The 58,942-nt window shown below is 36.4% G+C and overlaps 2 protein-coding genes across 6 annotated transcripts; both read left to right on the top strand.

Moving 5' to 3' along the window:
* The first annotated feature begins 13,485 nt into the window (after positions 1 to 13,485).
* Positions 13,486 to 21,656, top strand: LOC148862357 (protein LAX PANICLE 2-like). 2 transcript variants are annotated; one of them, XM_088980115.1, is made up of 5 exons: positions 13,486 to 13,708; positions 13,926 to 14,950; positions 15,084 to 15,134; positions 15,282 to 15,354; positions 21,254 to 21,656. In XM_088980115.1, the coding sequence occupies exons 2-5, from the start codon at positions 14,163 to 14,165 to the stop codon at positions 21,413 to 21,415; spliced, it is 1,074 nt and encodes a 357-aa protein (XP_088836241.1). In that variant the 5' UTR covers positions 13,486 to 13,708; positions 13,926 to 14,162; the 3' UTR covers positions 21,416 to 21,656. The 2 variants fall into 2 exon arrangements, with proteins under 2 accessions (XP_088836241.1, XP_088836240.1); XM_088980114.1 differs by lacking the exon at positions 13,486 to 13,708 and having other exon boundaries at positions 13,716 to 14,950.
* A 6,927-nt stretch (positions 21,657 to 28,583) lies between these two features.
* Positions 28,584 to 42,456, top strand: LOC148862356 (V-type proton ATPase subunit C-like). Of its 4 annotated transcripts, XR_016110225.1 has the most exons (12): positions 28,609 to 28,874; positions 29,012 to 29,080; positions 29,177 to 29,304; positions 29,417 to 29,516; positions 30,191 to 30,258; positions 30,731 to 30,872; positions 31,588 to 31,704; positions 31,915 to 32,040; positions 35,282 to 35,483; positions 38,561 to 38,644; positions 38,741 to 38,820; positions 42,047 to 42,456. XR_016110225.1 is itself a non-coding variant. In XM_088979366.1 (11 exons), the coding sequence occupies exons 1-11, from the start codon at positions 28,755 to 28,757 to the stop codon at positions 42,141 to 42,143; spliced, it is 1,131 nt and encodes a 376-aa protein (XP_088835492.1). In that variant the 5' UTR covers positions 28,584 to 28,754; the 3' UTR covers positions 42,144 to 42,456. The 4 variants fall into 4 exon arrangements, 3 of the variants coding, with proteins under 3 accessions (XP_088835492.1, XP_088835493.1, XP_088835494.1); XM_088979366.1 differs by lacking the exon at positions 35,282 to 35,483 and having other exon boundaries at positions 28,584 to 28,874; XM_088979368.1 differs by lacking the exon at positions 35,282 to 35,483 and having other exon boundaries at positions 42,002 to 42,456.
* Positions 42,457 to 58,942: the final 16,486 nt, after the last annotated feature.

Raw genomic sequence — 58,942 nt, 5'->3', positions numbered from 1 at the left:
TCTGGGTATTATTATGCCCCGAAAATTAAATTGGAAGCTGTATGTTACAAGTAATAGGGTACTGCTAGTTAAGTTTGATATGTATGTTACAACTTACAAGTGCGATATGGGTGCTTTGGCGTTGTTTGTTTCTACTTGTCAATTTGTCATAAGGACGTTCTCAACGTTATGGTTGAGTCATTTATTAATTTGCAATCTTTTATGATGAAAATTATTGAACAAAGTACATTGGTATATATCAATCACTAATTCTAGAGGAGCAGTGGAAATTTCATGAATCCGGAAAGATGGTTTGCCATGAAAAGGATTACAATGTTTATTTAATTTTCACCAATTTCTTAGGTTGGTGCAATGGAGTGGGTTCCCAAGTCTGAGAGCAGTCATTTATCGCAAGAAAATGCCGAATATTGTTTGTTGGAGGGGAGGGGGGATCAGCCCAGATTGCAAAATGTTTTAATGATTGTATATAGCAGCATTTCATGATGTGAAAATTAACTAAAAAGGGCCATTAATTACAAATTCAATATGCACAAAATCGGCCACAAGGCCACGGCTTGCCACTCTCATTTGCAACATTTAAGGAAGACAAGCCAGGTATAACTAAGAAGGCCCATCGCTGCATTATTTGGACAAGCTCCATTTGCGTCCTTCGGTTTCAATTTTACCAGGCCTAGGTAGGTAGGGACGTAGGGTTGTTCCATATGATGCGATGAGTATTAGTCAGCTAGTGTGCTTCACCAACAATAATGCCCATTTAACAGCTAACTCTCAAAGTAGCTAGGCTCATGGGCTCGAGTGAAATCTGATAGTCCAACAACAAATCTGTGTGAATCTTGGCCACCAACGTATGGAACTTACTCTTGGTAAAGTGGGCCACTAGGATAAGAGAACCGGCCCACCAATTTCAAACTGTGGGCCAAGCAACACATAAATAAACATGGTCGATCATGGCAAGCAATGGTGGGATTTTATCGAAGACAGCCGTCCACGGCCCATCCAATCCATCTGAACCCCTTCCTCGGAAGTCAGAGCTCAGTGAATACCACTTCCACATTCACAATGATTTCATATATATATATATATATATATATATATAGATATGTTTGTGAAGTGGAAAGTGCCAGTCCATCATCAAAGCTTAGATTATATTATCAGTTATCACATCATCAATTTTATTAATTAGTGTAGTTGAGAATTGCTTAGAAAAACTTCAAAAGCTTAAAAAAAGAATGAAATAAAGAAAATGTATCTGAGACATGAGAGGTGAGAGATGAGACTGGAGACACCTCAATTTATCAAATTTCTATACTAAGAGGCGAGAAGAAGATGGATGTGACTTGTGACTCGATGATGACAAGCCTTCTACGTTAAAAAGCTGGCGTTTTCATGATGAACCACCCCCACCACTGCCAAGTACCAACAACCAACGAAAATAATGGAAAAAACAAACAATTAATGCAACAGAAGAAGAAGAAAAAAAAGAAATTTTCTACTTATTTAATGCGATCCATCAAATAAATTTCATCCAAGCTTATACGTACAAGATGATGCTTTAATTTGCTTGATTGATAGTATACAATGAGAAATTAAAACAAGTTGGGGTAGAGGGTAGTCCTTCGGTCCTCGGACGCATACTGCTTATTGGAAGAAATTAGCAGGAGGATAAACTGTAACTGGGGTATGCATGTCTCTGCTCTGCTGCATCTGTACACTACTACACTTTTGATTCTTTGAATGAATTAGAAATGTAAACAAAATCAAAGTTGAGGAAATCAGAGGAAATATCAAAAGAGAGAGAGAAAGAGAGAGAGAGAGAGAGAGTCATAAGTCATAATAATGATGGTTGTAATAGAAAAGGAGTGGGAAGAGTACGTGATAGGAATTGGGGATGAGTAGGTTAGGGGTAGTAGGGTCCACCATACGACCCCCCATGAAGTCCGGCTTTGCACGCGCAGTCAGGGTATGGGCCCCATTAACCACGAACACCCATGCAACTGCAAGCGTGGAATTTTATGGGTATGTTTGTCGGCAATTTTACGAGCGTTGGCAGTTATCCTCAACCCACCCACACGCCCTACCCTTTCAGTTTCAGCCTTCCTATCTATCCTACGCAGTACGCAGTACGCACGCATGGGGTTGGGGAGCACGAGCACCCTTGTGGACGCTTTTAATTGCTTCACGTCCTACAGCTTTCTGGTTTCTTCTTCACCAAGAGCCACATGTATAGACTAGAGAGAGAGGGAGAGAGATCCTAAATCTATATACCATAAATAAACTGCTGCTGTAAAGATCCAATTTTTTATTATTTATTTATTTATTACCTCGTCTCGTTCCAAGTAAAATTCTATTTGGGCTGGCTCTAAATATTATAAGGGTAAGGCCGTGACTAGTTAATTGGGATATATATTATTAATTAGTCTAATATATATATATATATATCATGATGAATGTATTATTTATGGATTTGGCAAACCCTATATATTTATAGAGTTGATTTATCCTCCAAACGTGACGTGGTGGTGCAAAGAAAGCTTTATTATATTGCACCACATTGGTAGCATAACGCTTTTAGACGACCTCGGATCAGTGGCAGCCTGACCCGAATATCTTGATGGTTCCCGATGTCCAACTTAGAATGGACCCGATTTGTGTGGCTCACCAGTCACCAGTCACCAAGGACCCAACCCGGCCGGGGGATATCTCCTAATGCACCTACTTTCAATCTCAACGTGAAGGGCAATGCATGCTCCTTCCCAATTAACCTGCCCCAACTCCAGCATTAAATTTAAAGGCAAGGCATCATGGGATTGATCACTTTGCAGTTTGCACCATGCATGCACAACTGCGGAATGCCACCTAGCGGTGCTGCTATGTGCTATCCCATATCCCCACTTCGCCAACAAGTGGGTCTCGATCGCACTCAGGATTTTCTACTTATTTTTCCTACTCACTCTTTATCTGCCGTGAAGTGGAGCCATACATCCATCTCTATTATGAATTATGAATAAAGAGATGTGTGGCTCCAATTTACAGCGTGTAAATCCGGACTCGTCTTGATCGAGCATTCTCTACTGGAATTGTGGACGTGTCATTCCAACCGCTTGGACTACGTGCCCCTTAACGCCTACGACATTGTTTGCCCATGGGGTCACCCCATGTACTGGCCGGGGAGGCATGAGTTGTATATATAAAGATAAACAGTTGCCGCCTGAGATCACCTATTGAATTCTAATTCTTGCTTAGTTTTTTCATCACCTTGACAGCTTGGCATATACTGATTTAAGCATCAGAGTCCATAGCTTGGGATGTCTACCCGGGCCATTTGGCTATTATTACTCTACAGATTCCACTACCCAAGCTTGCATCTGAGCTCAAGGGTCACCATTGCGGCAGGGATCAAGTTGTTCACTAGTTTAATTTGATCTTCATCACCTACCTTAATACCACATTATGATTCCCATTAATTAATTAACGGGGACAAAACTCATTCTACTACATGTATATATAACATTTTAAACCTCCCTTGTTAAACTTTTGAAATAAAAGATGAGTTGAAGTAATACCCTGAAATGCTGGTGTTTTCAAATTTTATTGAGAGGTTTCTGGATTATCTTGCAACCACGGTCACAAAAAATGTGAGCTTTCAACTAAACACTGAAAGGGAAAATGCTAGCGTTGGAAAAGATATATAGAGGTAGCACAGAACAATATAAAATAAAATAAGAGAGTGACGACATACTTTAATTAAGCAGAGAGGAGTACATGCAAACCATATGCATTTTGTCTCCTGCACGTTTCTTATATCACCTTTTAGTCTTTTACACACAAAGTTTCTTTATATTTGTACAATCCGCAGTGCATGTGCTGCCTCTCGTTCCTCTTAATTTCTTTCTAGGAGAAAGAAAATTGAAGGGAAAGGAAAAAATAGATAATAATAATAATAAAACACCAATACACCATAGTAGTAGTAGTAGAGAGACGAGTAAAAAAACACAAGAATCTAGCTAGAGTTAATTTAATATAAATAAGCAAAAAGATAGTGATGACTGAGGAGAGGGCTTTAGTTTTACTGTGGTTGAGGGAACATGCAATGCAATTTGAAAAGGGGAGAAGGGGCGTTATGGAAAAGTTGGGGCCCTTTTTCACGTCGGAATGATCGCCTCCAACTCCAAAACAAAAGGCCTATCCCCACATTCCACTAAAAAAAAAAAAAAAGTGGAATTTATGGAAGCCATGCCCAAATTACCCAACAAACCTACACAAAAGCCATCTCTTCCTACTTTTTTATTCTCTTACCTTAAAGATAAGATATTAAATTAAAACCAATCCCTTCTCTTCTTCAACACTTCTCTCCATCAAAACATTTACAAACTATTTCTTATGTATATTTGAAACGTGTGCCTTTCAGAGAGAGAAAGAGAGATTAGGTATATACTGTTCCTTGTCATATTAAAGCCCAGATTGAGCTATTATTGAATCCATGGGATGATGTATCATCTGTCGTAATCCTGAGGTCACTACCTCAAGATTTCTTCCTTTCCTTCTCAAGCTACATGGATCAATCGCTTACGCTTAGACCTGTTTTGGTCTTGGGTTTCAGGCCGGGCCTATTCAAATTTTGGTAAAAGTTAAATTCAAATTTGGCCCATCAATAGGTCTTGATACAACCTTGGGACTTGGGAGTCAATTCTTTAAACCTCTGCCTGTGAGGCTTTGCGTCCCAGATTTTATTTTTGTTTCTTGTTCGGGTTGGCCATCCAAGTGCAGCTTTAAATTCCGGTTGGGGGTTAAGCTTTGGCTTCCATATCTGTCTTGTCAAGCCTGGGTTGGCCACTATTGACTCAATTTTACCTTTTGGGCTGTGCTACTGGTGTAAATGAATGAATGGGAGTACAAAAGAAATGCATGTATATTCTGGTTTTGCTTTTGCTTCATATTTGATTTTGTTTTATTTGTATGCGAGCTGATGTAATCACCACTTTATATGAGCAAGAATTGAAATAGGAAGAAGGTGGTGTAAAATTTGCATCAATTTATATGTATATATAACAATTAAATATATTAATATAATAACTTTGAAAATAATTATTTATATAAATATATATATATATATATAGGCCATACCGCGGGCTGGGCCCCAGGCCCAACACAGCCTATACGGTCATGCCGAGCCTGGCACGGGCCCATAGACCATCTTGCCAGGCCGGTCCAAATTCGTGCCGAGCGGCCTGATTGTGTACCTCTATAATATTAAATATCATGATGAGATTATTTATGGGCACTATCTAACAATGTACATCTAAATAAATACAAACTCTATCTACATTAACTGGTGTATGCGGCCATTTTAACCAAATACATTAACAACACATGTAAAAGGCGTGAAAACTTTCCAGATGGAAAGGTGATAAGTCAGGGAGCCACGTGGGCTCAATATTTTTTAAATTATTTATGAACTGCACCCTCAGGCTAAACTGTCTTGTCTTTGAAGATTAAAGAGTTTTTGTAAATAACCCCAGCTGGTAAAACGGTGTGAAAATGTTAGGGGTGAAGCAAAGAAATTTATGGATCGGCAACATATTTCAATCCAGTCGACAGTCCACATCAGCCTATAAAAATAATGCAAACCTGCAGTAAAGCTTTTGAGTTTTAAGAGGCTTAAAACATATTCTCTGGTCATGAATATTCATGTATTCTCGCACTTGATATTCCCAAAGTACGGCCGTAGTGTCGTGTGAATAGGGATAGGGTTCCTATGGGTAAAGATATCCGAATGCTGAAAAATTAACTCATTTAGCGTGCACAGAGACCTGCAGGCACCATCCTTTTTGCACACCTTGCATGAATTCAACACAAACCCCACACACTCACATGCATGACTTATACATTCACTCATTGTATCACATGCACATGCAAATGAGAGTCCAGATCACCTATCCATGAAATTCATTCCAACGACCTACTAACATCATCTCACATCTCATATTTCATACATGTTGGGTTTTACTTTTATAATAGATTCCAGTCTCATGGTGAGATGTATACTATTCGATCAAGTTAATAGGGTTGGAACATGTTAATGTTGATAGAACGTCCTAGTTTTATCATATATATAGACATATTAATTAATTATAATAACTCTCTTTCTCTTGGGCCTATCTTCAAAGCCCTGTATACTGCATGGAGAATGGAGATGGGGTTGTGCTTCTAATCCACACTTGACACTTGAGGAAGGGACGAGGATGATGATGCAATTGATGATGGTATGATGACGAACTGGCTGAAGCCAACTCTTATGCCTTTTGTATTAGTCCTCCTTTAATTTTTTCAAATATCTTTGCTTTTTCAATGTATATCAATATGGTGGGACCGTGAAAGTGTATGATTTTATTTCTGAAAATAAAAAGCATCTGCCATATCAGCAAAGCAACATGATTTTGCTGATGTGGCATTTATTTTTATTTCCAAAAGCAAAACCATTTACATTACGGAGTGAAGATATTATCCCCTAAATTCGAAATTCGTACCCATGTGATATCATAGAGTCTGGATTATCTGCACTTGATGATGGCTGTGTTGTAGGCTGTTTAACCAAAAATAATGTGCCATGCCAGGTGACAATAAAGTGAGGGATTGGAGTGGTGGTGGGGCATGTATTTTTTATGGTTGACGTGGATTGTTATGGTTGGTTAAACAGCTAGCCCCAAAGACAACTAGTACCATTAAACTGCCGATTCCATGATACGCAGTGCTAAATATATTGCATGAGCCCTTCCTTATACATCCAATCAATACTCTCTTTCTCTCCCATGAACTATGCTGCTATCTTCTTCCTTTCTTTTATTTTAGCGGGTTGCTTGGTTGTGGTTTGGATTTTATTTGGTACCAGGTAGAGTTTGGGCCTGGTCCCAACAGAGAGTCCCAAGATACATTCCCCAACAGTCATTGCAACTATATGGGAACATCTCGCCATCAATGGCAAGGGATATTTTCCCAATGTATTGTTGCAATGATTGTTGGGAATGTGTGTTGGCATCATATTTAGACTCCTCCAACTGATTCCTATCCAAAGTGCCAACCAACTTAGGTGTCATTTGAGAAGTCCTTTTAGGAAGATTTTCCAATACCTTAAATGGCCAAAGGATGTAATGTGTTTTTGGAGTCTTGTGTTTTGAAGATCTAGACCATTTGGTAAATACTGTTAAATGAAAGATTTTAGTTGCAGAGAAAAAAAAAAAAAAAAACAAATGAAGATTCCAATTTCTAGATATTTGGCCATTTTTGGGCTTTCATGAACTTTTTGGACATGGGTCTTTTTGCCTTCCTGTTTTTTAATTGCCTAATATAAAAATATCAAATTTTGGTCTTCAAAGCTTGAAAAATCCTGAAAGTTCATATGCAAAGACTTCCCAAACACTTCCTTAGTTAGTAAGGTCTTTGATTAATTGGTTGAGGTGAAAGCAAACAGCAAGTGTATGAAAGCAACAAGACCAATATGAGAGTGGTGGTGCTGTTTGGTAAGTCTTTATGCCTGGTCTTTTGGTTATTTTGGCCTTTTCTACTTGGTAATAATTATAAAAAGGGAAAATCCCAAATTAGTAACCCATACTTTAGGGGTAGTGTTAAGTTAGTACCCGAACTTTAAATCATGTCACTACAACATCTAAACTTCCAAAAACTGTCAATTTAATTAGTCCCTATCATTAGCAGTCCGTCAATTATTATCTTGTCATGTGATGACATTTTTCTTTAAACACCAAAACTTACTCCTAGTGGAGGGGTGACCCGAAATTTTATTAATAGATAAGAAAAAAGCTTATGAGTGGGGGACGGCCCCTCTGAAAAGCTATACAAGATAGGCCCAACTCATAAAATCTATACAAATTAGAAGGTCTGGGACCTATACTCATCAAAAACCTGAGAAAACTAAGAAAAAACGGATATAAGGAAGACAAATGTTATCAATGTTCAAGATGGGAGGAATGTGAGAGGGTAAACCATCCACAATATCAAAAAAGGATGTACATAAGGAGTCACATGCAAAATTTGCTAGATCATCAGCAGACTGATTACATTCTCTATATGTGTGGAAGAATTCAACATCCATATAATGTAAAAAATCAGAAATGTCAATCTACCAGTACCATAGATAATGAGGAGGTTCCAATTCACCTTTTAAGATTCTAATGAGGGATTGAGAATCTTAATAGATATGAAATTTTGTTATGTCCAAAGAGCAAGCTAGGGCAAGACCATGTTTAAAGAGCCAGAGACTCAACTTCTAGACTATTCATTTGACCGAAAAAAGGTAGAAAAGTCATCAACAAATTTACCGCTATCATCCCTGATTACACTGCCTCATCCATTGATACCCGGATTGCCACGGGAAGCCCCATTCACATTAAGCTTGAAATAGCCACGAGAAGGGGGCACAACATAAACATGGTAAGACTTCCTAGATCTGATTTCTCGAATTTGAATATCTAAACAACTCAAGGACATCCGTTGAGCATTAGTAATATTTAATTTCAAATTCTTTTGGGTCCAAAATTTCAATCAACCATTGCCGAACTCAATCTATAACAATTTGGGAGCAAGCAAATTTTGAATCCCATCACCGCTTGTTCTGCTCTTTCCAGATTTCCCAAACAATGAGAAGAGGGCAAATAACAATAACAAAAAGGTATTGGTTTTTACCACCTTTAGTTGAATCTATCCATCTTTGAAACTTGGTGTTGATGGTGTTAGAATCAAAGCTTTCTACACCCAAAACAACAACAAAATGATTCCAAACCTTTCTAGCAAGGGAACCACGAACAAACAAGTGATCCATTGTAACCTTTCTTCTTAATAATTTCCAACCAAAAAAACTTATTTTTGTAGGAAAGGTGTTCTGCCATAATTTTTTGAAAATAACAATGGAATTCCCCCTTTGCCTCACAACTTCCCAAGCTGATTTCATGGTAAAGTAGCTATCTCCGGTAGAGAGCCATACTAGTTTATCATCTCTGTTTGACAATTGAATCCCAAAGGCAATAATCTCATTAATCACTTCAATAGGAATTAAAGTAGATCCAAGACTTCAGACAAGTCCCAGGTACCATATGTAGATAGAAAGTCCCTAGTTTAGTTTTAGATACAAATTAATTTGGTTCATGGAAGATCTAGCCACTAAAAGTCAGAGCGCCGAAAAGACACGAGAAGCCCATTTTGGGCTGATTTCAAGAAGCTCCAAATGAAGCTTTTCGCATCTTTCGTATTTTATTCTCGCATGGAAAGACATGCATCTGAAACTAGTTTTGGGTTGCTCAGATCTTCATGCAAAAGCTGAATGCGTCTTTTAACTGTCAAAGCTACCAGAAGATCTTCCCAAAAAGACTTGCCAAACGGACCCCAAGTAAATAACTTTGGACAAAAACCTAAAGGTGAAGGGAATTTTTGTCTTTTTAATATCATACTTAACGTCTATTAATAGTTTTGGACCAACTTGACAGTTTTTGGAAGTTTAGGTATTTTAGTGACATGATTTGAAGTTCGGGCACTAACTTGAGACTACCCCTAAAGTACAAGGTACTAATTTGGAATTTTCCCTTATAAAAAAGATGAAAAGGCATGAAGATATGTACCTAGAAAGACTAAGGTGGCATTTGGCAAGCCTTTTTGTGTGGTCTTCTGGGCTTCAACAAGCTTGAAAGACCGAAATTCGGGTTTTTTTTTTTTCATTTGATAACCAAAATCCGAAAAGATGAGAAGATGTGTCAACAAAAAGACTCGAAAAGACTGAAAGCGCTAAATTTCAAGAAGCTCCAAATGAAGAATTCTAGTCTTTCTGCATGATATATAGCCTCTACGCATTTTTAAAAGCCTGGTAGACCGAGCCACTTACAAAATGGTCTGTCTTTATAGACAAGATCCCAAAAGCTCACTATGTCTTTTGGCCATCCGGGCCGCTAAAAGATCATTTTAAAAATACTTGCCAAACAACACCTAAAATAATTGAAAGTTATCAAACTTCAAATAAAGCTTTTGGTCTTTCTCCAATCAAATATCATTCTAATCCATTTTTAACATCTTGGTGGATCAAGATACTTACCAAACAGTTTTAGGCCATGTTTGGGAGCGCTTAAAAATAAGTGCTTATTTGGGCCATTAGACACTTCATGGTATTTGGGAAATAAGCTCGAAATAAGTGCTCATTTTTTATGCCCAAATTTCTATCTTATTTTGAAGTGCTTATACAATAAGCACTTATTTAATTTTTTTCTTCCAAAATTATCCTTAGTTGAATTTTAAAATACCACTTATAAAATTATCCCTAGTTGAATTTTATAAAAGTACTTTTATGAAAGCACTTTTATAAAAGAACTTTTACAAAGTACTTTTATGAAAGCACTTTTATAAAAGAACTTTTATAAAAGTACTTTTATAAAAGCACTTTTAAGAAAGTACTTCTATGAAAGCATTCTTACAAAAAAACACTTTAATAGAACACTTTTATAAAAGTACTTTTAAGAAAGTACCCTTACAAAAACACTTTTATGAAAAATACTTTTACGAAATAAAAGTGCTATCATAAAAGTGCTTTCATAAAAGTAATTTCATATAAGTACTTTTATAAAAGTGCTTTTATAAAAGTGTTTTTTATAAAAGTACATTCATGAAAGTGTTTTTATAAGATTGATTTATTAAAAGTGCTTTCAAAAGGTATATTTTGAAAATTTGAAAGAAAATGAAGGACAAAATAGTCATCAATGTTTATTTAAGTTCTTATCAAAGAAAAAGACTACCAAACACTCAATATAAAATAAGTGCTTATTTAAAAAATTAAGCACTTGAAAAAGTTGGGTGCCAAATGCAAATAAGTGCTTATTCGAATAAGCATTTTTAAGCACTTATTTTTAACTTAAGCACTCCCAAACATGGCCTTAGTCTTTAAAAACCAACTCTAAAAAGCTTAATATTGTATTTGTTTGGAACCATGGACATTTATTTACTAAAGGTTTTGTATGATGAACCCATTTATTGATACTTAGGTGTCACATCAACAAAACAGTGTATAAATGACTACCCATTGTAGGAAGCGCTAAAATGAAGCTTTTCCCAACGATAGGCGTGCACATAAACTAAAGTCTACTTTTACATGTCCCTATGTGTTCGGATTTACATAATGGGGAAAATGATGAAGTGGTACGTATATAATAGTATTTATTTAATAAACGCCCACGGTTCCAAACACCCTCAATTAAGGGTCAACCTAGGCCTAACCCTAAGACCAAAACATTGGATTCGGGACTGGGCAGGTTGGTCAGGTTTGAATTTAATTTTTGAAAATTCTCTAATTCATTCTTCTTCTTATTTGCAGTCCAATTTAAGAGTAAAATGGCTTGAAAATGCCCACAAAATGTCATTAATACATGCATGTGTATAAAATGCATATATAGCACTTGTTTATCAGTTCATATTTGTGCATGGGTATGAGTTTAAGAAAGTCATGTACATATCGTAACCCAAGTTGCATTCTACCTTAAAAAAAATTGAAAAAGTGAAATTTTCGAACAAAAAAAAGATATGCAACCCTGTTAAAAAAATACGTACGAAAAAATGCAGAGCTGTATTTTAGTCGAAAAAGGCAAAGGGATTCCAGCATGGATTTAAGCGCCAATACATAAAAAAGAAAAAAAGACAATGCTTTAAACGAAAGGATCGGCTTGGCATCCTTTGCTTTGAAGTCATTTGCACGTATAGGAAAAATAATCAACCCATAGATGACTAGGCCAATCTTGCTTCTGATACTCCTCATCTCTTCAACAACATTAGGAGTAGGTTTTGCTGAGTTTGAAAATGGCTATGAGATTGTTCACTGATTTATTGTGTTACTGGATTGATCCTCTGGTACTTAATTCTTCTCTGGGATAAGCTTTTAAGATTCCCCTTTAATTTTTTTTTTTTTTTTATATTGAATTTAATATTGCTGCACCTCCAGCTTGAGTATAATTGAGGGTTTGAGAAAAGAAAAGCTTTGGTTGAGTCTATGTTTCAGCATGTGAATCAAACAACCGAGAAAAAGAAAAGAGATGTAGTCTGATCACTATAGACGACCATTCCCTTTATATACAGATGACAAGAGAAGGCTAAGAGGAAAATTGTGGGTGACTTTACTTTTCTTGTAGGGTTTTTTGTTCTTTTTTTTTTTTTCGTGTGTGTGTGGGTGGGGGGGGGGGGGGGGGCGGTAGAAAGATATCACCGTCAAAGCCTATTGCTTTCATGCTTTAATTCCAAGGTTAAATCCTTGAAAGCTCATACCCATGCCAATGCACCTCCATTTGGCAAACCCCCAATACTAATTTACTCCCATCCAGAGAAGAAGAAAAGAAAGAAAGAAGATAGTTTATTTTATGAAAATATAACTGTTGTCATCTGTGACTATGTTGTGGTAAATATAGCATGAGCGACAACGTAACAGGCCACTTCAAGTAAATGAATAAAAGGCTCCTCCTCGTTTCCTTCGAACCCACGCAGAAACAGAAAGAAGAATGTTTAATTGATGGGCAGGAAAGAAGGGAAGCAGCTTTTCAGGGGAAGAGAGGCCAAGAATTGCGATTAAATAACAAGTGTTCATCTCTTGGAGCACTATGCGCAATTAATATTCACATTCCTGCTTAGGGTTATATATTTATTTAAAAAAGCTCAGCCACGACACAACTGTTTAGGAGTTTTGACAATTCCGAATCCGTACAGTTTTGCAGGGAGGGTGGGGGGGCACATGACATGCCTGGCCGCTAGCTGCAACGTTTACTCCTAAAGCTTCCTTCGATTCGATTCCTTTGGGCTTAATTAGTAGAAAACATCTATCATAACATTCTTGACTGTTATTCATTTATTTATTATAATTACCTACTAATATAATCTTACGTATTCAGATTATTCCAGTAAGTTTTTCATTAAATAATCTCAACTTTATCTGTATTCCATAACAATAAACGTGTAGAGGATGAACTACATCTACATATATATAGTCTTCAAGCCTAATCTGCACCGCTACCGAACTCGGCCTTTTCTTCTCAAGCAGGGGTTGGTTACTTGGTTTCTTTCTGATTCTGATCAAGCAATTGTCATAAATTAATGGGGAATGAAGAGGGGGACCCTCCCTTATTTTTGATGATCCACATAGCCCACGTAGCTAGCTTAGGCGTATAAGCCCTCTCCCAAGCACCCAATAGTACCCAATGTGGGAGACCCGCCGGATCGAGAGGCCATATATAACAATTAACAAACCAGGAAGAATGGCCATCTGATCCCCTAAACCAGGAACAAACCAGGAAGAAAAAGAGCAAAATTAAATTCTTGCCTTAGTGGTTACGACGCCAATTGACTGGACGACGTGCTCTATCCAACTTATTAACTATTATTTATATATCGGTTCGTTGGACGTCTCTGGTTTGCCTACTACTACTACCTGCTACCCTTATTTGTATAATGGATCGATCGACATCAGAACCTTGTTCTTCCCTTCTTCTGTCCGAGTTTATAAGTTTCTTAGGTTAGCTGGATTCACCCCCTTAAAACTTAGAATTAATGGACACCTTTTGAAGAAAGAGTCTTTATAGTAATTTTGTCCTTCAAAACCTGGCCCTAGCTGCTTCCTACAAATTTCAAATTTGTATTGTATGTGGCAATTCGCCTTAAGCCTTTACTGCCGTATAGAAAGGTATCTCCTTTATTCCATCTTTTTTTTTCTTCTTCTTTTTTCATAAAATGAAAGAACAGGTAGGAGTACTATATATTGAACACAACCGACTGACCACCGTCTCTCTATCATCCTCTCCCTCTATCTCTGTCTCTGCTGTACCTATTTCATCTCCCACAAGCTTCCAAATAAACGGAATTAATAGAAAGTGACGGTTTCCTCTTGTTTGCATGTTGAGATCATAAATGTGAAGATGAGATGAAACAACAATCCCACGCATATTTTCTCCATGGCTACCTTCTCCGCCCTTCTCCTTGTTCCTAGTTTAAGACGTGATAATGATCACCAAGGCAACAACAAGGGATTCCTTCTCCCCATCTGAAGAACCCTTCCCCAACGTAACCATCGATGGGATTGAATACAAAATACAAGGGAAGAATCAACGCCGGCGATTTTGGTTTTTTGGTTGTCCAATATGACAATGGTTCCTTCTGCTGAAAGCCTCCTTATTAATCATCCACACCACGACCCTTATGGTGATGATTGTTACTCGGACAACTGCGTAGGTCTTATGAGGAGCCGAATATCAGGGCATGATCCTTGTCGTAAAGCCTGCTTAGAATCCGAAACCGATCTGGTGGTGGTTGGTCACATGGCCGAAAACAACTCTAGAAACAGTAGCCTCAACGAAGCGGGCTCCAGCTCCAAGGACGTCCAACAAGAGAGAGATGAAGGTTGGCTTCAACTGCGAATCGGTGATTACGTGACTGGTCGAACCGACACCAAGCTTGTTCAGGTGGAACCAACCACGCCAAGAGTCGGATTGGTAGAGCTGGATCTGTTACCACCTAGCGGCGGCGGTAATTGTAGTAGTAGCAGCAGCAGCAGCAGTACACAACGGGTTAAGCCTGCAGTATTAGCAGATCCTCTCTTCCATGTGAGCGAGTTTAGAGTTCCTTCTCGTCCAAGTAGTGCTAGTGGTTTCATGGGTACACCCTTGTTCTTCCCACGCCAGAGGACCACCAGCTTGGGTTTTCCTCAACCGGAGGTCCCATGGGGATATAGGCTTAACCCATGGAATCCTACACCATCGTCTTCTTCTTGTTCTCCGATGATGCTACCTGGAACTTATCATGCCCGACAGTTCCAACAACAACCGGCCATGGACGCCGCTGGTCCAAGCTCCGACATTATTAGAGTCATCGAGCCTCCTCCGAGAACGCCTTCCGGTGTTTGGTTCGTTCTCCAAGCATCGCAAAATCAGTAAGTAGATGGAAGAATGACAATGAAGAAATGGAAGAAAGCTTAATTAGGCTCTCCAGCTCCTCTTTATTTTTATTAGTATCACTTCAAATTTCTAATTAATATATTGCACTTGGTTAATCAATTAATGCAGAGCAAATGAACCTTTCTTGCCCCAGATACCCAAGAGCTACCTAAGAATCAAGTAAGTTTGTCAACCTTTCTCTTCTTTCCTTTTTTATTTTCTGTGTACTATGTTAAATTCGTGAAAGTAAGCTAAAACCTTAAAAACAAAATTTCTTTTAGTGAAAGCATATCTTTATCTTTTTCCTCTAAACTTTAATGTTTACAGAGATGCGAGAATGACAGTTCGGTTGTTGATCAAGTATCTGGTTAACAAGCTCAGACTAGAACACGAATCAGAGGTACCCAAAACTACCTGTACAGCTGTTTTAGTACTTACTAAATGCTCATAGAAAATTAGAAATTGTTGCTGTGTTAGCTTAATTTGTCGTTCTGCTTCTTACCTATTTTGCATACTTAAATCACACCTGACTGATGCAGAAGAATTGGCAAGTTAATAGCTAGCATTAGTTACCTCAAAGTAGCTAGGAGAGACCGAAAAAAGACAAATTAAGCCAACTATCTCTTCAACCCGGTTAGATAAATGCATGCTTCTTGCATAAATCTAACATTCTGGATGATGGAAACATGAAAGAAACTGCAAAACTAAAAGGAGGCTTTCCAGATCCAGAGGCATTTATTCCTTATTATAACATTATTTTTAGGTGGCATTCGCATTTCTAGGTGAGCTTCAATCTGTTTTATAGGATTGTCAGATCATATAATCTCACGGGGTAAGATGTCATTGAGGGCAATTGATTGATCACCTAATTAAGAATCTGATTTTCTAACGTTGTTGTAAATTTCATCTACAGATAATTATCAATGTCTCAAAGATAGGGTTTAGGTGGAAGGGTTAAGTTGAGATAGTGAGCTTTTACTGTTTCCATTAACCCATTATATACAGGAAAATAATTTGTTTCCTCCTCCTGACCTGCTAATATACATGTATTTTAATTGGAAGAAGAGTGAAAAGAAACCCTTAATACTACTACTGAACCGAGTAATTAGTAATTACAAAATTTTAGTTCCTTTGTTTTTCCTTATTAGAGAGAGTACCCTAAAGAATAGTCCAACATGATATACGGGAAAACAATACACGCACAAAAAAATAATAATAATAAAAATAAAATAAAATAAAATAAAGGTAAAGAAATACAGGAGGAAGTTAATTAAATGTTAGAAAAACCATTATGTAGCATTTGGTTTATAGCTATTAGAAATTGAAAAGGCAATAACTCATAAATAACAAACTAAATTTCACATCTTAACAGAAACCGACATACAAATATTGTTTGCTCATAGACTCATGGAAGCTAAAAAATCTGCATTATTTTTATGAGACTCCTACTAACAAAAATATAATTAATATATTTCTAAATATAGTGGGAAGAAAAGGAGCTTAATATATACGAGCATTTCTAAATATGAGCATTTCATAAATGAGCTTAATTAAGGTTTCTTTTGCCAAGTAGTGACACAACTCTAGACCGTTTAGTTTTGTCTGGTTCATTTTAAGAACCTCTTCGAGATCAAGAAATCCTTCAAGACTAAAGAATTGCAAATCTTGTTGTTTTCTATATATACTGCAACCACATTATTGAAATTAATCCGTTGATCTAGCTAGCATTCTTCTTTCTTTGCCTTTTATTGGCTTCTGGTGTCACCAAACATTCAATGAGAAGAAAGAGCACTGCTAGTAAACAAGAAGTAGAAACGCGGATCCTGAGAAACGAAATAACAAAAGCTCCAAGAGGTGGAAATACCCCATTCAAGCATGTATAAAAATTTACATAATAGTGGATTACCACCATTGTTTTTCTTACCCTGGTTATGATAAGATTTGGCTTTTTTTAGTCGCTTCGATGAGGAAAGAGTTTTGTTCCCCCCCCCCCCCCCCCCAAAGGATTGATTAAAGAATGTCTGTCTTCATATTATGAAATTTGACTGCTCTTCCTGCTTTTGATTCCAATGGAAAAATAAGATAACCTTGAGAAGATAATGTATATGAATTCTATATAGAACTTTAGGGAACAGGGCGGGATTAAACATAAACATCTATTTGGATCCATAGTGCACACATGAGAAGATAATGTATATGAATTCTTTTATTTAAAGTACATTGATCGATTCCTTTCAAGGGTGTCCAACAGCCCAAGTATATATGAATGTAGTATACCATTACCTGAAGAACCTTAGAGATTTAGGTCCAAGAGATGGGTTTCCACCTTTTTGATCTTCTTCTTCATATGAGAATATATTGATGTATATGAGGGGTATACAGGATTAATTCCGACTTTTTTTCTTGACTAAAATTCTTTTCTGAATTTCTTTTATTATCCATATATTATTATTCACTAATGTTGGATTCGATTGTGCTTATTTAATTATCACAGGGTAATAGCTCTTTATTACCATATTTGCAAACCAAATAACAGAAATTATGAAGTTTTCTTAGTAAATATTTTTTACTTTCATGAACAGAAATAATGAATGATATATATATATATATAGTCGCCTTATTACTCTCATAGTTAGGTATCGATTTTTTGCCTCCCCCACATATACGAGGAAAAAAAACAAAAGAAAAGACAGTATCCTCCCCACGAAAAAAATTAACGTAACGGTTTAATTACCTTCATCAACTTACTTGGTGCTGTTTAGTATTATCATTTCATTCATTTGTATATGTGGCGATTTTATAAAAACCATGCACTTTCCATTTTTAGTCTTTTACCAAATCATTCTTTACTAAACCTTGAACTTTATTTTCCTTTTTGTTTTTTGTTTTTTTGTTTTTTGTGGCCAACTTATGCAAGTATATTTACATCTTGAAGCAAATTAAAATCGATTTGAAAGAGTTTGAATGGTTCTTGCTTATTTCCATAAAAAACATCCGAGGTTAAAAACTCACGTTAACTTCCTTTTCCCTGACCGGAGATACCTAGAATTCGATATTCCCTACTTAGAAAATAAGTTGTATATAAGCATTAATTTTTGCTATGTTATAACCTTACTTGTTTTTTTAGTTCTATACATTCTCTCTCTACTTATGGCCTCCTCTCAGGCCAACTATATTTGTTTCCAATAATAATATAATAATCAAATAACAAACTCTGCACATTAACGTAAGAACTGTTGTTGAGAATGATTCTGTTCAGTCATTGTAAGCAATTTTATGCTGACATTACATGATATGAATGGCTAACTTTTTTCAGCCATATATGCATGCTATGGGGGATAATAGGTTTTGGGGTTGTAAAACATAAATAAGTATCGGGAGACTACTAACTCTTTTATTTTAATAAATTGGTAGGAATGTAGGTAGATATTCCTGTTGTTTCTTGGAAATTAATTAAATCTGCGAAAAGGTATCTTATTTGTCCAAATTGAACTAAAATAGTTTCCTTCATTTCCTTCTACTTACTAAAATGAGTTGGTTCAAACACCTATTAAGTAATACCTACCCAAGATATATTTCAGCTAGCCATAAGCAACAAGAATGAATAGGTAGTTTGAACGTTAGATATTCAGAAAGTATATATTCTTCACCTAATTACCTAGACATGGTGGTGGCAGTTAGTGGTGAGTTCTAATATATATATATATATATATATATATATATATATATATTAGTTGCATTACATCCTAATGCAACTAATTAGGATGTAATCTATGCACACTCAACATTCCATTTATATATAATGAATTTAAAGCATTTGATATATAGTTTGTTATTGAGGTCAACTCCTTGATTAGCATGATGAATTCGGAACTCTTTATATATATATATATATATATATATATATATATATATATATATATATGTGGGAATAAGTATATATGTATTGCCATATCACTGGGGAAACTAGAAACCCATACCTTGCAAGCATGGTATGAAACTAAATGCCCAGTTATTTACATCTTTAAGTGGAGATCCATCTACATGCATTAAACGAAGCAAGTTTGCACTGATTATCGTCTTCCTCCCCACTTTCTCTCTCTCTCTCTCTCTTTATATATATATATATCTTGCACAGTCATCTTCTTGGTGGGTGGTGGGTGATTAATAATTTAATTTCAAATCAACCCAATTTATTAAATTTTGAACTTGATAATATATGTAATTATTTAATGAATGATCGATCATTCATTGTTTTGAGTGTTCACACTTAAGAATAGTTTCTCAAAATAAAGTGATTTTTTAGTGTACCTTGTAATGATTAGACGCATTGCATGAGAAGCATTCAATTTGCAAATTTCCCGAGGATATATCAAAAGCAGTATAGGACAATCATCAATGCTTAAAAAAAGCAAAGGAATGTCTTCAATGCAATGTTGTCTTCTTTATTATTTATTTTGTTTAAAAAAGAAAAAAGAAATAAAGTCCACATTCCACATAGATGCATGTATCATCCATACAATTAATACATCCATATATGGAGTGCATTGACTTTGAGGTCTGCACGAACATGTTCAACTTTGATTAATGTAGGTCAGTTGACATTAACCTCTCAAATCTTATCTCAAGGACAATATATATACTAGTATCACAGTGGGTGCTGTCCTCTTCTCATCTCTCTACATCTATCCGTCCTGGTCACACACCGGGAGCTTCTTCTATACTTGCACTTATTATTCATGGAGAAATATTCTCAATACAAGATGGGATGTGGTTGTAAGGTCGGTGTGAGGCGCATTCTGTAAGGAGTAGATCTCAATTCTTATATATCTATCTGCATGCTTTCATGCCTTCTAACACCTTTTTATCATCATGCTTTCGCCCAATTCAACTTAGCATTTCCAAATTCCAACAATTAATGTAGACCCTACAGATCCTCTCTCCCCACCCCCTCAAAAGGATATTGTGCTTGGAAAAGACCCATTAAAACAACCTCAAGTGCTGCACTTTGTTGGAATATTAAACACTCATCATCTCATCCACAACTTACCAATAAAAAGAATACAAATATTTTACGTTGGACAAAAGCAATGCATGAAGAATAATCTTCAAAGAATCATTCCTAGATGGTGATTGGTGAGAGCAGAAGAGGGAGTGGAAGATAGATGGAACCACACATCAACAAACAAACATTTTATTTCTTATTCTTATGTTGGTTAATGGAATGCATGCACATTACTTTATTGATTTATTTCTCTCTTAATGTGAACAATCCCCCTCCCCCTCTTTAACATAAAAACCAAGTGGTCTTTTAGGGTATTCAGAGTTTGAAAGAAAAACCAGGGTAGTTCATGGAAGGAATATTGACCTTCTTAGCATCCAATAATAAAGAGAGAATATAGGTAAGACAAGAGAGAGAGAGAGAATAGAACGTGAAGGCGACGTGCATGAGATTGACATGGTAAGGTATAAAAAAACCAAGAAAAAGAAAAATTGTGCCGATTCCACGCCGTGCTTTTTGGATCCGTCAATTATTATTATTATTATTATTATTATTGGTTTTATTGGGTTTTTGTATTTTGTTGGTTAAATCTATAGACTATAGTACCTGTTAACCATAAAACTAAAGTCTGCGGGTTCATGATTTTGGCTTACGAGCAAAGTCTAAGTGGGGGACTCGAAAATGATCATTAAGCTCGGGCAGTTTGAGAATGTGGAACGGGCAACCTCGAACGGTTGGTTTCCCTTGCTGACCGCCTGACCGAAACATTAGCTCCCTATAGGAATCTCTTTGAGTAAAGGAAAAAAGTTGGGGTCTTTGTCTTTGGGTACACAAACCAATTTGATGATGATGATAGTGGCCTGATGAATGGATCATGGATCATGGACCATGGATGGGTATTGGGTAAAGCAAACGATACAACTTGAAATTCTATACGTCATCTCGTGACTAAGCATGACTTCAGTATTAAGACAAAGCAATATGACCCATCTCATCATCCCCTACTCCCCTCTACTATTAGCTAGCCAGTCGCACTCTCCTTCCTATCAATGTCCCATGATCCATCTTAATAATTACCTACCTCCATATGATCATAATCAGACTGTAACAATGACAAAGGTTGATGATCATGTTGCGATGAGGTATGGATATCATCTATTTTAATTTATTGTTTGATTCTGGATTTGAATTGAGCAAGTTTATAATAATAATATACATACACAGTCATTTCATCAATTCCTGTTTGATTGTAGATTTGAATATGTAATTCCTGTGGATGAATGATGAATGAAAACAGGTAGAGATAACATGTAGAGGGCGGCAGCTTCTACCTTTCATGACTTTACAACATGTACGAGATAACATTTGGACTTCCACTTCCAGGGATCCACTTACTTTGCTTCCAGATTCCTCAACCATGGACCATCTCATGATTCTCAACTATGGTAGGAGTGCTTAAATAACTATATATATTAATCCCTCCTCCTCCCAAGTCCCAACATGATGTTTTGTATAATTTAAAAAACTGAAAGAATTAAAACCCGCCTTCAATTCTTTTTTTTCTTTCTTCTTTTTCTTTTTAGCTTTTTTTTTCTTTTATTTTGTTTCTCTAATTCATTGAGGAAAAAAAAGGTTGGAAATACAGCAACTTTTATAATCAGCCATTAATGTCTTAGAACTAATAATAATATTTATGATTATGATGTACTTCCAAGCCATCACGGCTTCATGTGTTTTTTTTACTAATTCCATTGCAGATTTGCAGTTACGTACTGTGCTTACAGCTCCAACTATATATTCTCTTGTTATTCTTCTTACACTCTTTCTCATCTTCTGAAAAGGTAGAGATTGTAAAGGCAATCAAACCTAAACTAATATTCTGATACGAGGGCTATGAGTCTTCAACGGTCCAACCCATTCAACCCGAACCGATTTGATTTTTCTTTTTTTTTTTTTTTTAATCTCCTCTGGTTGGGTTTTAAAACATTGGTTAAGGTTTCGTGGCTTACCCGTTTTGGCGAGAAAATGAGTCGACTTACTTGAAAACACCCTTTCTTGATTTTTGCATCAGGAAACAAAGAAACGATCACACCATGCACACACAGATAGACTAACACAATCGTCATAGTTCAACAACAGTACACAATATCAGATCGATCACTAAAAAGTATAAGAGGGATTAATGGTTACCATTTTTTTTATCAAAATCATTATACCACCAGGTTTAAGGTAAAACGGACCTATATATTTCTTCTTCCCCAGGGGACGGGTAAAAGAGTCCAGCCAACCGGATCAATGATGATGATGGGTCACAATTCACAAAAAGCAAACACTCACACTAACTACTAGTCTACTACCAACTTACCAAGCCAGAGGAAGACAGTTCCTCTGCTACTAGTATCAAGTAAACCCGGGCAAAGCTCGGCTACTTGAATCAAATAAAGCACAACTGGCGCCATTGTGATCTCTTCTAATGGAAACGGGCAGCACTCTGATATATAACACATGCATGCATGGTGTAAACTGATGGACGAATAAGCTCCAAGGAGGAATTGGTAGCCTCTGGTCTGATCAGAAGGGAGCTCTAGCCTTTGGCCTTGGCATTCTCGATCCAATAGGGATAGATTTAACTTATTGCCAGGTGCCAATGACGACCACTAACTAGCTATAGCTACAAATAAAAAAAGAAAAAAAAAAACTGTGAGATTGTACCAACGCCAACACCCAATTGGGAGGTACCATGCATGTGCAATCAAGCCCACGCCTGAGTACTCTCCTCTCCATTACAATATCACAAAATCTGCTTCCTGCTGTTTGCCATAAGCATCCAAGAAATGACAGCAGAATGTAGATCATATCATCATCTTTCCGCTTCAATCATCCATCATAAGAGAAATCCTATATACATGCAAGATCTGAATTTCTATAACTATAGCCTTCTTTTTTTCATATGTGGATATATATATATATATATAGAGAGAGAGAGAGAGAGAGAGAGAGAGAGCAACAATTATTATAACAATAACTTGCACTAAACCAAACTATAGTTTTTAATTAATTTGTTAGTCTTTATCATCATTTAATACGTACTAATCTCATATGTCAGGGTTCAAAGCTAGTAATGGAAAAGAAAGCTGCTGATCAGATGAGATTAGTAAGTGGAAATTAAAAGAAGAGAGAATCCGTACGTGAGTGGCTTAGATTGAAGGCTCGTTTTAATCTAAAGACGACCCAACCCGCTTCGGATCAAGAAACGGAGAGCTAGCTCTGTATGTCTGACCTTTCCCTTTGACAGTTTGGATTATGTACCAGGGTGCCGGAAATCCAAGAAACTTGCAGATTTCTACGGGGAGGTGCTGGTGAGTATTTGTAGCACCCGAGGTAGTAGGGGAAGGAATTAATCAATTAATGTAGCAGTCTGAGAGCTTGTCTTGCTACGCCTGCGTTGTTTTTCTTGAGATGGGTTGTGTTCGGTCTTTGCTGCTTCCTTGGTTCGTGAGTGTCAAGTCTTTTTTGGGTCTTTTGTTTTCTGTGCTGGGCCTACTGCCCTAGGCCTTATTCAGATGGTTTGGCGTTTTGAGGGTCTTGGTTTGGTTTGCGGCTTTGGGTGTTGATGTGATATGGGCCTGGGCCCGTTGTTGATAGAGTAGAGACATGTGGGCAAGAAATGCAGTGCGATACCAATAAGTAACTTGAACTTATATATTTCATCAAAACCTTTGGACTCTTAAGATTTGGCTTTCTAGGTTTTGGTCCTATCAGATAACCCAATGGTTGAGATGGTCACTTGGCAGTTGGCAGCCCTTCAAATAGGAGGCATCTATAGGATAAAACCCATGAAAACGCAGGCTTTCGTGATATGGCACTAATGGGCCCTGAGTTCAGATTGATGCCCCACAGAGCGCCCCTCACATACATATTTCACCGTGCAATGGAACATTTTCCGTATTAATTGTCATGGGAGATGTTTCCGAGATGTGCTGTGGGGTGCCATGCAAATTCATGGGTCTCACATGTACTCTGCTTTGCCCCAGCACCAGTTTGGTTTCCTTGTAATGTGTAGTAATAATTATGTAATAAAAGAGAGAGAGAGAGAAAAGAAGAATGATATCGGACCAAATTTCAAATGGTTATTGAAAGGAGATGGGAGATAAATCAGTGATCGTGATTCTCATTTCTAGTTTCTAAAGATAAAGCAATTAATGATACCAAACCAAATAAATCAAGAAATATAGAATAATGATGACGTAGTAAAGAGAAAAAAAAATTAAGGAGGATAAGAAATTATTGTGATTCAAACGGTTGAACTTGAAATGATAAGCTATCATGATATGATAGATTAAAGTCAAAAAGAATTAGCTGGTATAAGGCAAAGGCATTTAATCTTGTTTTGCACAGTGATCATTTTGAATGACAAAAATAAACATTATTAATTCATGGAAGATATATAAGTATTACAATTTATCTACTGAACTTGAACCGAAATGAAATTACAGTTTGATTTGAAAACGAATACTTAAATATATATTGCCATCAAATCTCCAACTAATTAATGAAAAGCCAAATAACAACTTACTAGTCAAATGTGGTATGATCGTCATCCTCGTTGCTTCTCTCTATTTACTACTTTTTCTGGGTTTTGGGGGGGTAGCTGCTAAACTCTAAATTGAAGTTTTAATGGGTCTAAGTGCTGAAGCGGAAACCTTACAACATTGTCGTTCTTAACTCACATAGAATAAAAAAGGGTTTATGTGCCTTTTCACCGCTTTGGTGTAGAGACATTTTTATTTAACCAAAATTTTATAGATAGAAATTAGGCTCACAGGATATATTTAAGTTTGTTCATAATTTTAAGATATTCAATTTATGAAAACTTAGGATATATTTAAAATTTTTATCATTTAGTTATTTAAAACATTAAGGCCCCATTATCTGGGTAAATGTATTTATTCGGGTAAGTGTTTTCTAAGAAAGATTTATCCCGGTAAACCTAATGACCAATTTAGTCATAAAAAATTATTTAAGTTTGTTGAAAAAATTTAAGGTATTCAATTTATGAAAACTTAGGATATATTTAAAATTTTTACCTAGAGGTGTTCACATTAAATGTCAAACTGACCAAACTGGCCCGACTCAGCCCGAGTTAGTCGATTGTTCAAAGTCATTAGTTGGTTTTGATTTGCATCAAAAAATAAACCGACAACTTGGTTCAGTTTCGGTTTTCATACAAGTCAAATCGAACTGAACCAATCCTATATTTTTAAATAATTATTTATTAGTCCCTACCCTATATGTTAAATGTTGATATATCTTATTTGTATTTTATTTTGAACTTTGAAAAAAAAATTGGTTATTTATGATAAAAACTAAAAACGTAAACCAATACAAATATAATACAATGGTACAATATTTAATTCGGTTTTGTATAAATTTAAATATATATTGACAAAAAAGCAGTTTTTGCATAAAAAACTAATCGATTTAAATATATATTTTGGTTTTGCATAAAAAATAAAAAGAAATAAACTTAAATATAAATAGATATTTTAGTTTAAAAAATATATAAAACTGACTAAACCGATAAACTGACCCAAACTGACCCTTCATGTTTGGGTTGGTTTTGCTTCAGGGTCAGTCGGTTTCGGTTTAATCAATAAGTAAACCAATTGGGTTAGGTTGGTTGAAAAAAAATGACTCAAACCAACCCAACCTGACCCATGAACACCTCTATTTTTACCATTTAGTTACCCGAGTAAGTATTTTCCAAGAAAGATTTATACAGATAAGTGTATTTGTCCATGTTCTTTTATTTCTTACTCAATAAGAATTAATGACTTTCCCCCTAGGTGGGAAAATTATTTATCCACTTAATAGGTGAAACCCAGGAAAATAAACTTTCTTTAATCCCATATAAATCTGAGAAGAGAAAATGGATTTCCCTCTCAAAAAAAAGAAAACAAAACGCCCCCTAAGAGAGGTTTAAATATTTTATTAATAAACAAAGGGCCCAATTTAAGTAATTGTACCTAAAATCAATTTATGTATTTGATATGACAGAAGATAACAATCAAAGAGTTGAGGAAAAAGCTTTTGACAACCCTTTTATTTTTGGGTAAAAATGTAAAATACAAAAACCTTCCTGAAGTTTTTAACAATCATAAAATCTTCCCCTATAATTTCATTTTAATAAATACCTCTCCTAAATTTTTTAGAAACTCAAGAAAAACCTTCATTCTATCACAGAAAATGTTAGATTGATGCATTATTTTTTTTTCAAATACCTATTTTACCATTTTGTAAAAGGGAAAATTCCCAATAGGTACCTTGTACTTTAGGTCGAGTGCCAATTTAGTATCCAATCTTTAAAACGCGACAATCTAATACTTGAACTTTCATTTTGCAACAATCTAATACTTAAACTCCCACCCTTGCTCCTCTGTGTAAATTCCCAACCTCCACGGCAACCGCTTCAAATGCGTGGACTGTGTACACGTTATTAAGAATGTCGAACAGCAATTTAAATACAGAGGTGGGTGTTTCTTTTTTTCTTCGGATTATGCCCTTTCCCTTTGCATTTCTGCTTTTACAATTTTCGAATGTTGAGATGCATTTCCTTTTGGATGATTGGTTGCAGCCAATAATCTGCGCGAATACGCTCTGTGCAAAAAGAACAAAGTGGGCATTGCTTTGCCGAGAGAGCAAATTTGCAGATTGGCAGAGGGTTCGGTTGCAAGAGATACCAGCAGGCTCTCAAGCTTTCCAAATTTGACGAGTATAATTGCATCTCATTTTCTGCTTCTACAGGATCATTTTCACGGGTACTGTTGTCGTAATACCTGGCATAATGGCATTAGCGTCACCGGGTAAGAGAGCTGAATGCCGCCGAGAAGCCTCCCAGCGTTAGATTTCTGCTGCTGGAAATGAAGGTGTTAGGGGTTTACGGGCATTGGGAGTGAGAGACCTTAACTATCGCCTTGCCTTCATTGCCAACTCAGTGCAGGTTGATCAGTTGAAGGTGTTCAGGTAGTTGTTTCGATGTCAGTCTGGCAAAGTTTGTAAATTTCTTCCATTCAATCAGCTCACTCTGCCCTCCTTCCTTCGGTTGTACCTGGATGGGTGTTTCATATCGGAGTCCTAGATAAAGTTCATTCGTTCTTCACTTGCGCAAATACTTATCTCGTATATGTGATGCAGACTAAATATAGAACGCCATGACCGCCGATCCTTCTGCTTTGTGTCTAGGCCTTGGCCCATTTATCTCATTGTTGGCATCATATATACGGCCATCTGATTTTTAACTGTCATAATTAGCAGATTGTTTTAATTTGGATCTTTAAGTGGATAACTTTTTGCCGCACGTCATGCTTGTTTTTGGTAATCTATATCCATGTGGACTCATTGAATGTTTTCTGTAGATCATTTTCCCACATGCCTGTTGTACTTGAGGTTGAGGACTACTGTCTGTCCAAAAAAACAATGGTTGACCCCAGATCCTCCATGATGCCACTATGCCTCAGGCTCTGATTCCCTATCAAGGGGTTTCCATGTATACATGCCATGAAAGCATCCAACAACGTTCAGCCTTCAATGAAACATGTTGCCGAATGAACATTTTTTCCTAGTGGGCCTTATCATTTGCATTCTACATTTCTTTTTTTTTTTTTTGGGGTAACAATTTGCATTTAGAGGATGAGTGTCTTTCTTTCAATCCTCTGACAGGAATAAGAACTAGATAGCATTCTTAAGACGCGTTAAGCACCCCAATATTGTAAGGTTAAAGGCTTATTACTGGGCTGCTGTGATGAAAAGTTTCTTTGGTGGTGATGTTGGGGTGGAACCGGGCATGGCTGGAGCCATTGTTGCAAGTATTCTTCGATGCGGTGAAGAACGTCTGGCTGATGATGGGTGGAGGCTTCACCTCCATCAAGAGATTTGGGTTCTTGGAACCTGATCTTCGTTTTCAAGGGTAATTTTGATATTTTTAAAAGTCTTAATTTGCACATGAGGTCACGTGATATGCATAATTAATGGTCTATTAACGGTAGGTACTAGGTTGTGGCAAAATGAAAGCTTGGGTATTAGATTGTTGCCTTTTGAAGTTTGGGTACTAAATTGGCACTCGACCTAAAGTACAGAGTACCTATCAGGAATTTTTCCCTTTTATAAATTATTTTACATACAAAATTACTGAAATAACCCTATTTTAATTCAACAAAATACATATTTTAGTAATTTTGTATGTATTGAAATGATCGTTAAAGTAGGTTTTTGTAAAATTAAAATGGAGTTATTTCAGTAATTTTATGTAAAATAATTTATAAAAGGGTAGAATGGATATTTGAAAAAAACTGATGCATCAATCTAGAGTTTCTCAAAAGTTTAGGAAAGGTATATATTAAACTGAAACTACCGAAAAGGTTTTTATGATTGTCAGAAAATTGAAGGGAGGTTTTTGTATTTTACCCTTTATTTTTTTATCAAATCAAACCAAACGTAGTTTAAGTTTGGGCGAACGGGTAATCTGACGTGGATAAGTGACTGAATTGGCGTCCCGTAATTGGGGGCAGGTGCTACCCACTGTTATCTCGGGGGCATATTTGTAATTCGAATACCATCATGTTTATTTTTCGTTTTCTTTTGTCATTTTTTTTCAAGCAGAACCCGCCAGAAAATGGGAAGTTTCCGTTTCCATCTCCGCCCATGCTAGAGGTTGCATCGCAAGCCGATCTCTCTGTCTTCTGTTCTAACTTCCAAGTACCAGCAAAGCAATTCGGAACTCGAATTATCGAACTTCACTAATGGCGGCAGTGACAAGATACTGGGTGGTTTCCCTTCCCGTTCAAGCATCTGCTTCATCCCTTTGGACTCGTTTACGGGAAGAGATCTCCAAGCACACCTTCGACACTCTTGTTTACCGGGTAAATTTAACCAGAACAACATGTTCAAGCATTTCTTCAAGTCATATCTCCAAATTAAATAAAATATTTGTTTTTTTTTCCTCAAAATTTTATTGAACCTTGTATGTAGTTTATATATTTTTCTTTAAACTTTGCAGTTCAATACGCCTGATCTCCGTGTAGGAACTCTAGATTTTCTTCTGTCACTCAGCGACGATCTTTTGAAAGTAAATAATTCATGATTCAAAAACCCAATTCCTTATCTCCTCATTTTACGTTGAAGTTTTTAACTTTTCCTTTCTTTTGATTTGTGGGGTATGTAGTCAAATAGTTTCGTTGAAGGAGTATCTCACAAGATTAGGCGTCAGATCGAGGAATTAGAGAGGACCTCAGGTGTTGAGGGCGGTGCTCTGACGGTCGATGGGGTCCCCATTGATTCATACCTTACCCGGTAATATGTTATTTGGATTAATATGGAATTCAAGTACAAGTAAGAGATGAAAGATTGTAATCTTACGCGGAATTTTATTGTCATAAAACTGAATCTGATTTTGCAATGGAAGATTCGTATGGGATGAAACAAAATACCCTACCATGTCACCCCTCCAGGAGATTGTGGATAGCATACATGTTCGAGTAGCCAAAATTGAGGACGTTCTCAAGGTAATGAATGCTTCTTCTTGTTGACTGGATTTAGTTGGTCTTTTTTATTCTATTACTCTAGCTGTCCTTTTATAATGTTATTACTTGTTACGTAAATGGACAGTTATGCAGAGAGTTGCCAATTTATAGTCATATGTTTCAAATAATAAAGGTACCCATATATAGTGGACTGTTGAAGATCTCTGGCCTGAACATACATTGGAAAAAGCAAACCTAGCACCACTTTGCCTCAAGTCTTTGTTTAGGGCGGAACAGTGAACATTCTTGTAGCTCCATTGACAGGTCATTGTAGGGTCTAGGACTAGTAGTGGACAAATACTGACAGAATAAAGGGAATTTATTGGTGGTATTACCTGGTTTTGAAATAGAGCGCTGAAGGTTGAATTCCATTATGGTAGTTGAAGTTGCACAAAAATTTGCCTACTCAATTGTGAAATTCTTCTGCAGATACCAAGCACCTTACATGCAAGATAACATCCATCTGGTCACAGTTTGTGAATTTCCTTCTACTAGAATTCCTTTCCAGAGAGATGCAAATGCAATCCTCTGCCCCTCTGAAGTAGAGTAGATTGTCAAAACAGATTGCAGACAATAGTTTCATTTAGAACAATTTCACTTTATCTTCTTTAGATTGATCCGTGTCTTTGGAATTTTTATTTTCCTGACTTTTCCAGGTATGCGTTGCTGAGTATAACAATGTACGCAGTCAGCTTAATGCAATAAACCGAAAGCAAAGTGGAAGGTATTATTTGAGGCTACAAAACCTTTTAGGATTGAATCTTTCAAAAAATAGGGTATGATGTTATATACCCAAAATGTGTATACATCTTGAGGAAGGTAATGGGCTAGGAGGTGAAAATTGTAGTGTACATTAGATGATGCACTTTGATATGCAAAATGACAAATACAACTCATGACCCTAGGAAACAACAATTGTCAAGGCATAGAACTGTCTCTATACAGAAAAGCCCTTCTATCTCCAATCTTGCCATTTTACTGGCAGGTGAATTGAGCTCTTTTGAAAGTTGAAATCTATCTGAACAGACATTGAGGATAAAATTCCCTTTGATATGAATAGACATTGAGCTCACTAGGAGTCCATCTGTTCTTGCATTGTCTTTTATTACTAGGTAGTCTGATAAAAAAGCTAGGCAATTTGCATGTGGAACTCCTATTAAGATTTCTTTATCTGATCTGTCTTTACATAATTGCAGCTTAGCTGTCCGTGACCTTTCAAATTTGGCGAAGCCAGAGGATATAATTACAACGGAACATTTAGTAACGCTCCTTGCAATTGTTCCTAAGTATTCACAGAAGGACTGGTTGTCAAGCTATGAAAAACTTACTAATTATGTGGTAAGATTTGTTTATGGATCATTAGATTTTTTTGCCGGTGATGGTTCAGCAGAAAGACTGCTTTTGAATCTATGGATGACTTACTAATTATGTTGGTATATTTTAATGTTATGTGATGGACTTTAGGTCTTGCATCTTTAATATGAGAACATGAAATGAAGTATTTCTTGACTAGATGTTTCAAAGAATCTGACATGAAGATCACTTCCATGAGATGCTCTAATTGGAATACATGGAGCATCAGGGTGTGTGTATATATATATTCAGGAGCCTCTATTCTCCATGCTAAGATATATGGTTTGGCTAATAATTGTTATGTTTTAGGTTATGGCAAGTGCTTGAGGAGGATTGGTTTTTCTTTGGTTTACGTTTAGTTGGTTTTTTGAGATTTGGGAGAGGATATCTGAAACATTGAGGTGATTTCTTTAAGAAAAGGAGCTGAAGGTTTTTCCAGCTGTTTTGGGTGGGCTTGGGCCATTCTGTTGTTGTTGAGTCTTGGTGGTAGCATGTTGTGTTTTTCCAAGTGTTTTTGTGGGTTTGAGCATGTTGAGCTTCGTTTCATTAGGGTGTTTTTTTTTTGGGGGGGGGGGATCTTTTGCTTTGTTTGAGGTGAAACCTTGTCACCAGAATTTGTATTCTCACTCCATTTTTTTTTTAATGAATTTCTCCTTGTGGTCAAAATAATGATATGTATTAATTAAGCTAAACTATTTAGGTTCCCAGGTCCTCCAAGAAGTTGCATGAGGACAATGAATATGCCCTTTACACTGTTATGTTATTCGGACATGTTGCTGATAATTTCAAAACAAGCGCACGTGAAAAAGGTTTTCAGGTGAATTTTTCATGCACTATTTTTTTTTTTGAAAAATAGCCTGACCTCATGGATCGGATCTCTTAAAAGTTTACTTGCTGGTATTCTCAGGCAAAATGGATTCAAAATGCATAGCAAATTTTAAACTAATCGTTCTTCCTTATATGAGATTGATTTTGGTGGAAGATGTCTTCATAATAGGGGCTTGTATTGTTATTTTTTGTGATTCAGATTCGTGAATTTGAATATAGCCCAGAAGCACAGGAAGGTCAAAATAGAGAGATGGAAAGACTCATGGAAGATCAGGAAACTTTGAGAGGTTCTCTTCTTCAGTGGTGCTATACTAGTTATGGGGAGGTAAAATTTATATTTGTAGCCATATTGTCCTTGGGCATTCAATAGTTTCTAAATTGGAAAATCTCATTCTTTTCCTTTGCAGTAAACCTACATTTCTGGGAAAATACTAATATTCAGTTTCAAAAACTTGTGTAGTCTTTCATTTGTACTTAAAACAGTTTCTTAGATCAAGCAGGACAAGAGAATGCAACTAAGTTATTATTGCATATATGTTAACTTCCAGAGGTCTTTCAACCTAACATTTAGTTGGTACCTGACCTCAAATGGCTGGGATTAAGGAGTTAGTTACATAGGTAAAAAATTTTCTTGTTTTCAAGACCGCCTGATTGCTTGAAGTTGGGAGATCTTAATCTATCCATCTTCTTTGCCTTCAGTAATATCCAAGAAGTCTGGTAAATTGGAAAGTTAAGTTAGATTGCTTTAATTTGTTTTGTCTTTCAGGTGTACTTTCAAGTTGCAACTTTTTTCTTTGTCCACGTTATATTCCAATTTCCGTGTTACAGACAGAGTATCCTCTCTAAGCTTTATCTCATGCTTTCTCTTTAAAAATTGCCAATTATGGGAAAGATTTTTTGAGTAGGCAGGTTTATGGTTAATTCTTTCAAGATTACTGTTGATTCTAAAACTGTTTAGTGATCAAGTAGTAGTGATTCTTATGCACAAAAATGATAAGAGTATATCAAAAAACAATAGCATAAAACTTTAGATATCTTCCACTGGTACTCTTTCTGGTATTGCCAACTCTAGAACAGTTTTTTTTTTCTTTAAATAATCTAGTTACTGTTAGAATGCTCGAGTCAGGGGTATTTTGGTCATTCTGGTGTATCTTATTGAAAGTGAAATGTCTATTGTATCTGAGTTTAAGTTATGTGTTCCATCTTCTATGAGGGACAAAATTGTCTTTCTTGTAACTCAAGTTTTTCATGAATAAAAGTCAAGTGGGTCGGCTAGGAGAGGTAAGTTTGTACATCCTCTCTTCTAGTCTGGCCGAATACTTTTCTCCTCTCCTTCTTCTTCTTTCTCTTTTCTTTCTTCTTTCTTCTTCTCTACTTTGACTTAGAAACAACTAGGGTTTATTCACATGGTATCAGGGCATTAAGGTCTACTGTTCATTTTTTTTCTTGTTGCTATCTTCTTCCTGGGTTCGCCGCCAGCTTCACAGTAGGTTTCTTCATCCTACAGTTGATCTGATTGAAGACTCGATAAAGGGCTGAAAAGGAGTTGCCGTTTTGAGGGCCTGGAGGTGAGAATGCCTCTGGCCGGTGCTGTGGTGGTCGTTGAAGTGGTATACTAGACCCTCTATTCAGTGTACGAAGAGGGCTGGTCGTATACAGGTATGGACACTGCTGTCGTGTGTTCAGAAATGGACTGTGAATGCTGATTTTTTTTTTGTGTGCATCGAAAGTTAGTTGTTGTGGTGCTGGGTGAAACTGATACACATATCAGTCATGTTCTTTTTTTTTGTGTTTTCTTGCTGACATGTGTGCTGAAAGAAGAGTGGTAGACTGTTGATGTCCACGATAGCAGTGGTGTGGTGTTGATTGTGTTGTGGTGGCTGGCATATCTATGTTTTTAAATGCTTAAAAGCGAACCCCTAGACCTTGTGTGTAATCAGTTCTGCAGTTTGCAGAACAAGTGTTCGATGAAATGACTGAGTAATTTCAATAGTGGTGTGTTGGTGGTAAATGGTCATGCAATGTGTAGTCCAAGTGTTTGATGTATTGACTGAATGATTTCAGCTTTAGAGTGTAGTGTGTATTGTGCAGTTGAAGAAAGTGGATTGGTGGTATTGTAAGTGAGATAAGTCTTGTGACAAGTGTGAGATTGTGGTGTATATTCAGAGGAGACATAATTGAGATGGCTTCACAGTAGTTGGGAATGACAACAAAATAGGCATCATGCTCTCTTCAGATTATCTAAGTGTTCAAATGACATCCATCAAGTTGAATGGTGAGAACTATATACCATGGGCAAAATCTATGGAGGTGTTCTTGAAGGCCAAGAGGAAAGTAAAACATGTGAGGGAAGAAAAACCTTCCTCTGATTCTCCTGGGTTCAGTGATTGGGAACAAGATGATGCACAGATAATGACATGGCTTTGGAACAACATGGAACCAAAGATTAGTGTGAACTTCATGTTCCTAGATACAACCAAAGAGATCTGGGATCATGTTAAAAAGTTGTACTCTGGACAAGACAACACAACTAAGGTATATTAGTTATACCAAGAGTACTTCAATTTGAAGCAAGGAAGTCAAAGCTTAGAAGAGTATTATGCAAATTTGAGAAACATCCGCGATGAGCTAAATGTGTATCACCCTTTCACATTAGATGTCCAGATCCAACAACAGCAACATGAACAACTTGATGTGACTAGGTTTCTTGTGAGCTTGAAGGCTGAGTATGAGCCTGTCATAGCACAGATATTGGGGGGATCAGCTCTCCCCTCACTTGAAGAAGTTTTTGCCAGTCTTAAGAGGACATCCATTGAGCTAGTGGAACATTCTTCCTTCTCTGATAGATCTGGTTTGGTAGTGACTAAAGGGAGGAGTCGTGGAAGTAGAAGTGGTGGTGGCAGCAGTGGCCCTCCAAGCAACTGTGGTGGACACATGTTTAACCGGGCCAGTGGCCGGACTGGAAGCCGTGAGTCAGGGGGAGGCCGTGGAAAAGGAAGGGGTAATGCTTAGAGAAAATGTACACATTGTGGCTTAGAGGGGCACACAGTTAATTTCTGCTATGATTTGCGTGGTCCACCTAACACTTGGGCTAACCATGTTACATCTAAGAGTAGTAGCACAATTACTGAAAGCCAACAAACTGCACCAACCCCCTCTACGCCCACTTGTGCTTCCGGGCAAGAAATGGTGAGTGTACCATGGGCAATATATGAGCGGTTTCTTCAAACATCTCAGCAGAACACAACTACACTTGCCCATTCAGGTATGACTTGTTTAGTTTCCAAAGCCTCACCCTGGATCATTGATTCTGGCGCCTCGGACCATATGTGTGGGACTCCTGATGTATTTTCTTCCCTTTCTCACACCTCCACATCTCAGACAGTTACACATGCTAATGGTTCTACATCTCCTATTTGTGGTGTTGGTGATGTTGATCACTCTTCATTGTCTTTAGCATCTGTTTTATATGTTCCTAAGTTCCCTTTTAACCTTATGTCTGTTAGTAGATTAACCAATACCTTAATTGTTCTGTAACCTTCTATTCTTCTTCTTGTGTGTTTCAGGATCTCAAGACGGAGACGAAGATTGGTGGAGGGCATGAAGCCGATGGTTTGTATTACCTTGATGGTGGTGGCCCTCCAGTGGCTTTTCAGTCGTCTCTTACTCCTCTCCAATGGCACTACAGACTTGGTCATCCTTCTCTCAAGGCTTTGAAGCTACTAGTTCCTTCCTTGAGTCATCTTTCATCATTAGATTGTGAGTCATGTAAGTTGGGAAAACATCATCGAGTCTCATTTAGTCAAAGAATTGATAGTTGTGTCTCAGGTCCTTTTGCTTTAGTTCATTATGATGTATGAGGTCTAGTTAAAGTGGTGTCATACAATGGGTTTAAATATTTTGTAATATTTGTTGATGACTTTTCAAGGATGACATGGATCTATCTTATGAAAGACTGTAGTGAATTGTTCTCTATTTTTCAGAAATTTCATGTTGAAATACGCACTTAGTTTGGTGTTAATATGAAAATATTTCGCTTCGATAATGCCAAAGAATACATCTCCTCATCATTTCAGCAATACCTAGAACTTCATGGAATAATTCATCAAACTTCTTGTGCCTACACCCCACAACAAAACGGTGTAGCTGAACGGAAAAATAGACATCTTCTTGAAACTGCTTGGTCCTTGATGATCAATATGCATGACCCAAAGCACTTTTGGAGTGATGCTGTTCTTACATCCTGTTTTTTGATAAATCGGATGCCCATGTCAATCCTTGGAAGTCAATCCCCTTTCTCCGTGTTGTTCCCCATTTTGTCTCCCTTTCCTCTCACCCCAAGAGTCTTTGGTTGTGTTTGTTTTGTTTAGCACTTGGGGCCTGGAGTAGACAAACTAGATGCTCGGGCTACGAAGTGTATTTTTCTTGGCTACTCAAGGACTCAGAAAGGGTATAAGTGTTATAACCCTAAGTTTCATAAATTGTTTGTGTGCCCGAATGTCACCTTCTTTGAATCAATTCCTTTTTTCTCCAATGACGGGGTTTCTTCTTCTCCCTCTGTGGTTCTTCCTTTTCTGGTTGTGGACCCCCTTCTCGTAGCTCCCACTCCTACTGCAGATGCACATCATATGCCGGTTACTATAGAGAGGCCGCCAATTACTCAAGTGCATACTCGTAGAAGTGCTCCGGCTCCTCCTCCACTTCAGCACCTGTTGACAGATCCTACTACTGCTCTTTCTCCCTTAGATCTTCATCTCCCTATTGCTTTGCGGAAATGTAAACGTACTTGTACTTCTCATCCCATTTCAGACTATGTTTCCACTACTCACCTTTCTACTTCCCATTGCAAGTTTCTATCATTACTCTCTTCGGTTCCCATTCCCAAGAATGTACAGGAAGCCCTTGCCTCTCCAGGGTGGCGACAAGCCATGGAAGAAGAACTCTCTGCTCTACAACATAATCATATGTGGGAACTCACCACCCTTCCTCCTGGTAAGCACACTATTGGGTGTAAATGGGTCTATACAGTGAAGCATCTTCCTGATGGTAGTGTGGAACGATTGAAAGCACGGTTAGTGGCCAAGGGCTATTCATAGTTATATGGTGTGGACTATATGGAGACATTCTCTCCTGTGGCTAAAATTGGTTCAGTTCGGGTGTTGATCTCATTGGCTACTATGTATGATTGGCCTCTCCTACAACTTGGCATAAAAAATGCCTTCTTACATGGTGATCTTGTTGAGGTGTATATGGAGCAACCACTAGGGTTTGTTGCTCAGGGGGAGGCTGGTAAGGTGTGCAGGCTCAAAAAGACAATCTATGGACTGAAACAATCTCCTCGTGCATGGTTCGACAGGTTCAGTGAAGTGGTGAAGGCCTTTGGGATGAAACAGTGTCAGGTTGATCATTCCGTGTTTAGCTATAACTCGAAAGATGGAAAAATCTTGCTAGTCGTGTATGTGGATGATATTGTCATAACTGGAAGTGACAGCAATGGAATTGACAGACTGAAAAAATTCTTACAGGACCACTTCAATACGAAAGATCTGGAGAAGCTAAAGTATTTCTTAGGAATAAAAGTTGCGAGGTCAAAACAGGGGATCAACCTATGTCAGAGGAAATATGTTCTTGATCTACTTGAAGAAATAGGGTTGTTAGGTGCTAAACCAGAAGAGACTCCTATGGAACTCAATGCCAAGTTAAGTGTGGATGTAGGTGAAGAGTTTGATGATCCTGGAAGATACAAAAGGTTGGTGGGAAAGTTGAACTACTTGACCATTACCCGACCAGATATATCATTTTTTGTGAGTGTGGTGAGTCAATTTATGCAACATCCCTGGGTTTCTCACTGGGAAGTTGTTTTGAGAATTGTTAGGTACCTAAAGTGTGCTCCAGGTCGTGGTTTGTTATACCAAAATGGAGGACCTCTTGAGATAGTAGGGTACACAGATGCTGATTGGGCTGGCTCTATATCAGACAAGAGGTCAACCACAGGGTATTGTACCTTCCTGGGTGGAAATGTTGTAACTTGGAAGAGCAAGAAGCAAACAGTGGTGGCAATAAGTAGTGCGGAAGCAGAGTACAGGGCTATGGCCCATACCACATGTGAACTAGTATGGCTGAAGAACCTACTACAGGAGATGGGCTTCTCAATTGACAAACCCATGAAACTATACTGTGATAACCAAGCTGCTATTCACATCTCATCCAATCCTGTCTTCCATGAAAGAACTAAACATATTGAGGTGGATTGTCACTTTGTGAGAGAGAAAGTGATAAGTGGGGTAATAACTACATCTCATGTGAGCTCAGGAAATCAGTGGGCAGATATCTTCACAAAAGGATTGTCTTGGGGAAGAATAGATTACATTTGTAACAAGCTGGGACTATATGATATATACTCTCTAGCTTGAGGGGGAGTGTTAGAATGCTCGAGTCAGGGGTATTTTGGTCATTCTGGTGTATCTTATTGAAAGTGAAATGTCTATTGTATCTGAGTTTAAGTTATGTGTCCCATCTTCTATGAGGGACAAAATTGTCTTTCTTGTAACTCAAGTTTTTCATGAATAAAAGTCAAGTGGGTCGGCTAGGAGAGGTAAGTTTGTACATCCTCTCTTCTAGTCTGGCCGAATACTTTTCTCCTCTCCTTCTTCTTTCTCTTTTCTTTCTTCTTTCTTCTTCTCTACTTTGACCTAGAAACAACTAGGGTTTATTCACAGTTACTAATACTATTGTATTACTCCTATTACTATATTTTGTATATTGATCTTTATCTTGTGATTTTTTTTGTTGCTTTCTGTTGGTACATTATTTCAGGATTTCGTTTTGAATGATTTGTTTTGCAGGTTTTTAGCTCTTGGATGCACTTCTGTGCTGTACGTGTCTTTGCAGAGAGCATTCTGAGATATGGCTTGCCACCCTCGTTCTTGGTAACATGGCTTCTTAAGAATCCTCAAATTTATAATTGGATTTTTTAACCCTGGATCAAACTTTTGATGAATTATTGGTCCTTGAACTGATTTCAGGCAGCAGTTTTGGTTCCATCCATTAAAAGTGAAAAGAAAGCACGCTCTATCTTGGAGGGGCTGTGTGACAGCACACATAGGTGAGTTATAAGTATATGACATTTATAGTGTCCCTCACTAAGTGTTTTGAAAGAGAGAGGGACAAGAAAAGCACAAGGGTTTTCTAGTGCCTGAGGCACAAGGTGCAAGGCACATACTCAAACAAAGCAAGGTGCAAACGTTTTAAAAATTTCAATAAAAAATTTAATATATAAAAATATGCAAATTTGAATTTTAATAGAACTAAATGTTTTAAAAACTTATTAGCTCTTATCAAAATGTATAAGCATGAAATACAAAATAAATTCAATGTGAAAGTGAAAGAAAACAAATATGAATTATACCGAACTGCAATAAATCAAGCATATGAAATTCTTAACATGTTTGCTAATGTCCTAGTTTTTTTTTTTTTTTTTCGGTAGGGCCTATGTCCTAGTTGAATCACTTAATATAGCTATTGTGATATTAGATGTCTTGAATTTCTAATCCTAGGAGATAGGGGCTTTTACAGAGGCAGAGCGCTAGTAAGCCCAGAGGTTCAGGATCTATGCCTGAAACTTAATAAAGGGTTGATTTGTGATTTTGGTAATTTGATCATAGTTCATTTATTTTTGTGTCAAGGGTTAGAGATTATCTGTATTCTTATTGCTCATTTAGGTTGGTTTGCAGAAAGGAAGGGATAAAATGGAATATTCTCAAAAATTCATTTCTTCCCATGTTTGGTTTGTGAGATGTTATGATATGAGATGGGAAACATCTAGGATTGTAGTTCTCAATTTCTGGGAAGTAGTATCACACAATTTTGGTGTGAAAAAGTGAGGAAGGCTAGTCTAACACATGTTAGGAGATGAAATGGGAAATGTCTAGGATTGTACTTATCAATTTTTTTTTTGGTAAATGGGATCACACAATTTTGGTGTGAAAAAGTGGGAAGGAGGAAAGGCTTGTCTTACACAAACTATCTCCATAAAAATAAAAGCACTTTCTTTCTTGTTAGGGCTAACATTCCCATTCTTTTCCCTTGTGCAACCAAACAATAGAACATGAAATGATTGCATCCAGTCTTCCTTTATCTTCCCATCCCTCTAAAATCCTCCTGCAAACCAAACCTATCATTAGTGGAAATTTTGCTACCTAAGATCCTATATGCAACAATTTGGGCTTCAGGTATTCAAAGGGTCATTGTTTTTGTTTCTTTTAAAAGTTAATAGACTACTAGAAAGCTTTAACCGTTTAAAACACAAAAGTGCACAAAAAATAACTAAAAGAGCATATTTATGAAAGGTGAGCATCTGGGTGCCCTTGTGCCTTAGCCTCGGCAGCATATTTGAAAAAAGGCTATGAGGTACACCTTTTAAAACACTGCTCCCACCCCACCAGAAATTAAATAAAACAAGTTGCATTAATTATTGTATAATGTTTATGTCACAACCTAGTGGATCGACAATGGCCAGAGGAGAAGAGAATCTTTTTAGGTAATGATAGGGAATGCATGATATGTGTGGTGCATCTGCAGGAGGTTATGCATCCCCCGTCCTATAACACCTAGTGATCCCAGTCGGCCCAATAGCTCAACAATCCCCCACTGCAAACATAAACCTTTATGAATTGATCCCATTCTATGTAAGTGGTTCCATCTGGTCTTATGGTAATCACAGCATTGTAGAAATTATCCACAAACTTGACTGGACCAATATAAAAATAAATCAAGCCTGAACAGGGGATTGTTGAGGTATTGGGTTGCAACCTTTATAAAAATAAATCCAACAATACAATGATGTAAAAGCTGCCTAAGAAGAATAATGGAAATAAAGCAATAGGAGAACTAGAAAACATAAGAGAATTTAGAGATAGAAAAGTTCATGGAACGAGTTCCCACAAGAAGGTACAATTGAAACTATTTCATTGAATCAATCACTCAACTTACTCTAGGGCAATCAGGTTTCTACTAGGCCAGCCTACCTTGGCTGTTTTTCTAGTATTCTCTATTACCTTGATCTCGGTCCTTGTGAAAGAAACAAGTTCTTAATGTGCTAGAACTAAGACGTTACATGTGAGTTGCACTTAAGACAATTTCAACTCAATCTATTAGCTAATATCTTTAAGATTTAAAGAAACTATTCCTGTGCAATTTTGAAAGCAAAATGATGTCAATGCCCAGAAATATAAAAATCATATAATGCCATTAAAGGAGAAACTGGGAGATGATGATTCTCTTCTAATCTGGTTGAAATTCTTGGAACTTGAACTGCCCATCCTTGTTTGGCATCCCTGGAGGTGTCATGCTTGTGGGCCAATGGTGGGTTTTGCCACTTTCTGCCCCTTCTCTCTGATGGAGTATCACCTCACGCCTCATGGGGCTTTTTCTAGGCTCTATTAATTGCTTAGTTCTTCAGCTGAATCAAACTTTAATTTGAATTTGAAGCCCAGTAGATTCTTGTTCTCCATTTGTCCTGGCAAGGATTTCTCCTCGAGTGGTTGACAAAATGCAAGAATGATAATTTGTCCATTATTGTTCAGTTTTATCAAGAGCAGGAGTTGGGATTTGGGCTTTAGGTTTGTATGGGATTTTTCTTTGTTTTTGTTGCACCAGAGAGGCTAAATAAATTGAATTAAATTTTATCCCACTCAGATAAGAGGCTATATAAATTTTACTGCAAAATAAAAATGCAATGTTAAGTGGCATGTGTCTCATTCTAACTTTAGAATCATATTCTTTCCCAAGTAAAATCAGAAAGTTAGCTCATATCCTTCAATCACAACTCAAATCTAATTTAATTAAAAAACCTAGCATATAGGCTTTCAAGATATTACATTGCCTGGATCATTTTCTAGATAAAGTGCATTGTTTTCACAGGTTGACAGCTAAAGTCATTGTTCAGTTTTAGCCTCTTCGTGACAGCCTGAACGGTTTTGACTATACTAGGCCTCATAATGTTTGCCTGGATCTCCTGAAAATAAAAACTGTGCGAACACTCTGAGGGCATGGCATCCAGCTGCACATCGGGAGTATCTCCCATACTTGTTAAATTCATGGAGAGGTTCCCAATGTGCAGCTGAATGGTCATCCTCTCAGTGTTCTCATGGTTTTTTCTTTCCAGAAATCGCTCCTCTCATAATGTTGCCTGAAACCAGACTGAAGTCACTATAAGACTACTTTTCATTTGTACTAACGTGCATTTACGCATTTATCAATTTATGCATATAATTCATTCCTTGCAGTCCATGACTTGTAGATCCATAGATGATCAATATATTTTGTTACAGCTCCTACTGGAAATCTGAAGATGAAGGAGGGATGGCTGGTCTAGGATGTGATGCTGATGCTCATCCGTATGTCTCCTTCACAATCAATATTGTTTGAACTAATTAACTACAAGTCGGATTTTTGTGTTGCCATCAATCCGGATCCCTATATATAGGATTTCTTTTAGACTGCAATAACAATTGATGGGGATCGGAAACACTGTATAGTAGAATAAGTTGCATGATTCTTTTATTGTTTATTTAGATTATATACACAACTAGCTTTATCTTCATTCATGGGCTTTTTTTCCCTGTTTTTTTGGGGCCTCTTCGGAGGCAAAATGTTTTCCTTTATATTGCTAAATTTTGTATCTTATTTTACCTGGAGGTGAAATCTAAATATTATCATAATCCAGACAACTTTATGCAAACGGCTGCAGGTATACCTTTTCCTAACGAGACAACATTTTCTGCCTTCTCACCAATCAAAGGACAAAAAAAAAAAACTGCACTCTTTTTCTTCCTTTGGTTATTAAGGCTCAATTTGGGAAGAGTGCAAATACAAATATTTAGTTATTTACAGTGTAAAACCAATCAAAGGACAAAAAAAAAAAAACTGCACTCTTTATGACTCTTTTCTCCTTCATTTTCTCTCAAATTTTCAAAAAGAACCAATAAGATTATAAATCCAAATACAAATGAAGATAACACAGAATATCACTTTTTCCCTCCAACCATTAGAAAGAATCGGAAGTGAGGCTTTAATATGTATCTAGAGATTGTTTAACGAGCCCCACCTAGTTCAAGTTGAATTTTATCTATACAAATTCTGGCATTGGATGTTTTAACAGCTGTAGATATTGGTTATACAAATACAAATCTAAAAATAAAGATTTGAAATGACAAATCCATTTAGTACCAAGGAATGAGAAGCAGAGAGGCTTCATGACCTATTCCTCCAACTAATACCATAAAATACAGTGGATATGCATTGGTTTGCACCACTGTGTAGCACTTAATTTTCCAGGCTAATTGTTGACCAATAATTTTTCAAATAAACTAGTGAAAGCCATCCTTATTATAATTCAAATAATTGAATAGGTGAAATAGGATTTAAGTGAATTTACATATTATAATGTTTCGCTGATGGAGGGTATGTTTAAGTCTAGTGGGTCAATCTACAAGGTATCTTTTAGTCCTTTTGAGAAACTCAAGATTTATTTAAGTCAATTAATGAAAACTCAGGGTATATTTAAGTCTTTTACCTTTAGTTTTCTAGTGCATGATTGATTAAATTAAAACAATTCGAATAAAGTTTACACCGGTTTGTAAAATTAATGCCTACTCAGGCCATATCCTAACCATGAATGACATTAATTTACTATTTGTTCATAAAAACGATGTCAATTTACTGGAGCTGAAAGGACTTATTCAAACTATAAAATGACAGGAGTCCCCTGAGTTGATATGTAATATGCACTTTTTGCCTAAGTTTTGATATGCAGTATATTCAATACGGTTGTTTATCCTAGACCCATAAGAACCCTTCTCTCTCTCTCTTCTTTCCATTACCCTGTTTTACATTTATAAAATGAAATCTTTCTTTTTCTTTTCTTTCCTTTTCTTTGTTTCTTTGTCTCTTACCATTACTAAAAGAGAAAGAGCTTGATTTTTCCGGGATAAAGTGTTAAAAGTTTTATGAGTCCACATCGTCCGCTTTCTGGGTCGGGCCTGGATTGGGCTAGACCTAATTCTCAACCGACAAGAAAATACATAACAAAGATGATAGATCCAGTCCCATTAGGGTCTAGGACTAATAGATCTAAAAGCGACCCCTTTATTTATTGGGCATATCGGGTCAGACTGCTGGCCTGATTATAACTAACCAGCTAGATGTAACTTTGTATTATTCAAAGGCTTTCAACTGGAGAAGAATGAAATGCTGGAGTTGTTCAAATAGAGGGAGACAGCTTGTGAGTTGTGACAACCTGTGAAAGGCATTGATCTTTTCTGAATTACCAAGAAAAGATAGAAATGACCTCGACAACTTCTCTGAATAACTAAATCTTGACGAAGAAACCTATTAGAGTTATTAGTATATTAACCAAAACCATTTCGATCCATTATGGTTATTCCCTTAAAATAGTTATTAATGCCCGCATCTTCATTCCTTGTTCTGTTGATGCTTGTATTTTGATCATTTTTTGAAAATAAAGCTTGGCTTTCCATTCATCTCAGAAAATGATTTTCAGAGGAATCAACCAAAAGCTCAGGACTAGCCGACCAAATTTGAATTATATTACAATGAATAGCTAGCTATCTCCTATCTGGGCTGCTGCCTGCCATGTTATCTTGCTTTCCAATGTAAGAGACTGAGAATGAACGTAGGCGATTTAAGAGACCTCTGCAATCAGTGATCAAGGTGTGAATACACCAACAGAGGATCAATAATACACTATTAATTATTATATACTTAATTTGGTCAATGGCCCAGTAGTATGTATCTTTAAACTGTTCCCGTAACATGGCTTAAAAACTTTTGACCATGCAATAATAGCTTCAACTCTGAGGTAGAAGCAGAACGTCAAGATCATCCATATAATCAATGACTAAACTAACCATTTGATGCACCTTCTGCGGATAGTAATCCTGGGGCCTTGTATGTCAACCTCTTTGGTTGTGTTTGGTACCGCTTCTGTTTTTAATTGAATTGCTTTAGGCTGATTAATACACATTGGCGATTGTTCTTTGAGGCTGTTCGTAGTTGAAACAAGCATACCTTAATAATGCATGTGGGACGCTGTTTGTAGAAACATCAAATTGATGTTTCAGCTAAAACTGAAAATTAAACCAGCAATGATGATAATCATTCTAGCTCAAGTGGCTCTCATGCGACAATTTAGTACTCAAACTTCTTCAAAACGTGCCAATCTAGTACCTGCCACTAACCATCCCATTAACCAGCTATTAAGTGTCACTTGAAAAGACACAAATACCCTTTAAGTGTCATCTAATTCTCTTTATCAACCATCCAAACGTTGATAAAAAATGAACAGTCCCAAATCCTTGATTCTTATGTTCAAGAAAGTTGGGGTCACCAGAATGTCCACCAAGACGAAACCCCAACTTTCTTGAATAAAAGAGGCAAGGATTTAGAACTGTTCATTTTTTATCAATATATGGATGATTGATAAAGAAAACTAGATGACACTCAAAGGGCATTTTTGTCTTTTCAAATGTCACTTAATGGCTGGTTAACGGATTGGTTAATGGCAGGTATTGGACCGACACATTTTGAAAGTTTGGAGACTAAAGTGGCACTAGGCCCAAAGTACAAGGTATCTCTTTTCTCTCTTAGCTGAAATCTTTTTCTTTTCTTTCTTCTCTTCTTTCTTTTACAGTTTTTATATCAAAACAGGTTGTCCAAACCTTTTTACTCATAGTAACAACATTCTATGGATTTATTTTTTAGGTGATATGGAAGAATCCAAGAAATCACAAAAAAAAAAAGATAAAATACAAAGACATTGAAGAACATACAAGATTCAATGTTAGTTCGGCAATTATGTCTACTTCTATGGATGAACACTTTAGGAAAATTTGATTTTCTCAAATCAACAATTACAAGTTTACAACCCTAACCTACAAGTTAGAATTTTCACCTATGAAAGTGATATAACCCCCATTTGCACTCCAATTTTCTTGTAAGGGATCCCTTGGTATACAATATATATACTATAAAATTAAGATTGTATCACTTGGATGATGAAAAATGGATACCGTTAATTGACCACACCTTCCTGGTTTACTGTCTCTCAACTTGTCACCTACGAAAATTGCTCATGGATTTCTTTGAATGTATTCTCATTTTTCCTCTGTGTAGTTTTCCTATTCATTATCTCATTATTCCTTTATTATCTCTTCTAAATTTCTTTATACATAATTATTTTTGAGCCTGACTTATGATATTGGAAACACATCTTAACCTTCCAGCATCAGCATTATAGATATTGATTTCCTTATGACACTTCGTTCAATACAGCATTGTTGGTCTCATAGTCAATTCATAAAAAAAAAAAAGAAAAAAATTCTTTTAATCCAATTGATATTCTACTATTATAGGACTTTAAATTCAGCCCTTCACCCACCTGTTCTACTCTTATTCTATGGATGATACCCTCCTTCAATTTCTCTCTGGCTATGAATTATTGACCGAGACAATGAAAGAGGTCACATTCCAATTCAAATTGGACCCTGATGCTTGCGTCTATCATTGTCAAACCAATGTATTTTTTTTTCTTTTAATTTGGTGATCAAATATTTTATTCAAATTAAACCAAGGTAATGAGAGAGGTGATATTGAGTGATTTCAGACAACTATGTATAACCATGATTATTGCAACTACAACTTGGGCAGGTTAGCTAGCCTGGCTTAGGGCCAACCCAAGAGCTCAACCCTACATGACCTAGGCTTGGGCTTAATTTGAGATTGATCCTAATTTTGCATACCAAGACCAGCCTAACCTAAGCCCAAACAGTTTTCTGACATGTCTGGCGTGGGGCATGGAATGGACGGAGATGTCAAATAGTTTTTTTGCGTATATAATATAATTTGTTTTCTTTTGCCAATAAAAGTGAAGTAGATGTAGCCATGTAGGTGAAATGATTGAACGGTTGTTTAGACCCGAGCCTATATTTGGTTGAGCTCAGAGTCAGAGTCTCTAAGGACTGAGGCCTTCTCAAGCGCACCCAGACTTAACTTAATGTCGATGCAGGAGTGCAGCATGATCATGAAGGCCGCTTTCCAAAGTTGGATTCACTTATCAACCTCCTCCACATCTTATTTTTCAAATAAAAGCTTTATATTTAGTTTGTGTCAAATTTATGAGGACCGTGTTGGGAGTTGCGATTACAAGTTCTGACCGCACCTCAAATCATCAAATAGTCGTCTACATAAAATATATGTTTTACGAGTTCTGGCACATATGATATGTGGAGTTGGACAAATGCCAATCAGTCCCAAGAGTGGTTCTGGGTGTTGGGTTTGGACCAGCCTCAATACAATACTGGGCCCGGCTTTTGGGCAATCACCAAACAAGGCCTAGTCATATTATCAGGTTGGTTGGTTGGGCCATCTAGGACTCGGTCCCTACTCACTACTCTTTAGTGCCTTGGTATCTCTCAAAAGGGTGGGTCCAAGGCTGACCTCTTCATTATTAATCATTGATTAGCCTGCCTGTCCTCATGCTTGCTAAAAGCCACTCATGGAGTCACAACATCCATGCGATTGTCGAGTCCCCTCAGGCCGACTTCTAATTTCCATCCACGTTAATACTCAAAAAAAATAAAAAATTGTATTAGAAAGTTAAAACTTCAAACTGGGGTCTGGGGGTGTCAATGAGGTACGAGTCAGGCTGGCTGTACAGGATTTTAAAGCTCAAACCAAGCCCAACTAAATCCGAGCCTGATCAAGTCTGATCTGTTCAATTCAGGCCTGGCTCATACTAAAGTTTTGATGCATTTGAGTTGGTCTAAGGCAAAAAAAAAAAGGATTCAGGCCTAAATCAAACTCGAATTAATTAAATGTATGTATATATAAGGAGGCATATATATGATTGGACCAGGCTCATACTACTTAAAAGATAGATTTAGACTCAGCCCAAGGTGCAAATTGTAAAGTGTGAGCAGGTTGACTTGGCGTTTGATATTAGGATCAGTGAAAGCACCCATATTCTGAATTTTGAAACCCATAAACAGTAAAGTTATCAAGCAAATTGAGCCAACTTAGTGCAAATTATGGCTCAGGTTTTGGGTCAAGCGAGAAAAGATAGCTTGGGCCTTGGGCTGATTTACAACCCTTTTTACCCAACTAAACAGTCTGTTCTGATCCACAGTATATAGAAAGAAAAAGGAAATTGTGGTGGGGGAGGGGGAGGGCCATGAGCCATGCCTGTCTTGCCCTTGCAGTCAGCTGCTGGTAGTACTGTGAATGTGTGATAAACTAACAAGTCGGCATGGGACCGGTGATGCATTAAAAACTTGGTTACAAGATACTTGATGTCGGCCAATCTTAGCCGGTTCGCCAACATGTCCATTCCCTTCCCCTCCATGGCTCCATGGCTCCATCTCCAACAAAAAAAAAAAATATATATATATATATATATATAATCCAATTGAATTTGTTTTTGGATAAAACTGTCCAATTTCATAATACATAATAAAAACATCGATATCCTTCTCTATCTTTATGTAAATAGCAGTTAATGTGGGATAAAATTAGGAGGAAAAAAATTGCTGGGAGGATTAATTAGCTTTTGTTCAATTAGCATTAGCTAGGGTTGGTTCATGGGTGGGTGGTAGTTAGGCAACATCATCATTCATTGATCAATAAAAGGGTTAATTTGTTGGCTCAGGCTATATACAACCGTTTCAATTCTCAGTTGATTTGGAAATCACTTCATCAATTGTCGGCCAACCTATCTCTTTAATTAGTCTTCACAATCCATCCTCCTCGGCTTTGGGTTGATTGATTGCTCTACTTAGGTGCAGGAAAAGCTGTGTAAAGTGATAATAAAAAAGGAAAAACCTTGATATATATATATGGAGTTTGGGCAGCCCATGCCTCAGGCCCTCTCAACTACAAGAGATGAGGTACGACCCTAGCTATATATATATATATATATATATATATATATATATATATTTAATGAACCATTGTCTGCTTGGTTGTTACTAGCTTGAGCGAGGAAGCATCGGTCTGTGCCATCTAATTAATCGGTCGGGGCTCCCCTTTGTTCAATTATGTATTCAAAAGACGACAGGGAAATTGAATGATCCCAGAGGCCATGCCATACATGCATGCTCCTCCTCTCAGTCCTGGTCCTGGCCCGCTGACCCCAAGGACCAAAATTAACCATGATCTGCTGGCTACTGCACCGCCACATCCAGTCCCCAGAACCCACAGAACAGTCATGTGGTCTGGCTCCTCGATCCTGACCCGTGTGAATAAATATAAGTTGATAATAAATCGAAACCCTCTTCATCTCGTCGTTAAGCATTATCCCAAAAGAAACAAGTTGGGAATGCAGAGTAGTAGAGAGAAACCTGAGTGAATTGTGTTGTTATTGAGAGATTGACCTCTCTCTCTCTCTCCCTCTCCCTCTCCCCGTTGTCTTCTACTACTGTCAGGATCAGCTGGGAAGCTAGACAAGACTCCGACCCTCGACGTCAAGTGTCTTGAGCCGTATTTCCGATGTTTCCGGGAAGGAGAGTAGGATTCGTGGGTTGTTTCCTTGCCACGTCAAAAAAGCATATAGGCCTTACATCCACATACTATATTTGTATTTGTATGTATGCACAAGAAGAAGAAATTTTTGTCAATATCGTACTTCGCAGATAAGTTCCTATTAAGGTGGTGTTTCACATCGTGTTCATCTCGTGGATGGGATCATTTTACGATGAACACCTGTTCTACAGGCTATGGATGGGAATGGTCCACACTATATCATGGATCTGTTCCGTCCATACCCCAACTTCTCATCCACAGCAAAATCTCGTGGTTAAGGACTGTTTACACTTGATTTTTGATCTCCTACTTCACACTTTCCTTGAAAGGCTGAAACCTTATTGTTTGATTCACGTTTTAATATTTTTGTAATAAAATATTAATTATTTACTTAATTTTTTTAAAATTTTAATGTTTTATCAATAAAATCATATTTTAAATATTTTTTATATATTTTTATTATTTTACTATTGTTTTTTTTTAAATAATAATATTTATTGATTAATATTAATTCATTGATGCATTTTCCAATATATTTATCATATAAAATGCAAAAATTAGATATTTATAATAACTATGTAGATCAAGGTTTTCGAACCGTTATTGACTTGGACGATCAGACCGTTTGGCTTGGGTATTGTCTAGGAAAGAGGTTCCGTTTTACTCCAAACCCAGTTTTTTGCCAAAAACCATTGATAAAGTCAACAACCTGTTGACCCAAGCGGTCGAACCGTCGATCCATCAACCCGTTCAACGATTTTTAACCGTTTTATTTTTAATTATTTTTTTATTTATTTATTAGAACGGGTCATCCATTTGAACCAGACGATCAAATCGTCAAGCCAGAAACCGGTGACCAGAACGATTTCATTTCCGTCTAGTTTTTTAAAATGTTGATATAAATCATTCATAAATGTATATGAGATAGATGAAATAAAAAAATGTAGTATGAACTGTTTCACACCATACCTATAGAATACCACTATGGGTGTAGACTAATTTGCTCCACACAATTTGTCTAAAATTGAAAATAATTGTGGTATATGGATTGATCCCTGCCATAGGTGTAGTGTAAACCAGTCCAAACCCACCAATTTTTTATTTACATTAAGAAACACCCCCTAAATTAATTAACTACTACCGCTCTATATAATATATACAAATCAGTCTGATCCTTACAACACACAGCCCACCTCTTGCTCATACAAGATAAATCTAATTAACCAAGAGAATGAATATTCCCATCAATTTGTCCTCTCTCAACCTGATCTGAACTTCAGTTAGGTTGTCAATTAAAGAGTCACTATGTTAGAACATCCAACTAATCCCCGTAGAGTCCGGCTTCAGTGAGGGCAAAGCCAATAATGTTTACCGCCTTACGTTAAAAATATTTTCATACTTATGGTTTATTTTATAGAAAATACTTGTAATGGAAGATCGGAAAGGGTTACTCGAACAGTGCAAGCACCGACTTGCTGTGACAAAAGCCGAATTCATCCCCGTATTACATGAGATGAGACTACGAGAGAGAGAGGGACCACCCTGATGAGTGATGACTGATGACTCCTCCCTCTCCCTCGTATGCCCGCCTATGGGTGTTGAATGTTGAATTGTTTTGTTTTGTTTTGTCTTCTCTCTACTCTTCTCTTCTCCCCACGAATATGCTGTCATGGTCATCCGTTACTCGGATGTTGTGTCGCATGTATACCTTCGCCTTGGTCTAGCTAGCAGTTTTATGGTTACTATAGAAATTGATTGAATGGACCGAGATGAAGTTTGTGCAAATGCAGCATATATATATATATATATATATATATATATATATATATATATATATATATTTATATTTATATTAAGCAAACTGCTATTTTAATTCATTTGACATGATCTATCGAACTACTAACTACTCTTGCGCATGCAAATGCAGCATACACCACTTAAAATTTAAGATTAGTTAAACTTTATCAGGTGATCTGATGAAAATTGCATACATACGTACATGGATGTATTTGGTCAATAATAAAGCAACAGCATATATAGATCCTACATGGATGGATGACGCATGAAAATGACATCCATAGAAATGGCCAAAAATCCCAGTCCAAATGAAAGAATCACCCACGGGTCCTACTGTTGATGCCGTGCCCATGACATACGATTAGAGTGTGGATCGAAGCCTCCTGATAATAAGGCCAACCGGGAAAGATCGTGTGGTTTGCTAAGTGGTCCAAACCATTAATATTTTTTCTTATTTCTACTAGCTAGCAACTTAAGAGACCAAGAAAGAACAAGCCGGATCTATATATTTATTTGTTGATCCATGCATGTTGTAAAAGAAGAAACGATGAGATTGGATTTGCTCATTGGCCTAATTAAATTTTATTGCCCTTGTCATTGATATTACAAATATTATTTAGGAGACAGAAGCGATATAGTTGGAGCTACAATTATATATATATATATTCTAATTAATTAAAGAAATTACATTACATAGATTTACGCAAAATGAAAGTGCAATAACTCAATAAGGATATCAATTTAATGAAAGAAGCTTTATAGAGTGGAACTGGGAAACAACATTCATACATTCAAAGGCAAATAAATAATTATTGAGGCTATGTTAGTTGAATAGTTAATTGAAAAAATACATACAACAGAGAATTCAAAGTTAGCATATGTTGCATGTAGATGAGCGTATAAGAAGATGGAAGAATATAATCACGAAAATGGTAGCAATTTATGCAGTAATCAGCACTGTGTATGAACACCCGTTCGGCTGCTTGTGGATGGGAGTCCCGTCCATACCCCAATTTTTCATTAATGGCAAAAACTCGTGATTAGGGCCTGTCCATATTTTATTTTTTATCCACTGCTTCACACAATTCTTAAAAGGCTAAAACCCTATTGTCTGTTTCACATTTTAATATTTTTATCAATAAAATATTAATTATTTTATTTACTTTTTTATTTTTTATTAAATTTTATTGTTTTTGTCCATAAAATAATATTCTTAAAATTTTTAATTATTCTACTATTGTTTTTATAGAAAATTTAATATTTATTGGTCATATTAATTCATTGATGCATTTTTCAATATATTTATCATATAAAATATAAAAATTAGATATTTATGATTAATTGTATAGATCATTCATAAAATATATGTGAGATACGTGAAATCAAAAAGTATGTATGGATTAGTCCACACCATGCCTATAGAATGCCACTATAGGTGTAGACTTATCCGTCCACACAATTTATCCATAATTTAAAAAAGTTGTGGACCATTCCACACATTAATTTTTCATCTACACTACAAAACACCTCCTTAATTAAAACAAAGCACCACTGTCCATGTCATAAAATCAGAGTGGCTTTAATAAGAGTCATGCCTTTTTATGGGTGTCTGTTGTCACCGCCATGTCTTCCTTTTGCCTTTTCTTTCACCCTTTTGCAAATGAAATTAAACAACAAAAAACACGTTGGATGTGCATACAGTCAACAGCAAGATATATTGCAGAGAGAGAGAGAGATTTGTCGTGCGCTAATGTGAGGTTGCTTTAGTAGCAAGAGGCAAGAGCCACACGAAAGAACAGTTGATGAACCGGTGGTCCAGGGTTTGACTGAGACTGACTACTGCTGAAAATTGATGACCCAGCAGGTCCATACCCTAATTTTTATTAATGAGATTTTGATGAGTAGAAGTACTACTACTACTGCCAAATAACAGTAACACACACAACACCTGTTGTGATTTTTTTTTTTTTATTGGTAAATACACAACACAGTGATTGTGTTTTTGAACACTGACGATGAAATGAAAGCACAATTATATTAACGCACGGTCCAATAGTCCACACTCAACTACAGCTAAAGTGCTAGCGGTTGATGGATGAAGCCAAGCTATAAGGGATATGGGCCGGCCGGCCAAAATGGACAGCTTGCTTCTTCTGTAGAGATACCTACAAGACTAGAGCCACATTCACCTGCGTCTGTCTTCAAATTCAAATCCATGCATGACATCAACCTCTCTCTCTCGCTCTCTCTGAAAGAAATTAGCATTTTTAACTGTTCAGTTCATCCCTAAAAATCTTAATTCCACCCCTAAAAATTAGGGATGAAATGAATCCTGACCGTGCATTGGGATATATAGTAATTTTTATATTCAATTTAAGCTATTGTTTCTATATTTTAATTTTAGTCGGAGCTTTGGGATTTCAAATCTCATGGCGTTTTTCAATTCACCCTATCCATCAACCCTGCAGTGCCATTTCTACGCTTTTTTACATATAAAGAGGACAACCAAATCTTATCCTCTTTTTATCTTTATTATTATTTTATTGTTCCTATATATAATGCCTAAAACTTATGTAGTCGACCCCATAGATTTGGTATTAATTGGTACAAAGCTTACATGATCTGAACCCATACTTGGCTTGCTCAAGTCCAGACAACCATCCCAAAACTTTAACTTTTAATGTCCATCTCTCTCCGGTCCTCTCTCCCTCTGTGTTACATATTACCTAATCTAATTCAAGTCCTTTTTTGTCTTTTTGACGAAAAGAATATATATAGACTACATTTTTTTGCCCATGCTCATGGTAACGTGTCCTACACAGGAGACTTCCAAAACAACCAAAGTTATCTCCAGTGTTTATTGCCACTCAACTGGTCACTGAAAAGGGAGCCTATTGGGCCCATAACTTGTCATGGTCTGGTACTTTTATAAAGACAAGGATTGCGACACGGTTGAAAAAGGATTCCAACTAAATATATAAATACATAAAAAAAAATGAGTTAAATCATGTTTCAATTTTTTTTTTCATTCTTACCCAATATTAAATTTTAAAATGAATAAGAATGGATAAAATTGAGTAAAATGAGAAAATATTGCTATAAATTTAATGTTTTTCTTAAAAAATGATTTTTGTTTAGATTGATAAGTGTCCTATCTTGTTCATTTTCATTCTTCAAAAAAAAAAAAACTGTCATAAGTAGCTAGCCTAGGTCTCCAAAACCATTGACATGGATGTTTATCGATAGATGGCCGACAGTCAATGTCTATCATATAAGTTCCCATGGCAATTTGCTAGTAAACATCTATGGCAACAATTTTGTAGACCTAGGTCAGTAGTTCATGACCACCAACAAGGTTTCTTTAAAGAATGGAAACGAGCAAGATGGGGTATGATTATTTTTCGTGTTGCAAGTTACATCAATTTTTGTGTTATGGGTTGACTTTTCATTCTAAAAAGTTACGCAGAACAGAAACTGTAATTGAACTTGATATTGTGCAAGCTACATATTGATAAGAAAAGGCCTAGAATCCACTAAGTTGAAACTCTAGTAATGCATTAGAAAATAAGAGAAACTCTTTGAATAAATTGTATTTGAAATTCACTATCTGTAAATAAAGGCTTAGGGTCCCTTTTATAGGTCATGAATTACAAATTTATTCAAACTAGGAAACCAATTCCTAAGGAAACAAATAAGAAATGAGACAACTCCTAACATTTCTTAACTAATCTAAAAGAAAACAAACAAATAAGAATTCTACTAAAACTAGAAGACTAAAAAAAAGAAACAAATATAAAAGTTGAGTGTTTTTGTAGGACTGTGCATTTTCATCATTTCATTCCTTTTTGGGTAATTTCTTCCTATTCAATTACTCCATGTATTTATTTACAAGCTGCTCCATATAAAAAAGAATAAGGCCCATGACAAGAACTTTGTAACCAAATAAACTAATATTATATATTCTTGTCCATTCTTGCTTAGGATGAGTAAGAATTAAAAGAATAAGACCTAAAACAGTAAACCAAGCATAGCCTTAAACACCCAATTTATGCGTTATTTTCTTTCAGGAAATTTTTATTGGCAAATGCTATCGTAAGACTTAACTTCATCCTGCTAGGACTTAATTTTATTTCGTCTCTAACTTTGAGTCTAATACGTGTCGGTGCCTTGAATTTTAGTTGTGACCTGCTTGACCTCACCCGTTTTTATACTTGGATACAATCCAAATATGGACTCTATGGGGTTGTTTCTCATTATTATATGTTGTGTAAGAAGTTATCTTATATGTTGAGTGTAAGAGTGTGAGACAAAATGAAATAGGGTGTTTAGGTGAACTCAGAGCTAAGAGGTTTGGTAAAGGAAACTGTATAGCATTATGATTGTAATCTCTATTGTTTATATATTAGATTTTTTTCTTCTTTGATGCCCTTAGATATAAATTATAAGCTAAACCATGTGAATCTCTGTGTATATTCTCAAGTGCTCTTTTTTATGTTTCTTTTTTGTTTTCTCCATTTGTCAATCGATTTATGTCTTAGATTTACTATTCTGCAACATAAAATGGTGATTTTTGGCCCAATTGATGTTCACGTAGGGTCCTTCTGATGGTAGGTTCCAATATATATATATATATATATATATATATATATATATATATGGAATAAGTGGCAAGTTATAGGGTTCCCAAACCTATATTCAGTTTCCATATGTGCCTTCCAAACCCTAGCTTTATGGTAGAAGAAAAGATTTTATTGATCTCTCTCTTGGATCCCAATATGGGTTCAATCCAATTAAACAAAAAAAAACAATAATTAATAATAATAATAATAATAATAATTTGTTGATCAGATTGTTATATTAAATGAAACAAGTAATCCTCTTCTATATATATAGATAGATAGATAGCAAGATGGTCCACTGAAACATTTCAGCTTGAAAATTTTATGTTCATGTTACGACTGTGAAATAATTAAATACAGATAAAATGAAAATAAAAGTTGAATCTACGAAAATAAAGGCATCTTGACAATTAATACAAACAAGCCATAATCAACCCATGTACCCTGCCAGTTTAATAAAAGGCTGTTGAGCAAGAAAAAGTGGTGTCTGAAAAGATGCTTCTTAATTTTAAGGACAATTAATGGCTGATATGGCTGAACTAAATTAAATGGGTTGAAATTGATTAAGTAGGTTATAATAAGTTCCATAATGGTTGATATGTTATATCTAAAACATTTTTTGTTGCAGTATTTTTATCAATTAAAAGATAGCATGATAAGTCATTGAGTTGAGGAGCCATTATCATTATGTAATGCATCAAAAAAATCATGTATTTAGGTTGGGCCAAGCATGTGGCAATTCTAAACCTCATCCACCTTCCAGATTATCCGTTTACATGCAAAAGGGTTGGTTAGATTGGGCCTCTATGACGGCAATCTTTATCATTTTACTCTCATACTCCTTGGAACTGACCAAGTTTCTGCTATGGTAGGGTTCAACTGTTTTCATTTGGATTTTAATGCAGATCAACTGACCCATTCAAATGCTAGATGGGGGACAACAAGTCACCAACCAATCTCTCTCTCTCTCTCATATGTTTATAGAGTTGGAGTAGTTGTTGGCCAGCAAGACTAGGTCCCGAATGTCCTCTATTTTCAGGTGAATCCATCTATCATTTTAGCCCAATGTAACTATTTGAAAAACAGGCTTTCAACTTTGGGATGATGCGAAAACCTTTGATTGAGGTCAGCTTTTAAGAAAGTGCTTTCATATCAACTGTTCCGATCATGTTAATTGGTTATGGGTTACTCACCTGCAAGAGATCTGACAATTATTAGGACCTATGTGGTTTGCAGCAATAAGGTTTTGGATTTATTATTTCCATTCGAACTGTTTGGTTGGATTGGATTGGAATTTGATTCCCATTCCTGGTGAAATAGCATTCCCCCATGAGAAAATGGGCATTCCCTCTCTTTTCTTTGGGAATGAGATACCACTCCGGTCCATTCTTATTTTGATTTTGACTTCCATCTAAACCAAATAGGTTATGGGAATAGACTATTCTAATTTCAATTCTAATTCCAATTCCAAATGCAAACCAAACAGACCCTACCCTATTTTAGAACCAATTAATGGTTAATGAGTGATAAAAAGTGTATGACTATGAAAGAGAGGCACTCGCTATAGCATGGTTCCATGCAAAAGGACCTAAATAGCCTCTGTATATCAATTGTGTGAAGTGTAACTCATATTTTAATTGCTTAGGGGGTGTTCGACAATATGGTGGGTTTTTTTTTTTTATTTTTGAAAACAAAACAAGTGCGACATTAGCAAAATTATATTTAGTTTTGTTAAGATGGCATTTGTTCTTTATTTTCAAAAACAAAGCCAACCATGTTGGCGAACACCCTCTCGCCTGAAAATTGTGTCGGTTATATTTTCAACTTTTCACTCAAACGAGTATGTATGGTTTATAATATCATCATCCTAATAAGTAGTATTAGACATTGAAAATAACAATAAAAGCAGTTAGGTTTAAGGAGTTGCCTTTGGGGCCGGGAGGGGGATTTTGAAACTTATTTACTTGAATGTGATACATAGGTTTCAAGTTTCTGAAATTTTTTCCATTCATTTTAATTCATCAAACACCATACTCAAATCATTTTTAGGGTCCATTACATTCGAGGTCAGAGTCAAGATTGGAATAGGAATCCAAATCCCCTAGAATTACAATCAGATTCCATAAAGTATGTACAAATCCCAAGAAAGATTGGCATTGGGTAAAGAGAAATAGGTTTTGGGGTTTTTAAGTGACTTTTTTTTCATTTTTACTCATTTATTTACTTATTTTGCTGGCCAGAATGAAATTACCATTGCCAAGGGAGGAGCCCAGAATGACCACTCTCTCAAATAGGAGAGTTCATTCCGTGAAAAATTAGAATTGGAATCACATGTTACCTAATCAAACAGCTAGAATTTGAATTCTAGCTCTTATTCTTCTAAATTAAATAGACTCATAATTCATTTATTAATATATATATATATATATGCTGTTATTTTTTTTTCCTTTTAATAACTTATTAAATTTTAAAAAAGTTAAACCAGATATCCAATATCTTTAACGGATTCAAATTCAAATTAACCCCTATAAAATCCGATTGAATCTATCAGACGAAATATAGGATTTATATTATCAGATCAGATTCAGATCTGCTCATTCGAATCCAAACCTATCTGTTTTCATGCTTACCTCAATCAATTGGAGATTTTCTTGAGTTGATTTCTCCCGATGTTTATGATTACTTTTCTTTCTAATCAAGTTGGTTTGGCTTTTTTCTGAAATTAATTATTTTCTTCACATTTCTTTTCTTGTTGAATGCGTTTATTAATTGCTTTGTAATTTGAGCATTTTACGAATCAACTTTGCCTAAGGCTTAAAAAAAAACATCCTATCTAAATAACACATTGTATTCTGATTTGGATATAGATAAATCCGATATCCGTTTGCTCTTCTCAAAGAAACAAAAAAATAAAAAATAAAAAATTCCGCTTGCCACCCTAGATGAAAACCCAGATGTTGGAATACATAGATTTCTGGTTTTAACTTTCAAATCGCGATTGTCTTATGGGTTTCTAGAAATTTCCTCTCTCTGCTCAGAGAGTCTCATTCTCGGAATTTTCTCGGGTTTCTTTTCGTCGTCCACCCTCCATCGTCCTTCTTCTATTATCGGTTGATTTTGGGGTGATTCCTCTAGAAGAGCTACTCCTCTCCACTGTTTTTTCTTCCCTCTCTCCCTCTTTTCTCTGTTCTTCTCCCCTTTTCCCTTTTCCTCACT

Source organism: Nelumbo lutea, chromosome 3, assembly GCF_056320005.1.
Source record: "Nelumbo lutea isolate HS-2025 chromosome 3, American lotus-T2T, whole genome shotgun sequence".
Taxonomy (NCBI): domain Eukaryota; kingdom Viridiplantae; phylum Streptophyta; class Magnoliopsida; order Proteales; family Nelumbonaceae; genus Nelumbo; species Nelumbo lutea.
The sequence above is the reverse complement of the archived record's forward strand: the minus strand, read 5'-3'. Positions and strand labels throughout refer to the sequence as shown.

What these genes read in the sequence shown, in the direction of transcription:
- LOC148862357 (XM_088980115.1), top strand. Translation starts at nt 14,163, where the DNA reads ATGACAATGGTTCCTTCTGCTGAAAGCCTCCTTATTAATCATCCACAC. An exon ending in AAGAGCTACCTAAGAATCAA is followed by an intron (nt 15,135 to 15,281) that starts GTAAGTTTGTCA and finishes TAATGTTTACAG; the next exon opens with AGATGCGAGAATGACAGTTC. An exon ending in GACTAGAACACGAATCAGAG is followed by an intron (nt 15,355 to 21,253) that starts GTACCCAAAACT and finishes GAATGAAAACAG; the next exon opens with GTAGAGATAACATGTAGAGG.
- LOC148862356 (XM_088979366.1), top strand. Translation starts at nt 28,755, where the DNA reads ATGGCGGCAGTGACAAGATACTGGGTGGTTTCCCTTCCCGTTCAAGCA. An exon ending in AAATTGAGGACGTTCTCAAG is followed by an intron (nt 29,517 to 30,190) that starts GTAATGAATGCT and finishes TGACTTTTCCAG; the next exon opens with GTATGCGTTGCTGAGTATAA. An exon ending in GCTTGCCACCCTCGTTCTTG is followed by an intron (nt 38,645 to 38,740) that starts GTAACATGGCTT and finishes AACTGATTTCAG; the next exon opens with GCAGCAGTTTTGGTTCCATC.